This window comes from Papaver somniferum, unplaced genomic scaffold (assembly GCF_003573695.1).
Source record: "Papaver somniferum cultivar HN1 unplaced genomic scaffold, ASM357369v1 unplaced-scaffold_107, whole genome shotgun sequence".
In the NCBI taxonomy this organism is placed as follows: domain Eukaryota; kingdom Viridiplantae; phylum Streptophyta; class Magnoliopsida; order Ranunculales; family Papaveraceae; genus Papaver; species Papaver somniferum.
This window is the reverse complement of record NW_020619603.1, coordinates 5,332,299-5,404,387: the sequence shown is the minus strand read 5'-3', so window position 1 is coordinate 5,404,387 and position 72,089 is coordinate 5,332,299. Positions and strand designations below refer to the sequence as shown.

The 72,089-nt window shown below is 37.4% G+C and overlaps 3 protein-coding genes and 2 pseudogenes across 4 annotated transcripts; 3 read left to right on the top strand and 2 right to left on the bottom strand.

Annotated features, from left to right (window-relative positions):
- The first annotated feature begins 864 nt into the window (after nt 1-864).
- LOC113327666 (vegetative cell wall protein gp1-like) lies at nt 865-2,764 on the top strand. Of its 2 annotated transcripts, none has more exons than XM_026574818.1 (2): nt 865-1,004; nt 1,209-2,764. In XM_026574818.1, exons 1-2 carry the CDS (start codon nt 944-946, stop codon nt 2,579-2,581), a joined length of 1,434 nt encoding a protein of 477 aa, XP_026430603.1. In that variant the 5' UTR covers nt 865-943; the 3' UTR covers nt 2,582-2,764. The 2 variants fall into 2 exon arrangements, with proteins under 2 accessions (XP_026430603.1, XP_026430604.1); XM_026574819.1 differs by having other exon boundaries at nt 897-1,004; nt 1,218-2,764.
- An 8,564-nt stretch (nt 2,765-11,328) lies between these two features.
- LOC113327935 lies at nt 11,329-13,662 on the top strand (annotated as a pseudogene).
- A 27,342-nt stretch (nt 13,663-41,004) lies between these two features.
- On the bottom strand, nt 41,005-42,627 carry LOC113327934. Its single transcript, XM_026575043.1, has 2 exons — nt 41,593-42,627; nt 41,005-41,097 (listed from the first exon to the last, which is right to left on the bottom strand). Exons 1-2 carry the CDS (start codon nt 42,625-42,627, stop codon nt 41,005-41,007), a joined length of 1,128 nt encoding a protein of 375 aa, XP_026430828.1.
- Nucleotides 42,628-49,432: 6,805 nt separating this feature from the next.
- LOC113327933 lies at nt 49,433-53,382 on the bottom strand (annotated as a pseudogene).
- A 3,189-nt stretch (nt 53,383-56,571) lies between these two features.
- LOC113327832 (subtilisin-like protease SBT1.4) lies at nt 56,572-59,060 on the top strand. The gene has a single exon (XM_026574952.1). It carries the CDS (start codon nt 56,572-56,574, stop codon nt 58,927-58,929), a length of 2,358 nt encoding a protein of 785 aa, XP_026430737.1. The 3' UTR covers nt 58,930-59,060.
- Nucleotides 59,061-72,089: the final 13,029 nt, after the last annotated feature.

Genomic DNA, 72,089 nt, shown 5'->3' with positions numbered 1-72,089 from the left:
CCGTGGACTTAGGACCAAACAACAAACTTTCCAAAAAAAATATCGTTAGTTAATTCGTTTCAGACTAAAAATTCGCTAAACCCTTCACCATCTAATCAGATATCTTAATTAGCACGTGAGCTTGTGGACCTTACTTAGATATAATATATAGCGACATTAATTGGCTCAGAAATAATCAAGCTAAATTAACTTAATCAATCCATAACATAAAAAATTATTAGTAAACGTCATGTTATACTGCAAAATCTTTATTATTAATGCAAACCGATCCAAAAATCTTGGTCATTAAAACTCATCACATGTGAATATTTTGTATGCATAATAATTTCAACGGGACTCCTATATGGGTGTTCTAGCCTTCTGAGTTCTAACTTTGGCAAAGGGTACAACTATATCAGGTAATGTTGTTGTAATTTATGAAAATTCAGTAGGCTCACGGCCGCACCAAATTGTCCAAAATGTTGTTGTAGTTTCGTTAAGAACTAGAAAATTTATAGTTAAAGTAATATATTTATGAAAAATTTGAAACTTGGAATTGTAGCAAAACCAGTGGTACCGTAGCAAAGCCGATGCGTTGACACTTCATACAATTAAAGCTACACGTGTTCTTGTCTTCTGGCTCGACAAACAAATCGAATCTATGAATAGTCAAAGATACCCTATTTCCATCTTAATGGGAAAAAAAAAGAGATAATAATTTTTGTCAGAAGCAATTCACGTTTTGCATGAAGGAATCCAGTTAAACGCATTAATTAAGTTAATGTCTGTAAACACGTTAAGGAATTAAGAGTACACATTCACCGAGTATCAATCTAGTGAAGTTAAGTAGATCCATTTTTTTTGTTATAAATAGATCTCGTATTCGACTGCTAATGTGCATCCAACCTAAGTACAAAAAAAAAGTTAAAAGAAACGCTTCTTCATTTCAGTTCAAGTCATCTAAATGATGGCAATTAAGATCTGTTTTGTTGCAATTTTTCTCACTTGGATTGCTAGCATATCACGTAAGTTTCTACATATAGCTATGTACTATTACATTTCTCCTCAGCGCTTAATACTGTTTTCTTTTTTAACGAATTTTTTTGATTGATAAGGAATTTCTTTTCTTTTTTTTAATAAGATTGATAAGGAATTTGGTATTCATGGTTTTGAACTCAAATAATATGCTGTTAATAATCATATTTTCTAATTTATGGTATACGTTGTAGAGGTGGCAGTTGCTCATGAGGTGAGTCAGGTGACGACCGATAGGTTGCCTTCAATTGATATCAGGTTGTCATTTGGCAGAGCAAAAATATGTCAACTGAAGGAGGAATACGTACGAGGCCGTTGCTGGCCAACACACAATTGCATCTGTTGTCAGCAAAATTGTAAACGATGGTGTGAAAAAAGAAAGAGAGTGCTAAATCGTCTAAAGTGTATAAAAAAAGGGAATCCAGGACCGCGTGCCAGTCTCGTCTGTCATTGCTGCTGCAAAAAAAGGTCATCTTCACTGCCAGCCCTACCTCCATCCTCACCCTCGCCTGAGTTGCCTACGACTTCATCCCCACCACCAGCACCATCCCCACTGCCACCTCCATCTCCACCTCCACCTACACCTCCATACCCATCTGCATCTCCACCACCACCACCATCCTCACTGCCACCTCCATATCCATCTGCATCTCCACCACCACCCTCACCATCTCCTGAGTTGCCTACGGCGTCATCCCCACCACCACCACCATCCTCGCTGCCACCTCCATATCCATTTGCATCTCCACCCGCACCTTCATCTCCCTCTCAACCTCTATCTCCATCTCCATCTGCATCTCCACCCGCACCTACATCTCCATCCCAATCTCCACCTGCACCTCCATCACCATCTCCATCGCTATCACCACTAGCTCCATCTCCATCTCCATCTCCACATTTATCTCCACCTGCACCTCCATCCCCCTCTCCATCACTGTCACCACCATCTCCATCTGTATCTCCACCTGCACCTTCATCTCCCTCTGCCCCATTATCACCACCAGCTCCATTTCCACCTGCACCTTCATCTCCCTCTCAATCACTATCACCACCAGCTCCACCTCCATCTCCATCTGCATCTCCACCTGCACCTCTATCTCCATCACAATCTCCACCTGCACCTCTATCTCCCTCTCTATCACTGTCCCCACCAGCTCCATCTCCATCTCCAGTTGCATCTCCACCAGCACCTTTGTCCCCATCGGAATCTCCACCTGCAGCGTCATCTCCCTCTCCATCACTATCACCACCAGCTCCACCTCCATCTCCACTTGCACCTACATATTCATCTCCATCTGCATCTCCACCTGCACCTTTATCTCCATCAAAATCTCCAGCTGCACTTACCTATCCCTCTCCATCACTGTCCCCACCAGCTCCATCTCCATCTCCACCATCACCTCTGTCTCCATCTGAAACTCCACCAGCACCTTCATCTCCATCTCCATCACTATCACCACCAGCTCCACCGCCATCTTTATCTCCACCTGCACCTTTATCTCCTTCTCAATCCCCAGCTGCACCTCCATCTCCATCACAAACTCCGCCTCCATATTCATCTCCATAACCATACCAGCTCCAGCTCCACCTCTACTGCTCACCGTTACTCGCAGCTAGACGTAGCTAGCACAATGGATAATAAGCAGTATGTATTTTTGTTTCTCCGTTAAGCATGTAACTATGGAAGTGTCCGTTAGATTTCTGATGTAGTTGTATTACATGTAACATGCCAATACATTAGTAAACAGTTTTTAGAGACAAGTTGATTAATAAAAAACGATTTCACAAGTTGTCTTAGGGAGGGTTAAAATTGATTTTTTTTTTCTTTTAGTTTTTAGAGACTATTGTTTTTTAATTTTGTTAGTTTGGAGGTTATGGTTAATCAATAACTAGAATCTGGATTATGCATATGCAGTTTATTCCTTTTATTTTTCTAGGAGGTGATATTTCTCTAATTGAGAGGGAAAATTACATCCATTCTGAGCCGTCGATTCTTAAGTACGGTTGACAAGATGCTTCAAAAAAGTTTTTTTCTTTCGGTTTCTTCAGATGATGTGGGAACTAGGTTTTCTTTTTAATTTTCTCATTAGATAAAATCGACATTCGGAGGCCACCTAATACTGGGTTCAGCTAATATCATGGACACAAGCATCGCTCCCGTACTTCTCACAGCTAATATCTTCATATACAATTCTTCCTCCAAATCACCATGAAGGAATGCATTGTGTACATCCAATTGATGCACTTCCCAATTCTTAACTGCTGCAACAGCTAGAAAAGTACGAATTGTTGTCATCTTTGCCACTGGCGCAAATGTTTTATTATAATCCAATCTTTCAACTTGATGATTATCAAATATCACCAATCTTGCTTTTATACGTATTAAATTCCCATTTTCATCACGCTTCTCAATATAAATCCATTTACTTCCTAATGCCTTCTTACCAGGTGGTAATTCTTCCAATTCCAATTCCCATGTTCCTTGTTCCTCAAGAGCTCTTATTTCTTCATCCATGAAGTTTTGCCAACCTGGATACTTCATAGCTTCTTTGAAGCTCTTGGGTTCATTTCCAACATTTATAGCTGCAAGATATTTTCTATGCACAACGGAAAAACGATCACAACTAACATAATATGTCAAAGGATAAGGCGTATCTGAGGACGATGATTGTGTAGGTTGAGTGGAAGGTGGACTATTCTCACACATATTGTATGTGTCACAAAACCTTTCAGTCTGCTAGAAGGAATTTTCTGACGTTTCCCTTTACCCATTTCACTGCTGTTATTATCTATCATAGCTTCACCCGACGTTTCATTGGATGTATCATCTTGTTCAGTCTGCTCAGAATGTTCTTGAGTACTTCTTTGCAACTCTTCTGTTGCACCTTCAATACCAAGTTGTGTTTCATCACTTCTTTGTTGTTGCTGCATCTCAGACTGCTGAGTTTCAATAACTTCTCTAGGCAACCATACTTCTTCTCCATCCTCATCATCACTCCAACACGTCTCCCTACTTGATGGAGCAATATTATTTGACTCCTCAACATTGTTTTTTATATATGGAAATTGGTGCTCATAAAAGTCCACATCTCTTGACACTAAAAATTGTTTTGTGTCTAAGTCATACACTTGCCACGCCTTTTTACCAAATGGATAGCCAAGAAATACACACCTTCCTCCTCGTCTTGCAAACTTGTCTCCTTAACTATTTTGATTATGCACATAACACAAGCATCCAAACACTTTCAACTGATCATATGGAGGTACCTTTCCAAACATAATTTCATATGGAGTCTTGTTATTGAGTATAGGTGTTGGTGTTCGATTAATCAAGTATGTTGCAGTTAATGCACACTCCCCCCAGAATTGTATTGGAAAATTAGCTTGAAATCTCAAAACTCTCGCAACATTCATTATATGCTGATGTTTTCTCTCAACTCTCCCATTTTGTTGGGGTGTGCCAACACAAGACGTTTCAAAAATAATTCCATTAGTCTGAAAATAGCCACGCAAAGCATTAAATTTTTTTCCATTGTCACTTCTAACATTCTTGATTTCCTTGTTAAATTGACGTTTAATAAGAGCAATAAAGTTAAGGAAAACCAATTCAACTTCAGTTTTATTCTTGATCAAATAAATCCACACACCTCTTGAAAAATCATCAACTACTGTTAAAAAATAATGAGCTCCACAAGATGAGGGTGTCTTGTAAGGCCCCCATAAATCCAAGTGAACCAACTCAAATATGCAGCTAGCTTTACTCTTACTATTAGGAAAACTACTTCGACGATGTTTTGCTCGTGGACAAATATCACAAGCATCATTATTCTTCCTAACTAACCTACTCACAGATGGTATCTTTTGTAATACTTTGTCTGCTAGATGTCCCATTCTTTGATGCCATAACTCGTACGAATATCCGCGAACATCAAGTACTTTAACTGAAGGAACACCACGAAACAGATATAGTCCACCTTGTCTCTCACCCACTCCAACCACGTTCCTCGTCAGTCGGTCCTGTATAAGACATAAACTGTTAGTACATTGCAGAACACATGTTAACTCATCGATCATCTGTGTGACCGAGATGAGATTACATGTTATTTGAGGAACATAAAGAATATTTTGAAGCTTCAAACCACCAGGAAGAATCACAGTTCCTATTTTTTCTGAATTTGCAAACTTCCCATATGGCAATCCTATTGAACATGCCGTAATATCTTTTACTTCTATCATGTCAGCAATATTACATGTGACATGATTCGTAGCCCATGTATCAATAATCCAGGAAGTACGATTTTGTTTACCTTGCAAATGAAATTTAGATTTGTTTGAACTCAAATAGTCTAGAACTTGTTGAAACTGTGTCGCAATTACGCCAACCAAACCAGCTCCATCTACAGAAGTATTACCATTGTATGGATGTACTGCCGGTGTATTCAGATTATTAGCCCGCACCATATTGGTACTTCCATAACCTCTGCCACCTCTGCCCGATCCAAAATTACCGCGGCCTCTACCACCAGTTCTTCCACCTCTGCCAACTCCTCTACCACCACTGCTAACACCACTGCCACCACGGGATTGTTCACCCCACCATTCAGGGTAACCTATGATCTGGAAACACCCATCTTCAGAATGTCCAACTCTATTACAGTGCTTACAAAACTTTGTAGCATCATAAGTGCTTGTAGTTGCTGTCTGATCCTGCTGCACTTTAAACGCCATCAAATTCTCCTGCGCCTCTTTAGACAGAAGAAAATCTCCCAATCTCAATCTTTCAGAGTTCACCACAGCTTGATACGCAGCTTAAATAGTTGGTAAAGGGTCTCGTGCTAACAATTGTTCACGCAGTGAGCTGTACATACCATCCAGGCCAATCAAAAAATAGTGGAGATAATCTTCTTCTTGCAGGTTAGTTACCTGTGTTGCAATGTTACAGGTACAAATACCACACTTACATTGCGGGATCTTCATATATGTCACCAAATCATCCCAGATTTTGTTTAATCTTCCATAATAGACAACAACACTCTCCGATCTTCCTTGTTTACACTCACTTAAAGCAGATTTGAGTTGACAGATTCTTGTGCCACTAACAACACAAAATCGCTTCTTTAAGTGTGTCCACAGCACACTCGCATCATCATAATCTCCTAACGTTGATCTTATTGAAGAATCCAGCGTGTTATTAATCCATGAAACCACCATTGAGTGCACTGCGATCCATTCTTCCAAATGTTTAGGATCTGTTGGTTCTTTAATGGTGCCATCAACAAACCCAAATTTCCGTTTAGCTATCAGCGACCTTCTAATGGCTCTTGCCCATTCATCATAGTTTGTTCCTTTTAAAGAAATCGGAGTGATTAAAATACCACGACCATCACTGGATCCAAGATGGTATACCGGATTTTTCTTCGGCAAATCATGCTCCGGTTGTTTTCCTTTTTCTCCATCTTTTGATGTTTCTTCTACCATTCTGTTTAATGGAAAAAACAACTGATTTTAGGGTTTTAACCTGGCTCGATGCCATGTTAAATTCACGATAAGTACTTGGTTTCTTATTTTTAATTTACATCAGGATGCGTCCGGTTTCACCCTCGCTATTTTTTAAGTTTAAGCCAGGATGAATTCAGATTCATTCTTGGTATTTTCTTGGTGTCTATTTGACGCATACTAATTTTTACTCGTCTATTAGAACCATGTTTTAAAAATATTTGGGAAATTGACCCAATTTCCGTTTATTTTACCTAGCATTTTTAGGGGACACTCAAAAGGAATTATGGGCAAACAATAAAACAAAATAGGATCACCCAATCCTAAACTGAGTCACCCCTTATCATTTATTTTCGTAATGGCAAAATTGCCCTTCAATAATTAGAAGTGAAACATGAATTCGGTAGTTATTATTAGCGGAATTATTTTAAGTTTTTTGTTTTTGTTTTTTTTTTTTTATGGAATTTTGGTTCTACCATAATCGGTAGTAAATTGTGTTGATTTAACTTCTGAATATATAGTGTCCCAAAAATGAGATTTTTCCAAAATCCTTCAATTTTCGAATTTTGATACTACCATAATCGGTAGTAAATTTAACTTCCGGATGAATATTGGCCCCAAAATGAAATTTTGTCAAAATCCTTTAATTTTTTAACTTTGGTACTACCACAATAGGTAGTAAATTATGTTACTTTAATCTCCGAATATATATAATTTTCGAATTTTGGTACCATCATAATCCGTATTAAATTTAACTTCCGAATGTATATTGGCCCTGAAATGAGTTTTTGAAAAAAACCTTAATTTTTTAAATTTTGGAATTATAACAATCGGAAGTAAGGTAAGTGAACTTCTCTTCCGATTATATAGTGGCATTTCCAAATGAGAATTACCATATTCGGTAGTATTTTAAGTTAATTAAACTTCTGATGATATACTTGCCCCAAAATGAATTTTTGGAAAAAAAAAAAACCTTAATTTTTCGAATTTTAAAATTATAACAATCGTAAGTAAGGTAAGTGAACTTAATTTCTGATTATATAGTGGCATTTTGAAATGAGAAGTACCGTATTCGGTAGTATTTTAAGTTAATTAAACTTCTGAATATATACTGGCCCCAACATGAGTTTTAGAAAAAAATTCTTCAATTTTCGAATTTTGGTACTATCATAATCGGTAGTAATTGTGTTCATTATCTACCGATTGTGTTTAATTTTAGAAAAATTGAATTTTTTTAATCGAAGAATAATCGGTAGATAACAATCATTTTATCTACCGATTCTGGTTGATGTTCATTATTTCTTAAGAACATCATCCATAATTGGTAGGTAAAATAGATTTTTATCTACCGATTATGTTCCTGCTAGTGCAAATCCTGGAATTCTGGTTGATGTTCATCATTTCTTTAGAAAAAGTGAACTTAAAAGAAGCTAAAAAAAAAAAATCTTAAAATAATTCTGCTAACAATAACTACCAAATTCATGTTTAACTTCCGATTATTGAAGGGCAATTTTACCATTACGAAAAAAATGATAAGGGGTGACTCAATTTAAGTTTGGGTGATCCTATTTTGTTTTATTGTTAGCCCCTAATTCTTTTTGAGTGACCCCTAAAAACGCTGGGTTATTTTATGATGTTCACATTTGTGCTAAATGGATTCACCATTACCCAGATATACGACTGCCGGATAATATATATATAGTTGTATGCCTTAGTTAAATTACGAGTTAGAAAGCCAGAACATGCATTCTTTGAGTTATGAAAATAACCAACAGGTGATGAGATTTGTAATTCGATTCTTGGATCAAGTTGCTCAGAGAAGACCATGCATTCATAGAGTTTGAAAATAACTAACAGATGATGAGATTTGTAACAAGATTCTAGGATCAAGTTGCTTAGAGAAGAAAGATTTTGCAATATCAGATAACGTTTTTTAATAATTTTTAATGTTATCATGAAAATAATTCAGCTAATCACTTGCCACGAAATCGAACTACTAATTCAGTATTCTCCAACGTGATAAGCCAGCTTTGGTACCAAGGTCAACTTTGAACATCACACGATCTAAAATCATTTTATCCTTGGCCACATGTTTAGAAAAAAAACTTAATAGCAGCTGGGAGTAGAAAAATTGGTGCTATATATAGTACATGTGATGAAGAATAACAAGCATCAAATAATGTCAATCATATTGAGTAGTACTACCCCATCTATCACCAGTTGCTTTACCCTTTTATTATCTCTACTACTACTTTCTTGTTCCTTTTCTCAAACACTATCATCATCAATATCAACATATAATGTACAAACTTACACTGGGGACGCAAAAGGAATCGCAACTAAAGCCAGAATTGCTATTTACAAGGTATACTGTGTTGAATATCAACCACCGACTTTAGTTGGGTGTTCACACCTTTCTGGATAAACCATAGAAATATCTAGGATGTTCTTTTAAATCTAGAAATGCCTAGTGTACGGTAGTGTAACTAGAAATATCCAGCCAGTGTACATAGTCCTATAGAAAGTCCTATGGAGTCGGTTCTTTTCATGAGTCTCTAGATAGTTCTGTAGGTCATTATAAATACAGGTAGTGGAGTTCGTTTATAAGCACCGATGGATCCAAGTTGAGAGTTAGTGATCGAGTAGGAGGTCGGAGTGAAGTCAGTAGAGTGGGATTTGATGTAACTGTGAGGGAAACAAATTCCTAGTGAGGTTGTGTGTGAACTTGAGTGTTGTACAAAGCTTAGTGGGTAATTAACTTGTGATTAATAAAATTAAAAAATTTCACAAGTGTAATTGTGCCCACCTTGCTTCTCAAACTCAACATGCAGGGTGATGGATGTGGTGATGCAGATGCTATTGCTGCGATGCACTATGGGAAAAACATACTTTGACAACATCACACAAGTATCGCAGTAGACATACGACGACACTTTTCGACGGGTTGCGGAAGGGCATTGTAGAAGGTCCCCGATTTACTACGACTTCGAGCTAAGAGTCGTAAACGTAGTTGTGGTTTAAGTTTGGACTACTTTGTGGTTCAGTTGTGATTCTCTTTCGATTTTATTTTGAAAGCCTACCGCAACTCTTATTTATATTAAAAGACTTGATTTCACAACATCTAATCTGTATAGTAAAACTCCATAACACAACTCTCATTTATATTGTAAGACTTGATTTCACAACATTTAATCTGTGTAGTAAAATTTTATAACACCACTTCTCTAATAATAGTGAATAGCACTATTACTACACTTGTTAGAGTGGTTGTAAAATATCGTGCAACTCTTCTTTATATTGTTATACTTTGTTTCACAACCTCTGTCTAGTGTAGTCATAATGTCTAACACAACACCCTTAAGGATTGTAATATTTAAAGTAACAACTTTTGTTTTCAGTAGATGAATACGAAAAAATTAGGGCCGAAACCGAATTGCCGAAAATAATTCACAATCGCATTAACGTACCAGTGTAACACATTTACATTCATTCAAGTTAACCTGCTAGTCTTAAACACACATTAAAAAAATGCACTGATATAGATGTTTGTTACAAAAGTGGAGTTTCCAAAACACACTCTAAAACGATTATGAAGATTAAGATGTCTATGAGAACATTCACCCTAGTATGCAACTGTGCTGATTCGAATTTGGAATCGTGTAACTGCTCACCATTAACTTGCTGATATCAGTGATGAGAATCCCAGGCAAACACAAACCTTTCAAGCCCATCACCATCAAGAGGAGATGCTTAGTTTATGAAAAAACCATTTAAGCAACAGCAGCTGCTGCAATATGTTGTGCACCAATAATCTTTCCGTTACAAAAGTTGTTACTTGTTGCTGCTGCACCACATCCTTGAGATTTTGTGAGAAGTCTCGCGGAACTTATCAAGCTCCCGATATCGGATTACATGAATAAAACTAATTCCAGAGGTTGAGTTGGGACCGTAAGATCCAGATGATACCTGGTCAATCCATATAAAACAAAATAGTTTTGGCCGTTAGGTTCGGATTCATGATTATTTCCAGAGTCATGTATTAAGTAATCCATTTGCATAAACAAATTAAATTAATACTAGGTTATTTCCTAGAAAATCGAATAGGACAACACTAAAGTGAAAGACCAATATCAACAAATACTTATAATACGATGTTCTTGTGCTTCAAAAAATCTTTAAAAAAAATAGTGTAATGGCCTTCACTTAATGCTGAAGGGTTTGCTTTCCAACTAACAGGCAAAAGGTTTACAGATTTTCTTTTCCCCACTATTCTGCCTAAATTAACAGCTCTTTTCATAGTTTATTGGGAAAGAAAATCATTTCGTATCTGCTGCTTTTCAATTGAAAAATTTATCTCACGATGATTTTGGAGGAGACAAGTGTAGGCCTGGTTTCGAGTATGTATGTTTGTTATTTTGTCGGTGTACAGAATTTCATGGGCAAAAGCTTCAAAACAAGCTCTAGTGGGCAGGCTTGTTTGAAGCTACCTTAGGTGGTTTGCCATACTCTATTGGCTTCCCATTTACCCCCAAGGGCTCACTGGAGCGACCTAAGGAAAGCTTATGAGCTGCTCGCCTACGAGCTTCTTGTTATCTAAGGTTGTTGGTAATACTACTGCTAATTGGTGTTAGGGCCTTGGGGAATGTTAGTTGTTCCTCATGATATACAGTATCAGTATGAGCTTAGTTGAATAATTAAACTAACATACAATTATCATAAATTAATACATATAAAAATATGGTTTTAATATCATCAGATTTAGAATTGTCTATAAATACCACATGATCATGATGAAGAACATATAACAATCATCAAACAATGTCTATCACCATTTTCTTTACCATTTTATTATCTCTACTACTTTCTTCTCATTACTTTCCCCAAACACTATCATCATGCAATGATGAACAGCCAGAAATTTACATCGTTCATGTCTCTAAACTAGACAAACCGTCCATTTTCTCATCCCACATTGATTGGTATACTTCAGCACTTCAATCTCTTCCTCCTCATCTTTCTTTGTTGTCTCATCCTCGAGAAGTTATCATCTATACATACAACCATGTTATACATGGTTTCGCTGCTCGACTTACACCTTCTCAAGCCTCTTATCTCCGTAGTTTCCCTGGAATAGTTTCGATACTCCCTCAACAAATTCACCAAATCCAGACAACTCGTACTCCTAGTTTTCTCGGTCTGAATATAAATTCTGGTCTATGGCCTGACTCGCAATATGGCAGTGACATCATTGTTGGAGTTCTTGATACCGGAATTTGGCCTGAAAGTAAGAGTTTCGATGACTCGGGTATAACCAATCCGGTTCCTAAGAAATGGAAAGGTGTCTGTGAGACTGCACCTGATTTTCCCAAGACATCTTGCAACAAAAAGTTAATCGGTGCTCGATTGTTTCACTAAGGAAGTATATTCAACAAGAAAGACTCAAAATCACCAAGAGATACAGAGGGCCATGGTACACATACAGCATCTACAGCAGCTGGATCTGTTGTTAAGAATGTTGGATTCTATGACTACGCTGTTGGAGATGTAAAAGGAATGGCAACTAAGGCAAGAATTGCTAGTTACAAGGTATGCTGGAGTACTGGATGTCCTACTGCAGATATTGTTGCTGGAATTGATCAAGCCGTGGCTGACGGAGTTGATGTGATTTCGATGTCCCTTGGCGGATCAGAACTTTCATATGCCAGAGATCCAATTGCCATTGCAGCGTTTGGTGCTGTAGAGAGAGGAGTACTGGTTTCTGCCGCAGCAATGAATGAAGGTCCTGGTCCTTCCACAGCCATCAATACTGCACCTTGGTTTCTAACTGTTGGAGCATCTTCAATCGACAGACGATTTCCCTGTGATGTAATTTCAGGAGACGGTAGGACCTTTAGTGGTGTTTCACTATATTCCGGCAAGTCACTTGGAAATGTAAAAATAGGTCTAGTCTTTGCTGGTAATATTGGCAGCGAATATTGCAAACAAGGGAAACTTGATTCAGCCCAAGCTACAGGAAAGATTGTTCTTTGTGCTGCTGATGATATTGTAGCCCAGGGAAATGCAGTCAAATTAGCTGGTGGAGTTGGATTGATTTCGGCCGATGGACCGCAAAGAGGAGTGTCGGGATACGGATTGATGGCTCATTCACCTACGATTCCAGGAGTTAAGGTGACCTTCAATGATGCGCTTGCAATTTTAGACTATGTCAAAACTCAATTAAAACCAGTAGCCTCACTCGTGTTCAAAGGAACTGTGATTGGATCTTCACCTTCATCTCCTGGAGTTGCTGCATTTTCAGGTCGTGGCCCAAGCCGTATAACACCAGAAATTCTTAAACCAGATGTTATCGCGCCAGGTCTTAATATCTTGGCTGCTTGGACTGAATCTGCTGGTCCATCAGATTTGGATTTCGATAAAAGAAGGGTCGCGTTCAATATAATGTCTGGTACTTCAGTGGCGTGCCCTCACGTCAGCGGATTAGCTGCAATGCTTGTGAAGGCTCATTCTATCTGGAGTCCAGCTGCAATCAAGTCTGCACTTATGACTACAGCTTATAATTTAGACAACTCAGGCAAGCCAATTACTGATCTGGCTTTTGGCAATATGTCAAATCCATTCCAACATGGTGCTGGACATGTTGACCCGAACAAAGCCTTAAACCCGGGCTTGGTATATGACATCCAGTCAAGTGACTACGAAGCGTTCCTCTGCTCCCTTGGGTACAGTCAGACACAAATGTCTCTGTTTATCAAGAACAGGAAGGCCGATTGTGGGTTACACAAATTGGCTGCAGGTCCTGGCGATCTGAATTACCCATCATTCTCTGTTGTTTTCAAAACATCCAAAGACACAGTTGTCAAGTACAAGAGAGTGGTCACTAATGTTGGGAAGCTGGGAGCTGCAACTTATAGCCTGAAGGTTAACAGTCCACCTTCTGTTAGAATCAGTGTCTCGCCAAGCTTACTTCGATTCACCTCCACAAACCAAAAGTTGTCTTATGAAGTCACATTCACAACCTTGATTAAAAATGATCCCGAAGTTGATAAAATAGAGTTTGGGGCAATCGAATGGAATAATGGTGCGCAGGTTGTGCGCAGCCCTGTTACTGTAACGTGGAAAGCTTCTACCACTATTTCCATTTCCTCATTTTGATTGCTTGTTGATGTTGTATGTAACTCATTAAAATCGGTCGCCTATGTATGCTGTCCGAGATAAATAAAACTTTGTCTGAGTTTCTACTTTTTAATAGCACTTGCTTGATTACTTCACTAATTTATCACTTGTCTTTGAGGACTAATATGCATCTATTTGTTGGCAGTGTGCTCGGCCACGTGAGATAGCAACTATGTCTATTATTATTGCACCTTTCATGGCCATGTCCGACATATAAGTGCTCAATTGAAAACGACAGAAACGAGAATAAAATTACAATCATTCTAATGGAAAAAAAATCCACGATCAAATACACTTCCTAGTTTTTTTCCTCAACATTTTCTTAAACCTGGAAAATGGATTTGACTGTGAGTTTGACTTATGATTGTAAAAAAACTTCATAAAATTAAGTTTCTCCAAAATTCCATATTTCCCGGGTGAAAACAGTAAGTTTAATTAACAAAATATTGACAGTGTTTCGTTATATTCGGGTAATCCATCAGGACCAGTAATCAGAAAATTGAAAATGATTGACAAGCTAATATTGTTTAACTCTACTGCTAAATCAATCAGAAAAATGAAAAATTGTTGTTTGAAACTCTGGTGATCCAAATGAGTTACTGTGGAAATTGTTATTGGTGTTGGAATGATTGTCAAATTACACAAGATGACCATTCAGTGGTGGGGAGGCAACGAACCAGTGCCTGTACAAAACAAAAACCATTTCTCCGATTTCAGTAACGAATATCACCGTCCTAATGCATTCAGGAACGGTGATTTTGTACTAGGAATTAGAAACAATTATACCGTTACTAAATTCAGCAACAACTTCCTTCCGAAGTTTTAATTTCTGTTACCTGTTAAAACGATTATAAGGGTCACCAAAATCCGAGTCTTTATTACCTTGACTCAACATGAACTCTGTTTTTACTAAAATTACAAATTTCAGGCTCCATTGAATAAATTCAAGACTTTTAATTGTTTCCATTGAAACAAATTTAAGTACCCATATATCTTACGCGACATACTAACATAATGTGTGAGATTGATAATGAACAGCATCTAATTCGGTTAATTCAATGAATTAGTGTACTAACTTTGTACTCATTGTTTATTCGTTTGGTTGCATATGCTTGAATAAATGAACAAAGATCCTCTTCTTTAAATGTCACATCTTTTGGAAGAATCTCTTCATGGAACATCACAAAGAAGAGTCTCTTCAAGGAGAGTCATATTTCTTAGGATAAGATTTTTGAAATTCAAATTGAATGATTTCGCGAAGAGACATACACCCTATCACAATCTTCAACTTTTTTTTTTCTTTTTGTAGAAAAAAACTATACAAATTCTTTTAATGAAAATTGTCTTACATGATAGTTTCAACAACAAAATTTAATTACTTACACAATACAATCAAGTATAAAAATTAAGTATAATTTAATGATCAAACAATTATTCTTATATTCATTCTCTTGTTCTCCATTATAGTAAGAGCCCCAACTTCATTCCCGGCCTTCATTAATAATCACATCACTCTCATACCGTCTGTCTAAACCCAATGACATCCCAGAATCTATTTCTGGGTCCCAATCGATATCTTTATCGATATTCATATCAGCACACTGGTCGTTTGCCAGAGATTCACAAGGAAAGCCATTTAGTGTACACCAGTAGTACCGCGCTTTCGCCTTCTCTAAGGATTTTTCTCCCGAGGAAGCGTCCCAATCCCAAGTTTTCTTAATCTTCTGATCACAGAACTCATTTAACTTACGACGCTGCACAATTTGTTCCCAGGGGATGGAGCCTTCTTCTTCACAATACCTGATTTCCCATGAAGCGGCAATTTTTGGACCTCCAGAACGTGTTCTAAACTTGCGGAACTTATGCGCAGTCGACGATGATGACAGTGAGCATGAACCACTAGTAAGAGGCAGCGATTTTTTAGTTCCTTTACCACGCATTTGATGATATCCCGAACCTGATTGCACAGGAAGATAAAAGATGATGATCGCGCTCTTAATAGTATCGAAATTATGGCACCGGATATAAGTTCCAGTTTCCAACATTTACTCGAAGGGAAGTGTCAGCATATGTATTCGGGGATGTTGATACGAAGATCACTTTCTCAAGCAGATTGTTGACAAGCTAAACTATCTGAAGGTCTGATAACATACGTCTTCTTGATGGATAATTATGCACATTCACATATCCTCCTGGAAATTCGCGTCTATTTTGACGTAAGGATTTAAATGATCCATCATGAACATGATGATCAAAAGAAGAAGAGGACCATCATGCAAACACCAGATTTGAAATCACAAACTAGTTTAACTAGACAATTCAACGGATGAATCATTCTTTGCTTCAATATGGGTGCACCATTTATACTGTTTAATGTAGAGAGAAAAAAATCAAAATAATTAATGCAATAAAAAAAGTTTATAATCGGGGCAATAAATGTATTTTGATTTCAGTATCTAAAAGATTTTGGAGAGAATTAAGATGGTGGGTATGCAACCTAGTAAATGAGGTAAAATACGATGTTGTTGCAGTGTAGTGGTAGCCCGATATCATTGTAACACGATATCATCGTAATGCAATCATAAAGTCATTGGGCGATGATATTAGTGACTTGAGTTCAAAACTTATTAGTATGGTTCATCAAATCTCTCTACTAACTCGCTACACACTGTTCTCCATCTTGTGACCAACCCTTGCAAGCTTTCCGTTGGCAGTCTCCTCAGGTTGAACAGAGTCTCTATCCCTGGCCTCAACAAGTTGTTTCTTATATACGTCGTCAATAATATCTTCTGCAAATCTTGGAATGATGATATTGACTTTTTCTGGAGTCCATCAAACCAGGCTAATGTCTCCCCTGCTAAGTTCGCAGGGAAATATCGACAAAGTACTGCATCATTTCGTCCCCATTGCATCAGCGAAAGGGTATATCGCTATAAGTGTTGCACTGCACTTTCCGATCCACTGAATATGCTTGCAAGCGTTGGTAAGATGCATTTCTTCAGGATGTCCGCATGCATGATCTCATAGGTGAATGGGGACATATCTGCTTCCTCTATCGCTTATTCTAACTGCACTCTTCCACCTCTTCGTGAGTTATTTATTAAAGCCCTCATGTCTCTCAGTTCGTTTATAACTTCTTGGTTCAAGTTTCCTCCATCCTCCTCATGGTGACGGCCTATTATCACGTTAAGCCTCCCTTCACCTGGTCGTCGTCTTTGCTCCTCATCTTGGATAAGGTTCACCTGACGTTGCAGTTTTTCCTCCTTCCTTTGTTCCTCCTCATGTCTCCGCCTTTGATCTTCCCATTGTGAGATCTCCAGTGCTCTTCTTAAGTCTCTTTCTTCGTCGGCATTCATTCATCGTCTTTTTCTTCGTCCTCCTCCATCTTCCTCGTGGTCATATTTCCTTCGTCGTAGTTCATCTTCCTCCGAAGATACGGTGTTTCCTTCCGAGTCTATGGCATTCATCTCCACGTTTTCGTTAAGTTGCCGGTTTTGTTGCCTCAACCTAGCATTATGCCTTACCAACTGCACCTGTTGTTCCGCCAAGTCCCGATCTCATTCTCGTTCACGGTGAAGCGTCTCCCTTAACTGGTCCAACGTCATGTTTTCTTCCCCGATATTCTCTTCCATCTCCTCGCGAGTCATCTCCTCCTCAGTGCACTGAACCTTCCCTGAGGCCATCTTCATCCGTCTGCCGCTGGTTCTCTGCTCGTCTGTATCCCACAGCTGATGTTCCGTCCCGTTCCATCCTTCCCCTCTAATCTGCCAATCGTTTGCTTTTCCTTATTGCTATCACATGCGCTGATCTATCTGATGTTCTAGCCATCAACCTATCCTTATTTCAATATCAACTGAACTTTTTCCAACCCTAATTATCTAGATGTCCTATTTTCACAACCTCGACTTTCTTCTAACTCTTAGATGAGGATTGACCCCCAATCTAAGATCCCTATTTCTGGACACCAAAATGTGATTACTGAAAATCCAGCAACACACCCAAATGGAAAGTAAGTAAGATCTAAGACATGATAAACACAAGAACTTAAGTTCATTTATTAATCTCGAACGAAATACAAGTTACACTCGTGAGTTACTAGGAAACCCTAATCCCTTCTCCAAGCCTATGAATTACAAGGAAACCCTAATTCTCTCTCTCCTATTCTAGACCTTTCCCACTCCAACAGATCTCCCCCTTTACATTATCCCAAGGTCTCTATTTATAGCCTCCAACAACCCTAGTGGTATACAACCCACATTATCTCGTGGAAGTTACTTTATACTTCGCCTGGAGCATATTCCATAAAGTTTTCCCCCACCTTTCGCTGTCTTCAGTGGTTTTGTCGGGACACCTGTCCTATTTCTTGCTTGATAATTTATCGACTTCGCGTCTTGCCTTCTTCGCCAAGTAAACTCTTCGTGGCTCTGCCTTAATACCCTGATGGTCCTCCTACTTCAGTTCGGGACGGGGAGCTTTCTCGCTCTTGGAATTTGTACTTCGCCTTCGGATACTGACTGATTTGACATGTCACTGGCGAGGATCTTTGACTATGATTTCCTAACTCTTCTTGGTGTGACACGTGGCGATCCTATTTCATGTACCTACAAAAACCATCAGACGCTCAAGTTAGCATAGAGGTTTCACAGGAATTTTTAGGGTTTGTTGGCATACCTTTTAGGGTTTATGTCACTTGTATCTATATAATACTCCATCCGTTTCACAAAGATAGTCTGGTTTGACTTTGTCAAGATATTAAGAAGACCATTGTAGTTTACATGTCTACCCTCAAGTACTTGCCTAATTTAGTTCAATTAAAATGTTAATAATAAAAACTTCCAAAAGTTGATATGGAATTGTAAATAGGAAATAAAAAAAAAAATTAAAACATATCCCATTTTTGCAAAAAATAAAAGAGATGAAAAGAATATAGAGATAAAAAGATTGTATATTTTTGAAGGATAAACTTTATAAGGAATTTAATTTGGAACCATATATATTGTCTTTTAAAAGGAATGTAGAATTAATGTGTTTCCTTAATTATATAGATTTTTAGATTGGGTCCCATTAATTATTTTTTTATAAATATAAAAGGTTTAAGGGTATATTGGAGAGATCATTGAAAAAATACGTGCATAAACAGAAACTGGACACAATTTTGAAACAGACCAAAATGGAATAGAGGACGGTCTTTCAGAAACAAAAGGAGTAGTAAATAATGCGTCAGCATTAGAATGTTCCAAAACCTTTCCTAGGACTTTGAAAGTAGATATGCGGAACTGGCCAATGAAAATAGTCCCCTTTTAGCTGATGTATTGTTGTTAAGATAAGGGATAATAGGGTACACACAGTAACGTATCGAAAAAAATATTATCCGCTATGAATATTGGAAAATAATGGAACTTAAGTCATAAACCCTAACTTTTTGTCGGTCACTTTTCGAAAAAGAAAGCAGCAAGAATGTCGATCATACCAGAAGATATCTACCATGACATCCTATTAAAGTTACCTGTGAAATCATTACTCACTTGTAAGTGTGTTTGCAAGAATTGGTTTGATTTAATCTCCAACCCTAGTTTTATCAAGTTGCATCTTGATCTTACTATACAGAAAGGCAACCCTAGTCTCATTCTGAATGGGCATACCCGGATTAGGAATTGTTCTGTATCATTATACTCCATAGATCATGATTCGCTACAATCATTATTGTCGAGGAGCACGGATGATTTTACTGAATATGCAGTTGAATTGGGTTACCTATTATCAAAGGCAGTATGTGTACGTCTAATAGCTTGCTGTGATGGTCTGGTTTGCCTATGTTTATATTTTGATATTAATCTTAGGAAAACCTTTTGTATTTTGAATCCAGCCACCAAAGAATACAAGGATATACCCGAATCACCAGATGTAGATGATATGGATGGAACCGGATATTTTTGTTACGATAGCAGGAGTGGCGATTACATTTTGATTGTTTGGCAAAAGAGAGTAGTCAAGTCTACACATTAAAATTAAATTCATGGAAAGTCCCACGTGCCTTCTGTGCAGAATACGCTAGCCGATTCTGGGGTGCTTTTTAATGGTGATCCTCATTGGATACCTTTAAAAAAGCAAGAAGACGGTCTGATGGTTGTAGTCTCCTTGGTATATAAGTACCGAGAGATTCAAAGTAGTACAATTACCAAAAGAGTGTTTGGATAGTGAAGGATGTGATTTTGGTGGTGTTGGAAGGGTGCCTGTGTTTGCTAAGCACCCATGATTTAATGACTTTATTGATGCATGGGTCTTGCAAGACTATGGAGTTGAGGAATCTGGACTAAAACATTTTATCATAAAAAAGATGGAGTGTGTACATGCGTCATATGAGGGTTGTGTCGTCTTTTAACAGTGGTGAGATTCTTGTGGGTGCAATAATCAAAAACAAAGAAAATCAAAATAAGCAAAAGTTATTAATACTTAGCTCCTTTATAATGGAAGTGATTGCTTTGACGAAACGAACAAGCTCCCCGTATCTCGCAACGCAACAAGGCAAAACTTTGGAAAATAGAGTGAGTCACGGTTCAACACCGCTGTCCTTAAGACATTAGCGTCGGCTACACTCAAGAGTGATGCTATAGCCCTCACAGGACGGATATCTCCAGGAAAAACACCTAATCCACTACTATAGCATATGTAGCAGATGCTCAACTTGAGCTGGCAACTCCGAAAAAACCGTAAGGAAAATCGCGAATGCTTAAAAACCGCTATAAATATTTTCCCTTAGGGGTCCCTCTAAAATATAAGCAACCCCTTTCCCATAGATTTTACAAAAGTAGTGAATTTCTTTATATAATTGACAAATACAACTTAAGAAGAAAAACTCCCCGATGTGGGACTAAAAGGTTTATATAGTTTCTTAAAACTACTAAAAATTGGAAACTCCACGATGTGGGACTAAAAAGTTTCATTCACAAAATAAAACAATAAATTATAATTTTTTATTAAAACTTTAAAAAATTATTTTTATTAATCGTTTTCCAACAATCCCCCACATGAATGAAAACTCAATAAAACATGAAAACACAGATAGATCTTGGTAAATAAACATCCCAACCTCACGATCCAAACAGACTGATCGTGCAAGTGTTGAAATCATACTAGTCATTTCTACGTCCTCTCCCTCACACAAAGTGTGTTGACCCCAGGGTCATACTATGGATTGCATAAATCATAATAGTATTGAGAGCTTTCATCTTTATTCTCACATGGTGAGACTATAGGTATCTTTCACCAAAGTGAAAAAGCATGAACTAGTGAACCCTTAGTGACCTTTAGGTCCTAAGTTCCAGTAATACCAAAACCATCAAAATGAAAATCACATAAAAAACGCAGGAAATACCATTTTAGGCAGAGGTGTCCATGAGGTCTTGAACCTTTGCTTAGTGAGATATTACCAGAATTACTTGCTAGAGACAGTGAACTATGTCTTGAACTGCTAGCATTTGATGTAATTCGTGATAACAACCACGGGTGATCCAAGTTGCTGCCAAGCTCGTGCCGTTTTGTCCGTTTTGGCCCTGGACGTATCCTGTTTCTCAGAATGCTCTAGAGAATCAGCTCATATTCTCACAGGAAGCGACCCACTTCCTCATTCAGATAGGTGAGTTTCCATAAAGAGTGTTACTGCTGCACCCCACTTCAATCTTAAATTGAAACTATAGAACTCATTAAGACTTATTAAAAAGTCATCCTCCACATGCAGTCACATATCACGTCTACACCATAGGGAAGGGACAGAGAATGAAAATCTCTGATAGTGTTTACCTTTACCCACCACAAATTAGTTGTCTCATTCGAAACCTTGATCATGGGATCTCCAGTCAGCAAGGTTGAGTATCCTTCATGGCAAGTTTAATATATGAGCTTAAGCCCCAACCCCCTCGATGCATTTTTAACTATCTCTTTGTACAAACCTTTCGTCAAAGTTGCGCGATATTCTCCTTGGACTTTATCCAATCAATGGAAATAACGCCGATTGAGATTAGTTATTTCTTAGCTTTAACTATTATAGCTTGGCTAACACATGTATAGATATAGCTGGCACAGGCCTATGCCAAAGAGGAATGTCTTCTAAAAAGCATCTTAGGCACTCGGCCCCCTCTCATGCTTTATCTAACGCAATACTCTCAGATTCCATAATGAATTGAGCGATATGTTTGGGAAATCTTCCAACAACAAACCCACATGTTAGAGTGAAACCATATCCACTCGTAGACTTAGACTCCTCTGAGTCAACTATCCAGTTTGCATCATAAAGTCCCAAGGACAACAAGATACCTTTCATAAATCAAAAGAGTATTTTAGGTACCATAATACTTACTCAGTGCATCTGAATTCTTTGCTCTGGACTACAATTATATCCACTTAACTTACTCAAATATAGGCAATGTCTGGACTCTTACAGTTCATTAAATTCATCAGACATCCTATAACTTTTGAGTATTCAAGTTAAGATACTCCACTACCCTTATTTTTCTTGAGACTACAAAATAATCGTACGAAGTACAAGCAGGTTTACAATCAGACTGATTGTATCTCTTAAGCACAACTCAACATAATGAGAACGACTAAGACTTATAAATGTTTGATTATCTTCTAATCCTCATCCCTAAGATTACATCAAAAGGGCCCAAGTCTTTCAAGTCAATGTTCTCATTCAGTGCATGTTTTTAGTGGAATTGATCACATCTATGTTTGTATCAAGCATATCATCAACATACAAGCATACAATTACACAGACATCCTTAACAAGTTACTTGTAAACATACTTGTCAGATTCATTAATTTAAATCCACTATCCATTATCACATGATTAAATTTTCCATGTCACTGTTTACGTGCTTATTTGAAAACCATACAAAGATTTTTCAAATTACAAATTTTGTATTCACAACCTTTCACTACAAAGTCTTCAGGTTGATCTATGTAAATTTCTTTACCTAATTCACGGTTTTAGAAAAAGTTGTCTTAACATCCATCTGATGTATCTCTACGTTCTTTATGGCAGCAATAACAATTAGTATCTCAACGGAAGTAATTTCCGTCACAATTGAATTAGAATCAAGGAAATCTACACCTTCTTTTAGTTTATATCCTTTAGCTACCAACTTAGCGTAATATTTTTCCACAGTTTCATCTACCTATCGTTTCCTCTTAAAGACTCATTTACATCCCATGGTCTTACAACCTGGAGGTAAACTAGCAAGCTCCCAAGTCTGGTTCAAACGGACTGAGTCCATTTCACTAAATGAAGCTTCTTACCAGAATGGGGTTTCAGTAGATATCAAGGCTTCTTTACAAGTCTGTGGCTCAGACTAAGCTAGGCATGTTATGAAGTCGGTTTCATAAGAAGTCTCAAGTCTAATTATTTTACTTCTCTTAGGCTCAACATCAACTTCATCTTCCTTTAAAATAAGTTCTGACTATTTGAAAATAAATCTAGGGGATCAACAACACATCTCTAATGAGGTACAGGTTTAGAATAAACATGTTCAAAGAACTCAGCATCCCTAGATTCCGTAATAATATTCACACCAATGTCAGAAAAAATCAGAACACACAACCAAAAATCTATTTGTAGAAGTATACTCAATATACCCTATACGAAAACACAATCAACATTTTTGGTTTCAATCTAGTTCTTTAGGAAGAGGAATTACAATCTTAGTCAAACGCCCCCACACTTTGACACATTCATAAGAAGGTCATCTACCGTTCCATAAACCATATGGAGTTTCATCTGATTCTTAAAAGGGTATTTATTCAGGATATACTAGTTAAGAGGACTGCCTCCCCCCACAAGGCCGCAGGTAATCCTGAACTAATCAACATGGAAATTATCATCTCCTTAAGGATACGGTTGTTATGTTCAAGGCTTCTAATTGGTTTCCAACATCAAGTTTATAATCTTAAGGCTTCTAAGGCGTCATCCTTATCCTAAGCAAGTATACAAGATAGTACCTCGTACAATCATCTACGGAAGTTATAACCATCTTTTACCACAGTGGTTTTGGGTTGAACTCATGTCAACTAGGCCTAACTGAATTAATTCTAAAGGCTTAGAATTACTCTGAACATTTGTGCTAAAAGATTTTATAGCATATTTTGATTCTTCAAGATTTCACTTTTGTGTTCAAAATCCAAACTAAATTTGGGTACGAAGCCTATGCTAGCCAGTTAAGCATTGACTTATAAGTTTACGGTTCCAAGTCTACCACGTAAAACAATCAATCACACAAAGATATCACAAGAATCAACTACGTTCACATCATCAGTTTTTCCGTTAAGCTTATATAGACCCAAAGTCCTATAACTCTTGCTTAAAAAATCACTGCCTAGTTACACAAGTTTCCAGATTCAATTAAGATCTTCTTAAATATTTTTCCATCTACAACAGAACAAGATACAAGATTTTCGCATATGCTCGGAACATGAAAACTTCATTCAATGTGAGAATTTACAGATATGAGCTTCTGCTCGACCTTTTCCTTTTATGCAACCTCTATTGCATATTAGTTACTCAATAAGAGTTTCTCGACATCCCCTATCCTATGATAGGAGGTGAACAGGTCTCTGTTTCAACAACATTCCTGGTGGCTCCAGAGTCCACCTACTGGTCTCTCACATTGGTTATTAAAATAACTTCCGACATCATGCCACCAAACTCGTTCTAGTTTGTTTCAACTAAATTAGCATTAACTTTCTACTTATTAAGGTTTTTATGTTGTCTACAATTTACTACTGCCGCGTGGCCAGGAATTTTACAAACATAACACTCACCCTTAACTAATTAATTCCGGATTCAGGTTTATGAAATATACCTTTATCATGAAGACCATGCTTAGAGTTGCGTTCGATGTTCTCACCTTTGCCATCTTTGGAAGATTTGTTTCCAACCACATGCGGCTATTAGCCATGTCCCTCGGAGATGACACCTTTATTCACAAATCACAATTCCAAATCAGAAAGTAAAATATGAGTTTTGAAGATAACATCTATATATACAAACTTCGTTTGAATCAGCGTTTCAAAAAACTCATGGTTACCCCACAAAAATTAATTTAGTTAACAACAATTTTCTGCTCGTCAGAATTTTTCAGACACGTTTTTCTGTTTTGTAAAATATCAAAAAAATACTTTTACAACTCCAAAAATTCTGAAATTTTACGCGGGTAACTATCAGGATGTCTACTACGTTGTGTCAAAAGGGTTCATCGAAATTCCTTCTAGATTAAAAGATAAAATTGAAACTCTACAGCTGACCAGAAATTCGTTTTTGTTTTTCACTCCACAATTAACATCCATGATTCACAAACCAATCAATCGTTTTCGATTATTACAAATGCTAATGTCTTAAGATTGTTGGGTACAATAATCAAAAACAAAGAAAAATCAAATAAGCAAAAGTTATTGATAATGGAAAATAGAGTGATTGCTTAAGACGAAACGAACAAGCTCCCCGTATCTCCGCAACAGCAACAAGGCAAAACTTTGGAAAATAGAGTGAGTCACGTGTTCAACACGCTTTCCTTAAGACATTAGCGCCCGGCTACACTCAAGAGTGATGTTATTATAGCCCTCACAGGACGGATATCTCCAGGATAAAACACCTTAATGCACCTACTACTAGCATATGTAGTAGATGCTCAACTTGAGCTTGGCTACTCCGAAAAAACCGTTAAGGAAAATCGCGAATGCTTAAAACCGCTATAAAATATTTTTCCTTAGGGGTCCCTCTAAAATATAGAGCAACCCCTTTCCCATAGATTTTACAAAAGTAGTGAATTTCTTTATATAATTGACAAATACAACTTAAGAAGAAAAACTCCCCGATGTGGGACTAAAAGGTTTATATAGTTTCTTAAAACTACTAAAAATTGGAAACTTCACGATGTGGGACTAAAAAATTTCATTCACAAAATAAAACAATAAATTATAATTTTTTTTTTTATTAAAACTTTAAAAAATTATTTTTTATTAATCGTTTTCCAACAATTCTAATTGAGGTAAATGATGAATTATATTATTATGACCATACTCAAAGCTTGAGACACTGGAGAAGAGTTTGAACATTATTTTGAAAGCTTAGTTTCACTCGATGCTTGTTCTTCTTATGTACGGCAAAAGGACCAAATCGAGGAATCATACACGCCTGAGGATGATAGGAGAAAAATCGTACTATCTCGCGTTTAGGCTCCAGGAGTTTTTAATGGTAGTGGTTTTTATTTTTTTTGTTTTTCATCAAGGCAGTTAAGTTGTTCTGGTAAAAAAAATCTCTATTACCATCGTTATGAGTTTAGTTTCTGTATATACAGATAAATTGGGATACCTTTTTTCTTTATATAATATATAACATTTTCTGGATATACGTTTACATACGTTTCTTCCTTTTGTGTGTGTATATCGGTTGTGACGATATAGCGTACAGACACTCACATATTACAGAGGTACATGTTTAGACCATTTTTTTTCCTTTGTCGAAAAGAGATAACATGCCCATATCTTGATCGACAAGTCGGCTAAAAAATTGAATGACCGTTACAAAGATGATCACAGATAATATTGCAGTCTCTAATACTAAGATAGCTCTACCAATATATGGATATTCATGAAATGTCACATCCTCTGGAAGAGTCTATTCATGAAACTTTACGTCCTTTGGAAGAGTCTCTTCATGGAGAATCATATCTCTTGGTATAGTTTTTTCAATTCAAACTGAAAGGGTCTCACGAAGAGACTTAACCCTTCACAATTTACTTTTTCTTACAGTATATATACCGCCAAAAACTGATAATAACAAGGCTTTGAAAATTCTCTCTTCAATATTTGTTCATCAGCAAAGCCCCGTAAAAAAAGTAAGATGTCATCATTACATACCCGTTCCTTATCGTCCGCATCTTTTATAGGTACCAACATAGATCTACTATCACTCTTCCACCTCTTCGTGAGTTATTTATTAAAGCCCTCATGTCTCTCAGTTCGTTTATAACTTCTTGGTTCAAGTTTCCTCCATCCTCCTCATGGTGACGGCCTATTATCACGTTAAGCCTCCCTTCACCTGGTCGTCGTCTTTGCTCCTCATCTTGGATAAGGTTCACCTGACGTTGCAGTTTTTCCTCCTTCCTTTGTTCCTCCTCATGTCTCCGCCTTTGATCTTCCCATTGTGAGATCTCCAGTGCTCTTCTTAAGTCTCTTTCTTCGTCGGCATTCATTCATCGTCTTTTTCTTCGTCCTCCTCCATCTTCCTCGTGGTCATATTTCCTTCGTCGTAGTTCATCTTCCTCCGAAGATACGGTGTTTCCTTCCGAGTCTATGGCATTCATCTCCACGTTTTCGTTAAGTTGCCGGTTTTGTTGCCTCAACCTAGCATTATGCCTTACCAACTGCACCTGTTGTTCCGCCAAGTCCCGATCTCATTCTCGTTCACGGTGAAGCGTCTCCCTTAACTGGTCCAACGTCATGTTTTCTTCCCCGATATTCTCTTCCATCTCCTCGCGAGTCATCTCCTCCTCAGTGCACTGAACCTTCCCTGAGGCCATCTTCATCCGTCTGCCGCTGGTTCTCTGCTCGTCTGTATCCCACAGCTGATGTTCCGTCCCGTTCCATCCTTCCCCTCTAATCTGCCAATCGTTTGCTTTTCCTTATTGCTATCACATGCGCTGATCTATCTGATGTTCTAGCCATCAACCTATCCTTATTTCAATATCAACTGAACTTTTTCCAACCCTAATTATCTAGATGTCCTATTTTCACAACCTCGACTTTCTTCTAACTCTTAGATGAGGATTGACCCCCAATCTAAGATCCCTATTTCTGGACACCAAAATGTGATTACTGAAAATCCAGCAACACACCCAAATGGAAAGTAAGTAAGATCTAAGACATGATAAACACAAGAACTTAAGTTCATTTATTAATCTCGAACGAAATACAAGTTACACTCGTGAGTTACTAGGAAACCCTAATCCCTTCTCCAAGCCTATGAATTACAAGGAAACCCTAATTCTCTCTCTCCTATTCTAGACCTTTCCCACTCCAACAGATCTCCCCCTTTACATTATCCCAAGGTCTCTATTTATAGCCTCCAACAACCCTAGTGGTATACAACCCACATTATCTCGTGGAAGTTACTTTATACTTCGCCTGGAGCATATTCCATAAAGTTTTCCCCCACCTTTCGCTGTCTTCAGTGGTTTTGTCGGGACACCTGTCCTATTTCTTGCTTGATAATTTATCGACTTCGCGTCTTGCCTTCTTCGCCAAGTAAACTCTTCGTGGCTCTGCCTTAATACCCTGATGGTCCTCCTACTTCAGTTCGGGACGGGGAGCTTTCTCGCTCTTGGAATTTGTACTTCGCCTTCGGATACTGACTGATTTGACATGTCACTGGCGAGGATCTTTGACTATGATTTCCTAACTCTTCTTGGTGTGACACGTGGCGATCCTATTTCATGTACCTACAAAAACCATCAGACGCTCAAGTTAGCATAGAGGTTTCACAGGAATTTTTAGGGTTTGTTGGCATACCTTTTAGGGTTTATGTCACTTGTATCTATATAATACTCCATCCGTTTCACAAAGATAGTCTGGTTTGACTTTGTCAAGATATTAAGAAGACCATTGTAGTTTACATGTCTACCCTCAAGTACTTGCCTAATTTAGTTCAATTAAAATGTTAATAATAAAAACTTCCAAAAGTTGATATGGAATTGTAAATAGGAAATAAAAAAAAAAATTAAAACATATCCCATTTTTGCAAAAAATAAAAGAGATGAAAAGAATATAGAGATAAAAAGATTGTATATTTTTGAAGGATAAACTTTATAAGGAATTTAATTTGGAACCATATATATTGTCTTTTAAAAGGAATGTAGAATTAATGTGTTTCCTTAATTATATAGATTTTTAGATTGGGTCCCATTAATTATTTTTTTTATAAATATAAAAGGTTTAAGGGTATATTGGAGAGATCATTGAAAAAATACGTGCATAAACAGAAACTGGACACAATTTTGAAACAGACCAAAATGGAATAGAGGACGGTCTTTCAGAAACAAAAGGAGTAGTAAATAATGCGTCAGCATTAGAATGTTCCAAAACCTTTCCTAGGACTTTGAAAGTAGATATGCGGAACTGGCCAATGAAAATAGTCCCCTTTTAGCTGATGTATTGTTGTTAAGATAAGGGATAATAGGGTACACACAGTAACGTATCGAAAAAAATATTATCCGCTATGAATATTGGAAAATAATGGAACTTAAGTCATAAACCCTAACTTTTTGTCGGTCACTTTTCGAAAAAGAAAGCAGCAAGAATGTCGATCATACCAGAAGATATCTACCATGACATCCTATTAAAGTTACCTGTGAAATCATTACTCACTTGTAAGTGTGTTTGCAAGAATTGGTTTGATTTAATCTCCAACCCTAGTTTTATCAAGTTGCATCTTGATCTTACTATACAGAAAGGCAACCCTAGTCTCATTCTGAATGGGCATACCCGGATTAGGAATTGTTCTGTATCATTATACTCCATAGATCATGATTCGCTACAATCATTATTGTCGAGGAGCACGGATGATTTTACTGAATATGCAGTTGAATTGGGTTACCTATTATCAAAGGCAGTATGTGTACGTCTAATAGCTTGCTGTGATGGTCTGGTTTGCCTATGTTTATATTTTGATATTAATCTTAGGAAAACCTTTTGTATTTTGAATCCAGCCACCAAAGAATACAAGGATATACCCGAATCACCAGATGTAGATGATATGGATGGAACCGGATATTTTTGTTACGATAGCAGGAGTGGCGATTACATTTTGATTGTTTGGCAAAAGAGAGTAGTCCAAGTCTACACATTAAAATTAAATTCATGGAAAGTCATCAACGTGCCTTATGTGCAGAATACGCTAGCCGATTCTGGGGTGCTTTTTAATGGTGATCCTCATTGGATATCCTTTAAAAAGCAAGAAGACGGTCTGATGGTTGTAGTCTCCTTGGATATAAGTACCGAGAGATTCAAAGTAGTACAATTACCAAAAGAGTGTTTGGATAGTGAAGCGGATGTGATTTTGGTGGTGTTGGAAGGGTGCCTGTGTTTGCTAAGCAACCATGATTTAAATGACTTTATTGATGCATGGGTCTTGCAAGACTATGGAGTTGAGGAATCTTGGACTAAACATTTTATCATAAACCATGAGAGTGTGTACATGCGTCATATGAGGGTTGTGTCGTCTTTTAACAGTGGTGAGATTCTTGTTGGGTGCAATAATCAAAAACAAAGAAAAATCAAATAAGCAAAAGTTATTAATACTTAGCTCCTTTATAATGGAAGTGATTGCTTTGACGAAACGAACAAGCTCCCCGTATCTTCGCAACAGCAACAAGGCAAAACTTTGGAAAATAGAGTGAGTCACGTGTTCAACACGCTGTCCTTAAGACATTAGCGTCCGGCTACACTCAAGAGTGATGCTATAGCCCTCACAGGACGGATATCTCCAGGATAAAACACCCTAATACACCTACTACTAGCATATGTAGTAGATGCTCAACTTGAGCTTGGCAACTCCGAAAAAACCGTTAAGGAAAATCGCGAATGCTTAAAAACCGCTATAAAATATTTTCCCTTAGGGGTCCCTCTAAAATATAGAGCAACCCATTTCCCATAGATTTTACAAAAGTAGTGAATTTCTTTATATAATTGACAAATACAACTTAAGAAGAAAAACTCCCCGATGTGGGACTAAAAGGTTTATATAGTTTCTTAAAACTACTAAAAATTGGAAACTCCACGATGTGGGACTAAAAAGTTTCATTCACAAAATAAAACAATAAATTCAATTTTTTTATTAATCGTTTTCCAACAATCCCCCACATGAATGAAAACTCAATAAAACATGAAAACACAGATAGATCTTGGTAAATAAACATCCCAACCTCACGATCCAAACAGACTGATCGTGCAAGTGTTGAAATCATACTAGTCATTTCTACGTCCTCTCCCTCACACAAAAGTGTGTTGACCCCAGGGTCATACTATGGATTGCATAAATCATACTAGTATTGAGAGCTTTCATCTTTAATTCTCACATGGTGAGACTATAGGTATCTTTCACCAAAGTGAAAAAGCATGAACTAGTGAACCCTTAGTGACCTTTAGGTCCTAAGTTCCAGTAATACCAAAACCATCAAAATGAAAATCACATAAAAAACGCAGGAAATACCATTTTAGGCAGAGGTGTCCATGAGGTCTTGAACCTTTGCTTAGTGAGATATTACCAGAATTACTTGCTAGAGACAGTGAACTATGTCTTGAACTGCTAGCATTTGATGTAATTCGTGATAACAACCACGGGTGGTATCTCCAAGGTTGCTGCCAAGCTCGTGCCGTTTTGTCCGTTTTGGCCCTGGATGTATCCTGTTTCTCAGAATGCTCTAGAGAATCAGCTCATATTCTCACAGGAAGCGACCCACTTCCTCATTCAGATAGGTGAGTTTCCATAAAGAGTGTTACTGCTGCACCCCACTTCAATCTTAAATTGAAACTATAGAACTCATTAAGACTTATTAAAAAGTCATCCTCCACATGCAGTCACATTATCACGTCTACACCATAGGTAAGGGACAGAGAATGAAAATCTCTGATAGTGTTTACCTTTACCCACCACAAATTAGTTGTCTCATTCGAAACCTTGATCATGGGATCTCCAGTCAGCAAGGTTGAGTATCCTTCATGGCAAGTTTAATACATGAGCTTAAGCCCCAACCCCCTCGATGCATTTTTAACTATCTCTTTGTACAAACCTTTCGTCAAAGGTTGCGCGATATCCTCCTTGGACTTTATCCAATCAATGGAAATAACGCCGATTGAGATTAGTTATTTCTTAGCTTTAACTATTATAGCTTGGCTAACACAATGTATAGATATAGCTGGCACAGGCCTATGCCAAAGAGGAATGTCTTCTAAAAAGCATCTTAGGCACTCGGCCCCCTCTCATGCTTTATCTAACGCAATACTCTCAGATTATAATGAATTGAGCGATATGTTTGTTTGGAAATCTTCCAACAACAAACCCACATGTTAGAGTGAAACCATATCCACTCGTAGACTTAGACTCCTCTGAGTCAACTATCCAGTTTGCATCATAAAGTCCCAAGGACAACAAGATACCTTTCATAAATCAAAAGAGTATTTTAGGTACCATAATACTTACTCAGTGCATCTGAATTCTCTTCTCTGGACTACAATTATATCCACTTAACTTACTCAAATATAGGCAATGTCTGGACTCTTACAGTTCATTAAATTCATCAACATCCTATAACTTTTGAGTATTCAAGTTAAGATACTCCACTACCCTTATTTTTCTTGAGACTACAAAATAATCGTACGAAGTACAAGCAGGTTTACAATCAGACTGATTGTATCTCTTAAGCACAACTCAACATAATGAGAACGACTAAGACTTATAAATGTTTGACTATCTTCTAATCCTCATCCCTAAGATTACATCAAAAGGGCCCAAGTCTTTCAAGTCAATGTTCTCATTCAGTGCATGTTTTTAGTGGAATTGATCACATCTATGTTTGTATCAAGCATATCATCAACATACAAGCATACAATTACACAGACATCCTTAACAAGTTACTTGTAAACATACTTGTCAGATTCATTAATTTAAATCCACTATCCATTATCACATGATTAAATTTTCCATGTCACTGTTTACGTGCTTATTTGAAAACCATACAAAGATTTTTCAAATTACAAACTTTGTATTCACAACCTTTCACTACAAAGTCTTCAGGTTGATCTATGTAAATTTCTTTACCTAATTCACGGTTTTAGAAAAAGCTGTCTTAACATCCATCTGATGTATCTCTACGTTCTTTATGGCAGCAATAACAATTAGTATCTCAACGGAAGTAATTTCCGTCACAATTGAATTAGAATCAAGGAAATCTACACCTTCTTTTAGTTTATCCTTTAGCTACCAACTTAGCTTAATATTTTTCCACAGTTTCATCTACCTATCGTTTCCTCTTAAAGACTCATTTACATCCCATGGTCTTACAACCTGGAGGTAAACTAGCAAGCTCCCAAGTCTGGTTCCAACGGACTGAGTCCATTTCACTAAATGAAGCTTCTTACCAGAATGGGGTTTCAGTAGATATCAAGGCTTCTTTACAAGTCTGTGGCTCAGACTAAGCTAGGCATGTTATGAAGTCGGTTTCATAAGAAGTCTCAAGTCTAATTATTTTACTTCTCTTAGGCTCAACATCAACTTCATCTTCCTTTAAAATAAGTTCTGACTATTTGAAATAAATCTAGGGGATCAACAACACATCTCTAATGAGGTACAGGTTTAGAATAAACATGTTCAAAGAACTCAGCATCCCTAGATTCCGTAATAATATTCACACCAATGTCAGAAAAAATCAGAACACACAACCAAAAATCTATTTGTAGAAGTATACTCAATATACCCTATACGAAAACACAATCAACATTTTTGGTTTCAATCTAGTTCTTTAGGAAGAGGAATTACAATCTTAGTCAAACGCCCCCACACTTTGACACATTCATAAGAAGGTCATCTACCGTTCCATAAACCATATGGAGTTTCATCTGATTCTTAAAAGGGTAATTTATTCAGGATATACTAGTTAAGAGGACTGCCTCCCCCCACAAGGCCGCAGGTAATCCTGAACTAATCAACATGGAAATTATCATCCTTAAGGATACGGTTGTTATGTTCAAGGCTTCTAATTGGTTTCCAACAAGTTTATAAATCTTAAGGCTTCTAAGGCGTCATCCTTATCCTAATCAAGTATACAAGATAGTACCTCGTACAATCATCTACGGAAGTTATAACCATCTTTTACCACAGTGGTTTTGGGTTGAACTCATGTCAACTAGGCCTAACTGAATTAATTCTAAAGGCTTAGAATTACTCTGAACATTTGTGCTAAAAGATTTTATAGCATATTTTGATTCTTCAAGATTTCACTTTTGTGTTCAAAATCCAAACTAAATTTGGGTACGAAGCCTATGCTAGCCAGTTAAGCATTGACTTATAAGTTTACGGTTCCAAGTCTACCACGTAAAACAATCAATCACACAAAGATATCACAAGAATCAACTACGTTCACATCATCAGTTTTTCCGTTAAGCTTATATAGACCCAAAGTCCTATAACTCTTGCTTAAAAAATCACTGCCTAGTTACAACAAGTTTTCCAGATTCAATTAAGATCTTAAATATTTTTCCATCTACAACAGAACAAGATACAAGATTTTCGCATATGCTCGGAACATGAAAACTTCATTCAATGTGAGAATATTACAGATATGAGCTTCTGCTCGACCTTTTCCTTTTATGCAACCTCTATTGCATATTAGTTACTCAATAAGAGTTTCTCGACATCCCCTATCCTATGATAGGAGGTGAACAGGTCTCTGTTTCAACAAACATTCCTGGTGGCTCCAGAGTCCACCTACTGGTCTCTCACATTGGTTATTAAAATAACTTCCGACATCATGCCACCAAACTCGTTCTAGTTTGTTTCAACTAAATTAGCATTAACTTTCTACTTATTAAGGTTTTTATGTTGTCTACAATTTACTGCCGCGTGGCCAGGAATTTTACAAACATAACACTCACCCTTAACTAAATTAATTCCGGATTCAGGTTTATGAAATATACCTTTATCATGAAGACCATGCTTAGAGTTGCGTTCGATGTTCTCACCTTTGCCATCTTTGGAAGATTTGTTTCCAACCACATGAAGCTATTAGCCATGTCCCTCGGAGATGACACCTTTATTCACAAATCACAATTCCAAATCAGAAAGTAAAATATGAGTTTTGAAGATAACATCTATATATACAAACTTCGTTTGAATCAGCGTTTCAAAAAACTCATGGTTATCCCACAAAAATTAATTTAGTTAACAACAATTTTTTGCTCGTCAGAATTTTTCAGAAACGTTTTTCTGTTTTGTAAAATATCAGAAAAATACTTTTACAACTCCAAAAATTCTGAAATTTTACGCGGGTAACTATCAGGATGTCTACTACGTTGTGTCAAAAGGGTTCCAAAAATTCTAAATTAAAAGATAAAATTGAAACTCTACAGCTGACCAGAATTTCGTTTTTGTTTTTTTCACTCCACAATTAACATCCATGATTCACAAACCAATCAATCGTTTTCGATTATTACAAATGATAATGTCTTAAGATTGTTGGGTGCAATAATCAAAAACAAAGAAAAATCAAATAAGCAAAAGTTATTAATACTTAGCTCCTTTATAATGGAAGTGATTGCTTTGACGAAACGAACAAGCTCCCCGTATCTTCGCAACAGCAACAAGGCAAAACTTTGGAAAATAGAGTGAGTCACGTGTTCAACACGCTGTCCTTAAGACATTAGCGTCCGGCTACACTCAAGAGTGATGCTATAGCCCTCACAGGACGGATATCTCCAGGATAAAACACCCTAATACACCTACTACTAGCATATGGAGTAGATGCTCAACTTGAGCTTGGCAACTCCGAAAAAACCGTTAAGGAAAATCGCGAATGCTTAAAAACCGCTATAAAATATTTTCCCTTAGGGGTCCCTCTAAAATATAGAGCAAACCCTTTCCCATAGATTTTACAAAAGTAGTGAATTTCTTTATATAATTGACAAATACAACTTAAGAAGAAAAACTCCCCGATGTGGGACTAAAAGGTTTATATAGTTTCTTAAAACTACTAAAAATTGGAAACTTCACGATGTGGGACTAAAAAATTTCATTCACAAAATAAAACAATAAATTATAATTTTTTTTTTTATTAAAACTTTAAAAAATTATTTTTTATTAATCGTTTTCCAACAATTCTAATTGAGGTAAATGATGAATTATATTATTATGACCATACTCAAAGCTTGAGACACTGGAGAAGAGTTTGAACATTATTTTGAAAGCTTAGTTTCACTCGATGCTTGTTCTTCTTATGTACGGCAAAAGGACCAAATCGAGGAATCATACACGCCTGAGGATGATAGGAGAAAAATCGTACTATCTCGCGTTTAGGCTCCAGGAGTTTTTAATGGTAGTGGTTTTTATTTTTTTTGTTTTTCATCAAGGCAGTTAAGTTGTTCTGGTAAAAAAAATCTCTATTACCATCGTTCTGAGTTTAGTTTCTGTATATACAGATAAATTGGGATACCTTTTTTCTTTATATAATATATAACATTTTCTGGATATACGTTTACATACGTTTCTTCCTTTTGTGTGTGTATATCGGTTGTGACGATATAGCGTACAGACACTCACATATTACAGAGGTACATGTTTAGACCATTTTTTTTCCTTTGTCGAAAAGAGATAACATGCCCATATCTTGATCGACAAGTCGGCTAAAAAATTGAATGACCGTTACAAAGATGATCACAGATAATATTGCAGTCTCTAATACTAAGATAGCTCTACCAATATATGGATATTCATGAAATGTCACATCCTCTGGAAGAGTCTATTCATGAAACTTTACGTCCTTTGGAAGAGTCTCTTCATGGAGAATCATATCTCTTGGTATAGTTTTTTCAATTCAAACTGAAAGGGTCTCACGAAGAGACTTAACCCTTCACAATTTACTTTTTCTTACAGTATATATACCGCCAAAAACTGATAATAACAAGGCTTTGAAAATTCTCTCTTCAATATTTGTTCATCAGCAAAGCCCCGTAAAAAAAGTAAGATGTCATCATTACATACCCGTTCCTTATCGTCCGCATCTTTTATAGGTACCAACATAGATCTACTATCACTGATTTTGATATGTCTACCCATAAAATCTATCTTCGCAGTCATACTGGTATCCAAACTATGGCGATCAGTAATATTAGATTCTAGTTTCCAACAGTCGCTTAAAGAAAAGTGTAAGCATATGTATTCAGTGATGTTGATACGAAGATCATTTTGTTTGAGGAATAGATTTCGAGAATTTGAATACAATTTTCTCGACAAAGATGTTAGTAGTAGTATCCCTTTTGAAACCTTGGGGTTTGGATCGAGTACACAGGGTATACAAATAGATCAATGTTGCAATGGGCTTCTTCTATGCAGTTGTGAGATATCGACAAATAGTTGGGGTCGTGCATACTACGTTTACAATCCTTGCACCGAACAGTATAAACTCATATCTCATCATAGTAGAGGTTTTTGTTCGGATGCTTTAGTCAGTTTGGCCTTCGATCCATCGAAATCACCTTTTTATAAAGTCGTAAGTTTATGGGGTACAGGAGGTAGGTATCAAATTGAAATTTACTCCTCCCAATCTTCTTCTTTGAAGATTTGCAGAGAAAATTTCCGAATATTTGTTCGTATGCCATCTAGCAGTGGTATCTACTGGAATCGTTCTTTGCACTGGATGAGCCCTCAAGGCACTTTAATGTATTTTGAAGTTGATGAAGAAGTAATCAAACATCTTATGGTTATGCCTTACAGAATTGACGGAAGAATAAAAAAGATCCTTTACTTTGATGTTTGTAGGGGTCACTTGCAAACCGTTGTGCAGGACAGCGCGGGTGCAGGTAGCCTCTTTGATGTCATGGAGATGAATACCGCTTATACTGGCTGGAATATAAAATACCGGTTGGATTTGGAAACTGGAATGAGAGACTCATACCCCTTGCTGGTCGGAGACCGTCTGAAATGTAAAGTGATGATTTATGATGAAGTAGATGCTGATGGGAAAGGTTCCCCAAAGTTGTTGCTGGTTATAGATAGTCCCATACTGCATGTGGTTATCTCGTATGATGTAAATGACATGCAATTCAAAAGAATACAGAATTTGGAACAACCGTGCGTTTCCCCCGGGGAGTGCAGAATGTTATCTCTTCGTCTTCACCATTATACAGGGTCACTTGCTCGAGCCTAACGGCCATTTTATCTACTTAAAGAAAATCATTTGCATTTGCAATTTTTTTTTCTATTTAAAGTTAATAATACCCCAATACTACGGGGAGACTGTATTGGCAAAGACAGCAGGTCTTTTTATTCGTTTTGATGCTTCACAGAATCACAGTAATGTAATCTTTATTTGAGAAGTTTTACATTTTAGTTCCAAATTATGGGGCTGTTTATCATATGGTGGACAACCAATTAAACTATGATTACTTCTTGTATCTTTCATTTGCACCACCCATAACCGCCCCATTAACAACATTGTCTTGTTCATTTTTTTTTCTCAAGAAACTTGAATTTGCAAGTAACCGATGCCGAATTATAAACGTGACGAAAACGATCCAGCAGATTCCCGTGACACGAGATAGTAAACAAATACCGAAAGTCAATGACAGTGCAGTGTGTGATCGTGTTTTTGTACAATTGTACACGACTAAACAGAAAGATATAAAGATTTCTATATGATGCAGCAGATTCCGGTGACACGAAATGGTATTCAATTCCTCCATGCGATACACGATTCATTAGTTAAAGTTTTAAGCTAAATGTGAGGTCCCATTTATTCTATATATATCACCATTTCCATAGAGATGAAGAATCCAAAAAAGGTATCAATGGCGTCTCTACAGTGTATCATTTTCTTTTCCGTTATATCTTTGTTGATTTCAGCTATTCAAAATGGAGCCTTCCTGCCTTCAAGTTTTCTGTAATGACAAGTGACTACTGTAACTGCATACAATATAGACAATTCAGGAAGGGCTGCCTTACATGTTTGGGATGTCCTAGGCAAACTTAAAACTTGGGGTTTTTTAGGGATCACATGACCACATTGAGAGTTAAAATTTTAGATTAATAACATTTTTATTTGAGTAATATGAGAAAGAGAGAGAAAATGGAAGAGAGAATAATTTTTCATTAACCAGAAAAGGGAAGGAACCCCATTACATAGTTAAGTATTCTATTTATACAAGAGTAAAGGATTAAACCCTAGTATACTAATGGACCGCACATCCATGGGTTATAGGCCCTATAACACTCCCCCTTGTGTGGTTCAAAAGCGGAACTTCAAATGTGTTGCCTCATTAAAATCTTGACAAGGAAAATCCAATGGGACAAAACCTTGTCCAAGGGAAAAGAGTACAACATGTTGATAAAGCTGGCCACTTCTCTTCAAAAAAACCTAAACTATAAAAACCTTGTGGGAAAAAGATAATTTCAAATCGGAGAGTCATAAACCTAGTGTTTTTGTTGTCTCATTAAAAACCTTGCCGAGTAACAAAAACCTATTGGGACAAAATAAAACTCGACGAAGGGAAAAAGAGTTCAACAGACACTCGCTCCCCCTGATGTCGACATCATACCATTAGATACTCCCCCTGATGTCGTCATCTCCCCCTGATTGCAATCAAGGGAGTTCGGACAATTTCCTTAGTCCAATACTCTTTACGTGCTTTTCAAATAAGGACTTAGGAAGTGACTTAGTAAATAAGTCTGCCGCATTCTCATCAGACGGTACTTTGTTGACTTGAATGTTTAAGAGACACTGTTGTTGCTGATTGTAAAAGAACTTTGGTGAAATATGTTTTGTATTATCACGCTTGATATATCCTTGCTTCATCTGTTCGATACAAGCTGCATTATCTTCATAAATGCATGTTGGCTCTTCAGTGGTGAAATTCAAACCACTCGTCCCTCGAATATGTGTAATGATAGACCTTAACCATATACACTCACGAACCGCATCATGTAGGGCAATGATCTCTGAGTGGTTCGTGGAGGTAGCTACAAGAGTTTGCTTGGCTCTAGGATATCCATTTTGGGATCGATCTTTATGTGGGTCAGAGAGGTACCCAGCGTCAGCAAAACCAACCAAAACATTATTTGGGGTTTCAGTGTAGGGGGTTGATTTAGAAATCCTCCTTTCGTCCTCATAGGGATAAAATAGACCCATGTCAATGGTTCCTTTAAGGTATCTGAATACATTCTTCATACCATTCGAATGACGCTGCGTTGGCGCTGAGCTATATCTAGCTAACAAGTTCACTGAGAATGATATATCAGGTCGAGTACATTGTGCTAAGTACAATAATGCGCCTATTGCACTTAGGTAGGGAATTTCAGCTCCCAATACCTCTTCGTCATCTTCCTTTGGACGAAATGGATCCTTTTGTACATCTAAACTTCTACCAATCATGAGAGTGCTAGCAGGATGCACCTTTTCCATATTGAATTGCCTGAGTATCTTATGGACATATGCAGACTAGTGGATTAGTATTCCACATGCTCGGTGTTCTATCTCAAGTCCTAGACAAAACCGAGTTTTCCCAAGATATTTGGTTTCAAATTCATATTTCAAGTAGCTTGCGATTTCTCTTATTTCATAAAGAGTACCTATTATGTTCATATCATCAACATAAAAAGTTATAATTGCAAATCCGGAACTCGTTTTCTTTATAAATACGCAGGGGCATAACTCATTATTTGTATATCCCTTTCCAATCAAATAATCACTTAGACGGGGCCCGGATTGCTTTAATCCGTAAAGTGAGCGTTTTAACTTAATCAAAAACGCACTCCGTGGTTTAGAGTTACTTGATTCGGGCAATGGAAGGCCATCAGGCACTTTCATGTATATCTCTGAATCTAGATCCCCATAGACATATGTTGTAACCACAAGGAGAGTATGTTTCCTCATAATCAATTCCAGGGCGTTGTGAGAAACGTTGCGCCACAAGGCGAGCCTTATACCTCAAGACTTCATTCTTCTCATTACGCTTTCTGACAAATATCCATTTATGTCCTACGGGCTTTACACTTAGTGGGGTTAGCACTACCGCGCCAAATACCCGTCTCTTTGCTAGTGAATTTAATTCTTCTTGGATTGCAACTTCCCATTTAGGCCAGTACGCTCTTTTTTGACATTCTGCAATAGAGCGTGGTTTGATGTCATCGTGCTCAATGATCTCTTGAGCAACAGTGTATGCAAATGCATCATCAATCTGCGTGGAGGATATTTCCATCAACACGTATGCACTCTCATAGTCCATAGAGATTTCTTTGTTCTCTGGAAACATTTCAAACATCGGAGCATCCTCCAATGTTGATTGATGGACATAACTGTAATCAGAGACAATTTCATGAGAGGAATTATCTGTATTGATGATTAATGGATCGGATTGTGCCTTACTCACTCTTTTCTTCCTTGGGTAAGTATCCATCGAACCAGGTGGTCTTCCCCTCTTCCTTTGGGCGTCCACGGCCTCAGCTACACTTCCACCAAGTGTAGGTTTGACACCTCTATATAAGGTGCCTTTTCCCATATTAAGGATTTATAACCTTGCAGGCACGTTTGCAGCTGGTATGTGTGATCTCGTCACTTTAGCAATATCAGTGAATGCATCAGGCATTGAGTTTTCCACATTCTGAAGTTCAATAATTCTTTTCACTTCACTTTCACATTGTGAGGTGCGTGGATCAAGATGAGACAATGTGGGGACACACCACGACAATTCATGTCGTTATCTTATGAAATCTTTTTCCATACCTTCCCCTAACAACGGGAAGGTTGCCTCATCAAAGTGACAGTCCAAATAGCGGATAATTATTGGGGATTCATATCCAACATAAATACTTAATCGTCTTTGGGGACCCATCTTAGTACGATGTGGGGGCGTAATAGGCACGTATATAGCACAACGAAAAATGCGTAAATGTGAAATATCAGGCTCATATCAAGTTACCAACTGGTACGCAGAAAATGGTTGGCTAATAGTAGGTCTAAAGCGAATAAGTAATGTTGCATGCAATATGGCGTACCCCCAAGCAGTAATGGTAAGGTTGGAACGCATAACCAATGCCCTATCTATCATCTGTAACCTTTTGATGGTAGCTTCTGCGAGACCATTTTGAGTGTGTACATGGGGTACGGGGTGCTCTACGTCAATTCCGATTGACATACAGAAATTATCAAATCCTTTAGATGTAAATTCTCCAGCATTATCAAGTCTGATAGACTTTATTGGGTGATCAGGGTGGTGATCCCTCAAACATATAACTTGTGCTAGGAGCTTTGCGAAGGCAGCATTTATTGTGGACAATACTGCGACATGTGACCAACGGGTCGAAGCATCTACCAAAACCATAAAATACCTGAATGGTCCGGATTCTGGATGTATAGGTCCATAAATATCACCTTGTATTCTTTGTAAAAATGGAATGTTTTGCTTTGTATCTTTAGCATAGGATGGTCTCGCTCCTGTCTTTGCTAAAGAACAAGCTTTGCAAAATGAGTGGTGTGCTTTTGAAAAACTCCACGAAGTAGAATGAGAGAGAGGTTTCTCATCAGTTGCTTTAGATGGAAGTGACTGGCAGACGTTGTTACTTTGCATTGTAACTGTCTTTTGTCTCATTTTACTTTTCACGCAAAAGAAAGGATGTCCGTATGAGTTCTTTAAAACACGGATCATCATATCACGACCTGGGTGCCCCAAGCGATCGCGCCAAAGCTTGTATAAGTCACTGTTCAACAGTTCATCGTTGGTAACAACATGTGATTCGATAATCCGAATAGTAGTAGTGTACAAACCACTAAAGTGACTCGTTAATTTCTCTAAAATGCGTTTTCTTCCACATGTATTAGAGATAATATTTATATATTCAATTCCATTTTCACAGTGAGTTTCCAAGTGATAACCATTTGCAAGGATATCTTTGAAGCTCAACAAGGTACGGTTAGCTCTTGGTGCATATAAAGCTTCTGTGACTTTCATCATTGTGCCATTTGGAAACAAAAATTGAGCATTACTTCGCCCAATGATCACTTGTGATGATCCAATCATCGTAGTCACAGAGGATTTATAAGGAATTAAGTCAACAAATAATTGACTATTTCTTAAAATAGTGTGTGTGGTGCCACTATCAGCTAGGCACTCAATCTCTTCTGAGGATGACATTCCTACAAGTAAATGGTACTTCAGAGAATTCGGTCACATAATTCAATCATGCAATAAATTATCATAATAAAAATTAAATCCAAAGCATAATAAGTACCCATAAAAATTAAAAACCACTGATCCATCAACAACAAAAAAACGATAATTTAAGACTACCTAACATAGTTTAAGTCATCAAAAGAAATATTTAACCAAAATCTGCTAAACCACAAAGCAAAAAAATACACAAGTTTTTAGGTTCAAAGGATAACTAAAACTAAAAAAAAATAACAATCAATCAAAGTCAGGTGTTTCCATAAGGGCATGGTTCTTGTTGCCCTGGAAGTCTGAAATGGCGAAATTGACATCTGGGGAATGATCATTTTCTTCCACACAGTGAGCTTCTTGATCTATAGATTCCCGGTACTTTTTGTAGTTGGCTGCTACTTTGGCACTAGCTTTGCATTACTGGTACCAATGTACGGAGATTCCACACCTGTAACAAGGTGCATTGTCATTCTCGACCTTCTTAGACATGGGGTTCTAATGTGTTTTTTCAACAGTGTTGCCACTACCACTAGGTCCAAAAGTAACATCTTTAGACCAGGTATTTGAATGGCCTTCACGTTCATGGCCTCCACGCCCATGACCCCATCGCCCATGGCCCCTTCCACGATGACGCTTTTGTCCTCTTCCACGTGGGTTATTATCCCCACGTGAGTATGGAGCATGAGAATATGAATCAGCATTTTTAACCCTCTTTTCTTTGGGGTGTTTTCCCTTGTTATCCTTGCCATAGTGAGCCTCGGGAATTTTCTTCTTCCCGAGGGATCTAGCATTGTTGTTTGCTATAACTTCATTGTGCCTTTCGACCTCCCGCAATAAGTTGATCATCTTGCTGAAAGTTGTTATTCTCTTGTTATAAACTTCTATGCGGTATTGATTGGTTAGAATAACAGATGACAAAGGAAAAGTAGACAATGTCTTTTGAATCATGTCTTTATCTGTTAGTTTTATCCCACAGAAATTGAGGTGTGCTTTTAGCTTAAGCATATCTCTTTGGAAATCGCCTACCTTCACATAATCAAGAAACCGGATGTCATTCCACTATTCATTCAACTGTGGGAGAAGGCAATCCTCAATGCTCCCAAAAAGGCTTGCTAGTGCATCCCACATTAGGAAACATTATGTGTTGGTATCCCCAAAGGATATTAAGGTCAATATGTGCCTTCAAATATCGGAGGGCTTCAGCCTTTTCTTTTTCAGTTGTTGGGGAAGCATCTTTGTCAGTAGAGGGTGTGATGGTGTGGGTGCATCTTTTTCCACAAAAGCGATCTTCACATCAGCCATCTAATGGTGATACTCAAGTCCATCTATGCCAAGAGTCCAAATTCTTGTCGGATATATTCTGTCTTGCTCATCTACATAACACAAGTTTGAAGGACATTAGTATGACTAATGTATTCCTAAAGATCAAGTTTCTTGATGGCCAATGGAGTGAGATCCAGATTTCTTTGTGGTTCTTAAAGTATCCCGGTTGAGTCAAAAACTAACAGATGACAGTACCCCATTAACGGTTTAGATAAATGCAATTTTTAAGGATAAAATATAGGTCATATTATAATAATATAATAATAATAAAAAGAATCGATACAAACACATACATATAACACACACAATACTAAGAAACATGCATTGACCGTAAATAGATATATATTAATAACTATTATCAATAAAGAAATACATTATAATTATCCATTAAAGAGTCTACGTTATAGGGGCGGCGCACATGCGTTAAAATAAACAAATTAAACAAAAAAAACGGTACATATATATTAATTGAAAGAGATTAATTACAGGCAGGGCGTTGGGGTGGGGATCCGTAATACAGACAGACAACACACATACGCAATCACAAATGGACAGAAGATATCATCGTAGTATATAAAAGAAAAGAAAAAAAAAAACTGATATACAATTACAACATTAAATTTAGTCATCTGTCTAGGATCAATAATGATAATATATATATATATATATATAATAATAGTATCATGATATCCAACAAAGTACATGTAGATAGACACTGCAAGGGACAGAAGGAGACAAAATGTAGACCAACAGGATGTAGAGAAACAAGCATATGCGCATAGACTTGCATGGAAAAACGAGAAAATACTGAGAACATGTCATTACACCCGTATCTGACAATTAAAAACAAGGAATAAATTATCTCTTAGACACATAGCAAATGATACACAAACATAAAAAAGAAATGACGGGATGCTTGATATTTTTATTTCTTAAAAAATATGAAACAGATCTGACAAAATCATACCTAAACAGAAACAAGCCATACCTTTGCACAGATTAAACAGACAAGGGCTAGAAACAAAACATTATTTTAGGATTATCATATATAATATATATATATTTTGATTTATTCCTATATATTACGAATCATCAAAACTACGAACAGCGGGTAGGACAGGAGACCAATCAATCACCAATAAGCGTATAAATCAATTAAAAAATATATATCTCGATCGTAGCGCAGTAAAAAAATGATAAGGAAACCAAAAAAAAAATACACCTTCCCGGGACCTTACTTTTGAGTGCAATGTTGAAAACAAAAACAGGGAGAAGTACCGGATCCTGACGGTACTGGATTTTTTTTAAGCGTCTTTGATTTGATTGATTGAGAAGTATATATGAGACCAATCTAAAAAAAAAAAAAAAACTCTTAGCAGCAGGGTTAGAGCTCGTTGTTGATGACGTATTTGAGTAATATGAGAAAGAGAGAAAATGGAAGAGAGAATAATTTTTCATTAACCAGAAAAGGGAAGGAACCCCATTACATAGGTAAGTATTCTATTTATACAAGAGTAAAAGATTAAATTCTAATATACTAATGGACCGCACATCCATGGTCCATAGGCCCTATAACAATTTTATTATATTTAATGACATTTAACATGATAACTTGAATTAGGCTATGCGGCCACTGGCCGCTAAAAAGTTTCAGCCCGATTGATAGGATTTTAGGTTATAAGCTGAAAAATTGGCATAAAATACCCCAAAAACTGGTTGGCGTTTCAAAAACAAAGATTTTAATAAAAGTTATAGCTGTTACAAACTATTTGATAACGACTAAAACTGTTATCAAATTATCGGTAATGCAAACAAGTGTGACAAAACACTTTAGTAACACTTATATATATATATATATATATATATATATATATATATATATATATATATATATATATGTTACAGACTGCCTACTGTTAGAAAAAAGAGTTGTTGGGGCCTAGTCTGCCTAGCCCCTAACACGGCCCTCAAGTAAAAATATTAGTAGGAAATACCAATAGGTCCTATGAATAATATATTAGGATGAGTTTGGTCCAGTTGGTCTAGTCAACTGTCTGTTTGGTGTTTTTTAAATGTATAAATTATAGTTTGGTCCTAGAAATAATGGTTTGGTCCTAGGATGACATCATGTATGATGTAATTATCGTCTTGTAGGGACAAAAATATCCTTTTGGGACCCATATATATGCAAAAAATCAATGGAAAATAATTTTATTTTCATATTCACTTTCTCTCTCTTAGTTTCAGATCTACTTTCTCTCTCATTTGATTTTTTTTCCTGCTGTTGTTTTGTTTGAAGATTTTATACAGAGAAAACTTCGAGATCTGCTGTTGTTGGGTTTTACGTCTCTCAATTAAAGAAAACCTAGGTACGAAATGAAGAAAAAAATCAAGAAACAAAAGAATAAAATGGAGTTTGATTTATATTTTTCGTACTATTCACTTCTCTTTTTCTACCGCTGCTGTTAAATTGTTGATTTTGAAGATTGGGTTAAAAAATATTTGTTTGCTGTTGCTGTGAAATACTATGAAGATGATAATATTTTGGTGTTGCGGATGTTGTTTGATGATAAAGATCTGCAGTTGAAGACGATAAAGATCTGCAGTTGAACATTACGAGATCTGTTCATTTAAAGATGATGAAGACTTCGAGATTTGTTGTTGTTGAAGATGGTGATTGATTTTTGATGATAAATATTTGTTGTTGTTTGTTTAGTTTGTTGTTACTGTTGAAGACGACGTGTTGTTGAAGATGACGAAGAATTTCTGACTGCTGCTGTTTGAAGATGATGAAGACTATGATGATGATGAAGATGATGCTAGTTCATTTTTAGGAATGAAATCTGATTTTTAAGGATTTTTTTAGGTTTTTATGTGGAGTTCATTTCTGGAATGAACTCAGTTTTTTTAGGTTTTTATATGGAGTTCATTTCTGGAATGAACTCTGGTTTTTTTTAGGTTTTTATATGGAGTTCATTTCTGGAATGAACTCTGTTTTTTTAGGTTTTTATATGGAGTTCATTTCTGGAATGAACTCTATTTTTTTAGGTTTTTATATGGAGTTGATTTCTGGAATGAACTCTGGTTTTTTAGGTTTTTATATGGAGTTCATTTCTAAAATGAACTCTGTTTTTTTAGGTTTTATATGGAGTTCATTTCTGGAATGAACTCTGTTTTTTTAGGTTTTTATATGGAGTTCATTTTTGGAATGAGCTCTAGTTTATATAGATGATTTCTGAAAAAATAAGTAGAAATTAACAGGAGTTCATTTTGAAGAATGAACTGCTTCAAAAAAAGAAGTAGAAATTAACATGGAATGGTACTTTTGTCCATTTAATATTCTTAAATAATTATGGACCAAACAGTAAAGGCGTTTTCCCAAAAGACCAAACTGACTTGGGACCACCTAAATAAGGACCAAACGATATTTTTAATTGAGAGACGTAAAACCAAACAGCAGCAGATCTCGAAGTTTTATCTGTATAAAATCTTCATCTCAATCTTCAAACAAAACAACAACGGGAAAAAAAATCAAATGAGAGAGAAAATAGATCTGAAAATAAGAGAGAGAAAGTGAATTTGAAAATATTTTTCATTGATTTTTTGCATATATATTGGTCCCAAAAGGATATTATTGTCCCTACAAGACGATAATTATATCATCCATCACGTCACCGTAGGACCAAACCATTATTTATAGGACCAAACTATAATTTATACATTTAAAAAGGACCAAACAGACAGTTGACTAGCTCAACTGGACCAAACTCATCATAATATATTATTTCTAGGACTAATTCCTACTATAACCATTAAATAGGAATATTGAGAAACTGTGAATCATTATAGAGAAATTTAAAATAAAAATAATAAGTTCATCACTTACCACATCAGTGTCTAAAATAACTTGAAACATGCACCCAACAACAACTAAATTATAGAGAAATTTGAAAAGGTCAATCTCATTGATGTTGTCGTCTTCGGTTTTGGTATCATCAAATTGTTTTATTCCTTTTTCATTTACAACATCATCAGCTTCTCCCTTCTCATTCTCATCAACTTCTTCGGCTCATTCTGCGGTTACAGCCTCAAGAACTCTTCCCTTCTTGTTCTCATTAACTTTTTCTTCGTACTCTTCAGGTGGACCTATGTGGCGCCCATTTTCATTGTAATAAGGGTTGACACCTGAGAAGTCTTAATCTCCTAAAAACCAAAGGAGGATCATCGTCTTCTTATTTTTCCTTCTATTTTAATATAGTTGAGGGGATTTTGATCATTGTTCAAAGGATTGTCATCACTTCTTCACCATCATACAAACTCCGGAACATTCTCCATCCTACCAAGAATTTCTTCTACACTTACCTCTGGATTTACTTTGCAAGGAGATTTCGAAGAATAAGTAGTATTTTCCTTTCCCTTAACTCGTATCTTGTCGAAGTCTAAACCATAAAAATGTGAAATACGAGATACAAAAATATATTGGTTAGGAAAATACAAATTTGTACTCAGCCTGAACCATTTATCTTTTTGTTGCAGCTCTTTTCTGGGAAGTCAAGGCTTGTCTCCAAGTCTGACAGCTAAACAAGAAAGGCACCCCGAAAAATGGCACCGAACAAATTAATTATATGGAAGGACCAGATGAGATTTTGGCCGAAAAGGATTTCAAAAATCGTCCAATGCCACGTATATGCTCAACGTACTGCTGAATTCTAAAAACAGCATGCATGACCAAAAGGGAAAAATATGATCTAAAAGAATGACGTTCATGTCTCTTTGTACGACTGCACGATGAATTTAGTGGAAATATTTTTCGGAAAACACTAATAATGCGTTCGAAATATTGACCAGTCAACTGGACTCATGGTTAATAACACTCGACGTTATTTATCAACGGTTAATGTTACAATTTTCGAGTTTACAGTAGGAGTACACCCGAATACTAGGGTCAGTTAACTAAAATAGTCAATGGTCACCGGTATGTTCGTGATATGTTTACGGGACTGTCCTTATTTGACCAAAATAGTTGTCAAAAATCTACTTTCGAGGGTAAAAAAGTATAAAACAATTACTAAAAGTTCAAAATATTAGTTTTGGAATTTCCCATCAGAAACTGTAAGTGCGAGGATTTCACTTTTTTTTAAGTCTTGTTCCGGTACAGCTCCGACCAGATTGAAATGTCTCGTGCACCGATATTTTCTGAAAGAGTCTGCATAAAATCAGATTCGTAGGGCTGGTGTGCAAGGAAATCAACTTCTATGAAATGAGGTAATTAATTTCAATTTCAAATTTGGTGACAAACTATAGTTTTATTACAGCTTCATTAATTAGGTATTGCATACATAGTGAGCCTTCCATATTAAGCACAACAACAAATTGATCGAGATCGAAAATAAAATGCACAATGTAGCGTCAAAACGACATTACAGAAAGCTGATTTCTTGCAGTGCATGATCGCTGAACCGAAGAAACCAGACTACTGTTTGGTAGTGGTCCACGTAAATGCGATAGCACTCGTCACAACATGAACTCCGTCGCGCCATTCAATCGAACCGAACTCTGGTTCCCTCAGCACGGCACCCTTAACGAGACTTGAGAATGTGATTTTATAAGACAAGGTACGGTTTTCGTTACTGAAAACAGGCTTCCTTGGTGAAACTTTGATTTTCACCGACCGTGGAGCTGTAATGATAGGAGTATATATTGTCGATCCTAACTTCTCAACAGTGTTCTCCTGTACTTAACTGTAGTACTACTACCGGATCTAAAAACAACAGAAAATGATGGGTAGTTCTAGTCACCAGGGTTCGACAATCCAATCGATTTGCAATCAACTTTCTTTGCATTCCTGACGAAATGCAGTAATTGTGTTGAATTATACCCAATGGAACAAAGAAAGCTGATATAGTCACTTGGCACGAGGTCATATATCAAGCCTGGATGAAGGGCTCGGTTCGGGTCAAGATGTCCCGAACCGACATCAAATGGTGTTGCATCACGACCATCAAAAATATCAGTAATGTTTTTACCTGAATTGCCCAAGTTATAACTTGTAGTCATAAGAGCAGATTTTGTCGCAGCTGGTGTCCATGTAGGGTAAGCACTACGGAGCAATGCAGCCACTCCGCTTACGTGAGGGCATGACGTTGAAGTACCGGAAGCAATATTGATCGTCTTGGGTCCATGTCCAAGCTAGTTGGAGCAACAGCTCCGGTCCAAGCGGCCAATATATTAACGCCAGGTGCGGTAATATCTGGTTTAAGTATCTCGGCTGCTAGGCTGTTAGGACCACGGGAAGAAAAGGCAGCCACTTTGGGAGCGGATGGCGAACCACCGGTTACGGTTCCACGAAATTTGATAGTAGCTGACGATTTCTTTTGTGATTTCATATACTTCAGTATCCTAGCTCCATCCTTGTAACTCACTTCTGCTGCTGGAATTAGAAATAGTTCTGGGATAACTCCTCTCCCCCACTCTTTTATATTAACGACAATCATTCCAACGCCACCAGCAATCTTTACAGCATTCCCCATACTAGCTCCTCCATTATCACCCGCAATGCAAACAATGAGCTTTCCAGCCAAAATAGTGGTAGAGTTAAATTCTCCTTCTAAGCAATATTTGTTACCAGCATCACCGGCATAAACTAATTCTATGTATCCTTGTGGAAGTGGTTCTCCAGAATATAATGAAACACCATGAAAAACCCTACCATCACCTAAAATTACGTCCGCTGGAAATTCCCTATCTAGGGTGGACGCTGCAACAGTTAATATCCATGGGGCAATATTCCTTACAGTTTCCGGGTCAGGACCATCATTTCCTGCAGCACAAGAAACCGGTATACCTTTTCCCATAGCACCAAAAGCGCCAAGTGCAATTGGGTCTTCATTGTATTGACGGGCGAGACCACTGGTACCAACGGATACGGAAATGACATCGACACCATCTGCGACAGCTTGATCAAAGGAGGCAAGAATATCTGAATCAAAACAACCATTTACCCAACATATCTTGTACACAGCAATTCTAGCCCTTGTTGCCATTCCTTTAGCTTCTCCAACCGCATAATCAAACAAACTCGCATTCTTAACAGATGATCCAGCTACAGTTGATGCAATATGTGTACCATGTCCCTGTGTATCTCTCGGTGTTGTTGACCGTTTACCAGTTTCATTTGCTATGCCATGAATAGCGGCTTTATGACTTCCATGATATAATGACTTTGCACCAATTATCTTTCTGTTGCAAGACTTTTCTGGAAAATCAGGTCGAATCTCACATGTACCCTTCCATCTAGCAGGCACTTTAGATAGGCCAATATCACTAAAACTTCGGCTTTCTGGCCATATTCCAGTATCGAGAACACCAATGACAACATCATCGGCATAGTTTGACTCGGGCCAAAGACCAAAATAATTGGATAAACCAAGAAACCGTGGAGTACGAGTTGTGTGCACTTTATGAATTCTTTCTTGATGAATCGAAATGATTCCCGGAAGGTTTCGAAGATGATTGGCTTGAGAAGGTGTTAGTCGAGCAGCGAATCCATCAACTACATCTGTGTATGTATAAATAATTCTCTGAGGATGAGGTGAAGCTGGCAGAGATTGGACAGCTGAGTGATACCATTCATGGTGAGAAGCGAAGTTGGAAAGCTTATCGGATTTGAACACCTGAACAATGTAAGTCTGTGGTTGTTCAACATCGGTGAATGAAGAAGGGGCGACTGCTAGTTCCAGTAGAGAAAAAGGCAGAAGGAAAGTAATGAATAATATAGTTGCAGTCTGATTGCTTAGTTATGCACAAAGTTTGCAACATATATAGGAAACAAAAGAACAAGTACTTTTATAGTTTTTTGTAGTACTTTTATAGTTTGTTTATTTGCAGTGGTGGTCGCGGCTTTGTTTGACAAAAGAAAAGGAGAAAAAAAGAACCGCCGCTTCCTATACTGTCGTATGTGACCTAATTATTAGTTGCAGACACCAAAAGGCAAAAGCAGGATTTTGAAGCACCAGTTTGATTACTGAAGAAGAAAGGCAGCTACACCAACAAGCCAAGCGACCCAAGTTGAATGAACATTGAAAAACGGACCCTGTCTTTTGAGTCTCGTTTTCAAATCTCATTAAGGAAGTGGATGCAGTTCCTAGTGAGCCGGAGTTCGGGTCCATTGAATGGTGCGATGGAATACATGTCATTAGGACTTAGGAGTCCTATAATGCTACTCCTAGGTAGTAGCCTGGTTGCGTCAGTTGGATAATGATAGAGATATTTTATAAAAGGATCGTATTTTTTTGGTTATATTAGAGTATGGGTCGTAGGACATGCGGTTGATGCGTAGACTAACTTTGACTTTCTGATTTGTTACTAAAATGCGCTTATAAACTATTTAAATGACATCTAGCTAGCTCGGACATTACCATCTTCTACATCTCAAATGGGATCCATCTCTGTTTCCTAAATTCAATAACTAATCCTAGGCATGATCGTCGACCGTGGTGGAAGAAAGACATTCTAACTTGCAAGGCAAAGTAAAATGCCAAATTTTAGGGTTTATATGATTTTACGGCCGGCGGATGGAGAACAAAGAGTCATGCGCCAAACAATGACAAACAGAGTTACTCTTTTAAACAGTCTTAGTGGTTGACTAAATTCAAAAAGTCAAGTAACATATTTTCTAACAGACTTCCGTTAGTCTACGACCCAGAAACATCAACGGCATGTACTACGATCCAGACCATAATATAGCCAAAAACATACGACCCTTTTATAAAATATCTCATAATAATATGATCAGTTGGCACTTGAGAATAATATGATCTATTTCTTATTAAATAAAAATCGGTCTTATTTTCGTGGGGGTGATTGCTTTATTTCCCGACTATTTTTGTTCTGTCTATGTTCCATTAGTAGCACTTGCTACAGTAAAATTTCGATAAATCAATAACTTTGGGACCAAATAAAGTTTATTATTGTAGTGAAGTTACTATTTTATCGAGATAAAATTTAGCTTATACAAACCTAGTTAGGATCAGAAAATATTACTATTTTAGCAAAATAATTAATTTATTTACTATGTTTTGGACATTGTGGATGGAACGTAACAGCCGTACCTTCGATAATCAACATACCTTCAAAACAGATGATGAACTTGGGAATGAAGCTAAAACCTTTGGTTGATGGTGGTTTTGGGTAAAACCCAAAAACCTCACGTATAGCATGACGTCATCGGTGACACTAAACACATTTACTAGAACATTTAATGCACTTATGTAAAAATTACCAGGGTATCCTTTTTCAAATACTAAACTAGGATTTCGACACACAAAACCCTAAGTCTGCGTATACCGCACAGCAATTGTGTAAAAGCATGGCAAACATGCCAGAATGCACGTACCATGCAACCATCACGCAATACATAGCAATTGCACGTACCGTGCAATCATTGCGCTTCATGGAAACCATGCCAAAACCAAGCCGCACAACCGTTGCGAATCATGGCAACCATGCCAAAACCAAGCCGCACAATCATTGCGCTTCACGGCAATCGTGCCAAATCCGAGCTGCACAATCATTGCGCCACACGCGCCATTGGAACATGCCAAGCATCTCTTCCAACTTAGGGCATGCCAAAGCCGTGCAAACCTAGGGGCCAAGCCGCCACACGCGCCATTAGCACATGCCAAGCAACTCTTGCAACCTGGCATGCCAAAGTCGTGCAAACATAGGGGCCAAGCCGCCACACGCGCCATTGGCACATGCCAAGCAACGCTTGCAACCTAGCATGCCAAGCCGTGCAAACCTAGGGCCAAGCCGTCACACGCGCCATTGACACATGCCAAGCAGCTCTTGCAACCTGGCATGCCAAAGTCGTGCAAACCTAGGGGCCAAGCCTCCACACGTGCCATTGGCACATGCCAAGCAACTCTTGCAACCTGGCATGCCAAAGCCGTGCAAACCTAAGGGCCAAACCGCCACACGCGCCATTGGCACATGCCAAGCAACGCTTGCAACCTTGCATGCCAAGCCGTGCAAACCTAGGGCCAAGCCGCCACACGAGCCATTGGCACATGCCAAGCAACGCTTGCAACCTAACATGCCAAGCCGTGCAAACCTAGGGCCAAGCCGCCACACGCGCCATTGGCACATGCCAATCAACGCTTGTAACCTGGCATGCCAAGCCGTGCAAATCAAGGCCAAAGCCCCCGCACGCTCCATTGGCACATGCCAAGCAACTCTTACAACTTGGCATGCAAGGCCGTGCAAACCCAGGCCAAAGCCACCACACGCGTCATTAGCACATGCCAAGCAACTCTTGCAAACCTGGCATGCCAAGCCGTGCAAACCAAGGCCAAAGCCGCCACACGCGCTATTGGCACATGCCAATCAACTCTTGCAACCTGGCATGCCGAGCTGTGCAAATCAAGGCCAAAGCCTCCACACGCGCCATTGGCACATGCCAAGCAACTCTTGCAAACCTGGCATGCCAACCTGTGCAAACCAAGGCCAAAGCCGCCACACGCGCCATTGGCACATGCCATGCAACACTTGCACTTTGGCATTGCCACTTGCACCCGATGTGCAACCTACGACCAAGACATTCCACACATGACATTGGCACATGCCCTGCAACCCTTGCACTTTGGCATGTCATGCCTACATCAAAGGCCACGATTCCTCTTAAGATTCAAAATCTCGGCCACTGAGCCAGCACGTCTCTCAAGCTCAACTTATCAAACACCAGCGACATGCTACATATTTTCCACGAAAACACTCGAGACATCAAAAACGTATGTCACAAACTGGGGGATGCTCATTAGGGTATTGGTTTGGCGGTCTACAGCGTGCAGCATACACAAATGCTCGTTTCAAGAGAGTGTCATAAGAATAAAATGGTTAGTAAATGCAGGAAGTAATGTTGAAACGCTCCTACATTATGAAACATCAATTCCATCAAATTCCATCAATTCCAGGCGTCACCACCTCTTCCGATTTAACTCATCCGTTTCTTTTCTTACAAGGCCAGAGTACGTTTCACTTAGACTTGTATAAATAGGTCTTACCTATTTCTACCAAAACACAAGTTTTTGGTCAGGGAGAAATAAAATACTCATAAAGGAAACTTTGCTAGCTTTCTAAAAGTTTTCACCTTCTGATACAACTCAAGTACTACTCTTCCAGACGTGTTGTGGTCTCAACACTCTCTTTGCTTCCCTCCCTAAACCATCCGTTCTCCTCCTTTTTGTGACCGAAGCAAATCCGGAACGGCCATCTCTTGGTTTAGGCCAGATTTGTATAGATTGATCTCTCGAATCTAAAGTACTCCCGTGCAGTACATTTGTTCAGGGTTTAGATCTATTTCTCACTCACCCACCGAAATTACCAAAATCAGCAGAAACAATTTTCACCATAAACACTTTTATATTTCTTTGGGCTTCAGCTGCAGGAAGAAGAGTTCATGTTAACTTTTCTAGCTCAGTTCTCAAAGATTGGGAGAATTTATTCGTGTAATGTAATGTTTTTTTCTCTTTTATTCTACTTCTGGTAGCCCCTGTATATTCTCTCTTTCTAATACAAGTTCTTTTCTGATCAATAAAAAATTATCTACTGTAGTGATGGTAATATATTAAGCTCCCCGTCATATTTTAGCTCAAAAAATATTTATTAAACAAGTTAATAAAAACCAACAAAAGAACAAATTTAATCCGAAACATTTGAAAATTGCACCTATACCACCTGGACGGAGGGAGTACAATTTTGGGCGGCCTTTGGCTTTGTTAGTGATTTAAAGATTTGACCCTAGTGATATGAATTCATGGGTTCGTCGCTGCCAATGGTAGTTCATATTACCGACCTATTGTATTAACCATGCAGTGAAACACTTTTTGCCTGCAGGCACATAAATGAACCACTAATTAATATAGAATGGTACGCGAACATGCTAGCTAATAATGTTAGTTTTCGTATGATATCCATAGGCTGCCTTTCTATCTCAAAATATAGAATCCAACAACTTGAAACTGAGGCCTTGTGAGTCAGGTTACCGTGCACGCATATTAATGAATTGAAAATGAAAAAAACGTACATATCTGTATTCTGTTGTAGTACGGTTTAAAAGTCAGAACTGATGTACTGGTACCATTATGATGGATGGACTGTATTCTGAAAGAATGAATAGCACTAAAGCATCTTCTATTACCCAGTTTATAAGCCACACAAATACATACAAATCGAGCAAGAACGAGAGTACTTGTGATGATATTCATTTATTACCCAGTTTAACAGAATCACGTGAAAGAACTAATGAGCGATAGCCCTACCTGGATAATCTCTACAAATAATAATGACAAAAGGAAGGTAGCAGCAGAAGTACTAGCAATTATACACCCGCGAACGTTCATCATCAGAACTTCCCAAACCACAAAATTTTATAGTAATTCCATCAACAGACTTATTAACCCCAAGTATATTAAAATCTCTAGGTATCTGATTTTGTGCTCAGTCAAAAACTGTCGGTGCCACATGTCATCCTTGATCGATTTCGCTTATAAATAAGCCAAACTGTTTGCTTAGCAATGACAACATAAGACTGTGAGAATGCCTTCTTCAGCTACGTCCTTCATTACTCTCCTTCTTTTGTTTTCTCTAATAGCAGAACTTACCCCATCTTCATATTCTCAGCGGCCGTTATCATCGATTGTTGATGCTGAGCAACCACGGACTTATATTGTTCATGTCTTCAAATCCGATAAGCCTTCCAACTTTGCTTCACACCATGAATGGTATCACTCAACTCTCCAATCTCTTCCTCCTTCTCCCCATCCTCAGAGAATTCTTTATACGTACACAAATGTCGTTAATGGATTTGCTGCTCGACTAACACCTTCTCAAGCCAATCATCTTCGAAGTTTTCCAGGAATCATCTCGATTCTTCCGGAGAGAATTCACCAAGTGCACACAACTCGTACTCCACTCTTTCTTGGTTTGTCCAATGATTTTGGTCTTTGGCCTATATCAAACTATGCTGATGATGTTATCATTGGTGTCCTCGATACTGGAATCTGGCCAGAACGCCAAAGTTTTAGTGACACTGGCCTATCTCCTGTGCCTGCTAGATGGAATGGTACTTGTGAGACTGGCTCTGATTTCCCAGAAAAGTCTTGCAACAGAAAGATAATTGGTGCTAGGTCATATTATGAAGGAGCTGAAGCCGAAATTGGTCAAATGGTAAATGAAACTGGTATCGATTCAAGATCTCCGAGAGATACGCAAGGACATGGTACACATACTTCGTCGACTGCAGCTGGATCTCCAGTCAAGAATGCCAGTTTGTTTCAATATGCGGTTGGGGAAGCAAAAGGTATTGCGACGAGGGCTAGAATTGCTGTTTACAAGATATGCTGGGCTGATGGTTGCTTTGATTCGGATATTCTAGCTGCCTTTGATCAGGCTGTCGCAGATGGTGTCGATGTGATATCATTATCTGTTGGCATGGGTTTCAATCAGGAATACAATGAAGATTCGATTGCAATTGGAGCTTTTGGTGCTATGGAAAAAGGAATACTCGTTTCATGTTCTGCAGGAAATGATGGTCCGTCTCCGCGCACTGCTGGTAATCTTGCCCCATGGTTGCTAACTGTTGCAGCGTCCACGCTTGACAGGGAATTTCCGGCAGATGTAATTTTAGGTGATGGTAGGGTTATTAATGGTGTTTCATTATATTCTGGAGAACCACTTCCACAAGGAGACATAGAATTATTCTACGCCGTTGATGCTGATAACCAATTCTGCATTGAAGGACTGTTCAACTCTAGCACTATCTTGGCTGGAAAGATCATTGTTTGCGAATTGGCATATAATGATGGAGGATCAGCAGTGAAGATTGCTGGTGGTATTGGAATGATTGTCGTCAAAAATCAAGAATATGGAAAAGGACTGACGTCTTCACCATATCTAATTCCAGCAGCACAAGTGAGTTACGAGGACGGAGCCAAGATACTGGAATATATCAAATTACAAGAAAACGCGACAGCTACTATCAATTTTCTTGGAACCGTAAAGGGTGGTTCGACATCCGCTCCAAAGGTTGCTTCATTTTCAAGCCGTGGTCCAAACTATCTAACACCTGAGATACTGAAACCGGATATCACCGCACCTGGTGTTAACATCTTGGCCGCTTGGAGTGGAGCAACTTCCCCGATCAACGCGGACCTCGATCCAACTCGAGTTGAGTTCAATATAATTTCTGGTACCTCCATGTCATGCCCTCACGTCAGCGGGGTGGCTGCTTTGCTCCGAAATGCTTTCCCTAAATGGACACCAGCAGCAATTAAGTCAGCTCTTATGACTACAGCATATAATGTGGATAATTCCCGTAAGAACATTACTGATCTTGCCACTGGTCTGGATTCAACACCGTTCCTTATCGGTGCAGGACATGTTGATCCGAACCGAGCCCTTCATCCGGGTTTGGTATATGACCTCGGGCCGAGTGATTATGTAGCCTTCCTCTGCTCCATTGGCTATGATTCTTCACAATTGTCAGTTTTAGTCAAGGACAGGAAAGTTGATTGTGGTTCAATTGGATTGTCGAGCCCTGGTGACTTGAACTACCCGTCATTTTCTGTGGTTTTTGAATCCGGCAGTAACACTACAGTAATGTACAAGAGGTCTGTGAAGAACGTTGAACTGATTGGATCTGCAATTTATAAGCATATCGTTAAAGTTCCTGCATCAGTTAAAATCAATGTCTCGCCAAGTATGCTTATTTTCAGCAGCGAAAACCGCACCCTTTCTTATGAAATTTCATTCTCAAGTCTCATTAAAGAAGGAGTTGACGCAGTTCCTGGCGAACCAGAGTTTGGGTACATTGAATGGCGTGATGGAGTTCATGTCGTCAGGAGTCCTATCGTGTTCACATGGAATGCTGATCCTACAAGTAGTGTGATTGCGTAAATGTAACAAGAATGATCAGTTAGTAATACGCCATATTAATCATTGAGTAACAAAGTTTATGCTTGTTCCAGATATAATAGTATGACTTTTATATTTACAGAAATGCTACGTACCGATCTTGGATATATTAAGAGGCATAAATATTATTGTACGTATTCTATATAAATCAGTAGAATCAGATCTTCTAAACTACACTGATACGGTCTTTGTATACGAGTAACTTAGGCACAATTGATAGCTTAAAAAAAAATTCATCATCAGTTGGTTTTCTAACTCAAATCAGAAGGTTTTCCTCCCGGGCTAGGAACGGAAATTCTAAACTGACCGCCGGTTCAATCGTGCAATCTGTCCCGGCACTAACAGTGCCCGGGATCCATCCCCTAAAACTCATCCCCTGTTATTCATGGGTTGGGAAGGCCCACCGAATTGTTAGAGGCAGGACAAATTGCAGGATTGTTCCGGGATTGGATATAGTTTAGAAGACTAGTTTCTGCAATTATCAAACCTGGAAAACAACAAATACCCATAATCGAACGAAAGAAGACGGTGTATACTTCCAGACAATCTATACTCTACTTTTTGTTCATCATAACTATCGGTGAATCCTTATCATGTTCCGAAGAAGAAGAACAAAAGAAAACTTTAATTTTTCTTTTGATAAATGTGACATGTAAACAGTAACGTATGTCTCTCTCCGACGCACACGCTACCACATCAACATCCCGGTCAAGCAGTTGTTATTCAACTGTTCAATTAGATATCTTCCGATTACGAAAGTAGTCCCAAATAAAAAATTTCCTAACTTTTTTGAATTTTCCTACTTTCATAAACAGCAGTGGTGATGAATTTTTATATACCGGTTATGACCGTTATCTCGGAAATAAATTTTCCCAAAGTTATAAATTTTCTAATTTTTCTTTTTTCATGTTATCTATCTATGGTAATAGTCGGTAACAATTAAAAATAAAAAAGATTATTATGTCACAAATTAATATTTTAAGATTTCAAAAATGTTAGAAGAAAATTTTTTGTAAAATAATAAATATAAAAAAAATGTGTTTAAAGGTGGAAACGTAAATTAAACTAGTAAGGATACTTAGTACTCTCACCATTTTTAGACACCCCTTATCTTTTGCCTTTAGATGGGTATAAATTGGTATCCTTAAAGTCCTTCAGTATAGCCCTAAAAAATCAAGGTAACTTTTTGTCTACAACATTTGTGCAAACTCTTACTCCCTCAGTTTCAGGAAGATAGGAAATGTTTTCATAGAAGGGTATGCCAAAGGATAGGCAAGTTTCCTTAAATGGAAAGTCAAACGTTACTCCTTTGACCAGAAATTACTTGATAAATTAAGGTTTTGCAAAAAATATTAGAATTGAAATTATTTCCATGTAAGCGATCAACATCAAAAATTCTTTGTTTAATACACTGGTTTCAAATCCTGGTTGTTGATTTTCTTCTTGATAATCAGGAAATTTTAGGGGACAATATGGAATTTTTGTGGTATACTTTTAACTAAAAAACGTATTTTATCAACTAAATACGACACGAGGAGGTATTAGTTTAGTAATCTACCCATAGAGAGACCACTTCTCTCTCTTTTTTCTCTCTTGAGAAAAAAAAGGGACCACTTTTCTTTCCTTTTTTTCTCTAATATCAAATGGATACCACTATTTAGCAGAAGGTTAAATTAGAAGAAAACATGAAAAAATGGCTATAATGATCAATCGTGCTACAAATGGATACCACTATTTTTGTGAAACTAAATTGGGTATTCTTAAGGATTCTGATTTCGGATGTTGGGTTTATAATTCTTGTCAAAAAAAAAAAAAGAGTTATGTGGTATTTATGAGTCTGAAATTGGGTTTGATTTGTTAGTTTTCGTGGGCTGTATTGATATATAATTTTTGGTTATCGCTGCTGGTGGTGGAGGTTGTATGGACTGATGGTGGTGGTTGCTGGGTGCTTGGAGAGGGAATCAATGAGTTCGATAAAGCATTGGTGGTGATGGTGAAATCAACTAAATCTCATAGTTGAGTCTCAGCTTTCTTAACAATTGGATTCTGCTGATGTAGAGCGTATTGGCCGTGCGGCGAATTAGCTGTATTACCATAAGCCTTCATACACTTGCTTATTATTTAAGTATGTAGTATTCATGAATCACAATGCTTCAATCACATCTGCACTAAAGGTCACTTATTCTAATTGTACACATACTTTAAGTTGAATGGTTTAGGAAATAATTTTACTTTCAGCCTAAATAATAGTTAAGCATCATATTAAGTCTAATGATTAGGAAATTTTGTTTAAGAACTTGAATAGGTTGGTGGTCCATTAAGTGATTGGTTATTAGAATGCTTACAACGTACACTTTGGGTAAATAACTTTGGTCCTACACTGCTACTGGTAGTAGCCAAACACAGTAGTAGTATATGTATCACTTGTTAAAGTTTTCTAAAATCCCTGCTTTACAATTAAACTTTGTAATGGAGCAGTTTATATACTTACAGTCATTTATATGCCTTGATCTTTTTTATGAACTTTGTATCTGTTGTAATGGTCATAGTGAATGTTTCCTGCTTATGAATAAGTATGATAGGAAGCTAGATAAAGTGAACTATGTTGTCGTCTGACTTAACTTTAAAACTGCCATGTACTTAGATGTGCTGCATACACAATACTTACACTTTCGAACTTCTATTTAATTTAAGTTTGGATCCGTGCCGTGAACTACTTAGTAGCTCGTGTTCTCTTTTCCTTATGAGATCCTTATTTTATATGTATTTGTGCCCAGTACAAGTTTACTTGATTCTATCTGATAACTCTTGGGAATTTAAGAGTTCATTTTTGTTCATGCTTCTTGTATAATGCTGTCTAGCTCAGTTGCTCTTTAAATGCCTGATTTGCACTTTCTAGTCTGGCTAGCACCCTTGTTGGCAGGTCTTGCTTGTATGTATCTTTACCTGTTTTACCTTCTACTTGTGCAGTTCTATGTTTTCAGTTGTTATATAGTAATGGAATTGTTAAGTGCTATTGTGGTGTTCGATTCTACGTTTGTTTCATTTCTCCTTGCTTCTTTGCAAGTTGTATTCATAACTGCATTTTCTAAAGTCTGCCTGCTTGCATTTGTACAGGTATGAGAAAATCCTTCAGGGGAGGGCTTTGAGTTCTCTTGTTCACATGTGCATATATATTGCAAGTTGGCGTGTAAGGATGGAAGCACATCTAGTAAACAAATCACTCTTGGTGTTTTTTCTATTTTTTATGAATCTTTATCAATTATACTGGACTGGTATTATACAGATTTTGGTTCTCCCTGTTATGAGTAGAAGCAAGCTAAACTTAATTTCTTTTTTATTTTCTGTTGTTAATCAACTTGTTAATCTGAATAGCATCCGTCTATCTAAACAGATCATTATTCGTGTGTGTAACTGTGGATTCTGAAATATTGTGACAGGTCATTACAAGTTTGCAGTTAGCAGATTAAGGACCAGATATAAGTTATTACACTCACGATCAACTACGACTTCTCAACAAGGTAAAGTTGGTCTGTTGCGTCTCCCATGTGACTCTAGAATTTCTCTTACTTTCTTTTCTTGTTTGTTGGTTGAAGAGTAAAGAGTTTGATATGTTTTTCTGGTGTGTTTTGGGCAGGTACTAAATGCAGATGATGATATGGTTGATTTGAAGCAATTAGATGAGGATATAGAGGTACTGCAAAGAAGTTAAATGTGGTTATTAGGTATCCAGGTCTCTTCTCGCTTGGTTATTTCTTCAACTCCTTGTGTTTGGTGCTTATGTATCTCGTTGTGTTATGTTTTGAAGCTCTCAAGATGCTCATCTTACTATGGTTGCTAATGAAATGAGTCGGATGTTTTCAGTTGGTGGTCCTGGAAAACGGTTGCAGTCACTACTATGTAAGTTTTTCCTCTACTTTTCTAGTGTATGATGGTTATTTTGAAGCTTCTTCAATCTGAGATAATCTTGTGATCAATTTTCAGGGCTCTTAAAAGGGTGAACATGATCTAGCTCTTATGCAATAGATCTTCTTTGGTAGCGTTGTTAGTAAAACTTCAGGCCAGTCTCTTGCTTGACAAGCACCATTAGGTGCAGGGTTACCTAATACTGTAATCTGCACTACCACTAAAAGTTTGGGCATCAGGAATGAAGGGTGAGATACGATCACTTTTATTAGTATTTTCTCATGAAAATCTGTGCTCCGAGTTTATCGCACCTTATTTACTTTGTATGGCTTATGCGCTGCAATCTGTGCTTCCGTAGCAATGCTAAGGGTAAGTCACACTCCTCATCACAACTACTTTTCGCTGCTGGGTCATAAGATTAGTAATGCTATTAAGTGCACGATAGCTGCAGCTAAGCTGCTCTCATCTACAATCTTATACTGATTCAATGTTGAGTGCTCTTGTATTCCGACTTCATAGTTGCTTTAGTTGGAATCTGTCCAGTAGGTTACACCATCTTTTTGCTAGCTAGTTTATTCAATTGTTGTGATGGTGAAATTAGATATTATGGAGATAATGAAATCTATCTACTGTCATGAAGTTACTCGTGTTATTTTCATATTATGTTCGACTAGTGATGTAACCTAGCATATAAGGTCTGACTTTTTACTATTCTCCTGAATGTAGTTCGAGACCTTCATGGATGCCGTCACTCTCTTTCCGATGGTCTCATGAGGGTTTCTGATGTCATGGTTGATGGTGAGATCATTGTTGCTGCTAGATAAGGAAATGCTGGAAAAGGTTGTGCTTCTACAGGATCTTGTCTCAAGCAAGCTGGTGCAAAGGTCCTAATGACTGAAATTGTGGTTGAATTTTTTTTAGGACTTATTGTATCACTTCTCTTTAAGAAACCTTAACAATAGGGGTTGAATCCTTTTCTTTTTAATGATTTTGGACTAAACTTATTCAATGTAATGGAGCTGTCATTTGGTATTAGATGATTCAGGTTTTATTTGGAATTTGTATTTGAATTTTAATATTTTAATATTAATTGTCATTCGAATTTCACTTGAATTTGAGAATTTTAGTAATTTCATTTGAACTTGAATCTGAATTTGAATGAGTGCAATTTGAGTTTCATTTTAGTATAATTTGAATTTGAATCGGGACTATTTCAGCCCAGTCAGAATAACTGGAGTCAGCCAATCAGACCTGACTTATTTCTTAATATTAAAATAAATCAAATCAACGACGCAATGCAGGTGTCGTGCGTAGAGGCGCTTTGGAAGTATCGTAATTAAAGGGCAACCATATAGCATCGTCCCAGAAAAAGACTAAATCTACGGCACTTCCAGCTGCAGTCAGAAAGTGTTGTTTAACTCGTTAGAACAACAGTATCTGACTATCTTAAATCGGTTGTTTTCCACTAGTGCATCACCTCAGGAAACACCCATGCCCACAGCTTTGCAGGTGTTATGGCCATCCATAGTTTATAGGCAACCTTGCAGTGGAGGAGAATGTGGTCTTGTGACTCGAAACTATCACCACAAACTATGCATGAACTATAAATATCAATTCCCTTATACTGCAACATGTCAAGAGAGTTGAGCTTATCGTGTACATCAGACCAGACCAAAAAATTGATTTTAGGAGGGACTGCAGTTTTCCAAAAAAACTTGTAAGGGAAATCCAATGATGTCGTCTTATTTTGTCAGTGAATCATATAAGGATTTAACCGAGAATTTCCCATTAGAATTAAGAGCCCACTGTCTGGTGTCTGGTAATGTATCACGTGTTGATGGATTTGAACCAATTACCAACAGAAGTTCTGCGAACTAATCAGCTTCTGAATGTGACAATGTTCTCTTGAAATCGATAGTCCAAGAACCATTCAATGTAATATGATCATCAACAGTGCCATTTTGCAACCTGTCTAGTTTATAAATTGCAGGGAAAGTGTTGCAAGACAATAGTTGGAAGACCACATTGATAAACATGAGCATAGATATTCTAATGTAGTTATGAGAATAATTCTCTGTATCTTCATTGATAGTTAAAATCCTGATTTATACATGTTTACACAACTACATAAGGAAAATAAAAGATACACATAACAACTAGATAAGGCAAATAAAAGATACGCCTAACAATATCTAGGACATACACAGAAAGAATATATATGCAGTTACAACCAAATAACAAACACAATAATGTCAAGATATATCATATGTTGACCATATCTTAACACCCCCCCTCAGGCTCAAGGTGGTGGAGTACACATCTTGAGTCTGGAAATTAAGAATCGAAGACGAGCTGCAGAGTAAGTCTTGGTGAAAAGATCATCCACTTGAAATTCTGATTTAACATGCGGAAGAGTGATTGTACCTTTCTTGAAATGATGACGAGTAAAATGCCAATCTATCTCTATATGTTTTGTACGCTCATGAAAGACATTATTGTGTGTAATTTGAATAGCAGCCTTGTTATCACAATAAAGTGGTGTAGGAGCAGAAATTAGAACTCCCATATCACGGAGTAGCCACCGTAACCAAATGAGTTCAGATGTGGTGTGAGCAGGTTCTCTATACTCTGCTTCAGCACTTGAACGAGAAACCACACTTTGTTTCTTACTTCTCCATGAAATCAACGAGTCTCCCAAGAAAACACAATAGCCTGTAATAGATTTTTTATCCGCAATATCCCCAGCCCAATCAGAATCTGAGTAAGCTTGAAGAGTGAGATCATACTTTGATGAGGAACACAGACCTTGATGAAGAGACCCCTTGATATATCTTAGAATTCTGAGAACAGCTGCATAATGAGTAGACCTTGGAGCAGACATAAACTGAATGACTATGTGAACTACATGACTTATGTCTGGTCTCGTAATGGTCAAGTAATTTAGACTCCCTACTAGTTGATGAGAGTCCCATCTGTAGGACTGTATTTTACATTCAATTCAAGAGGTGTGTCAGTTAACTTATTGTCAGATAGCCCTGCACGCTGTAGAATCTCATATGCATATTTGACTTGTGATATGAAATAACCAGTGGGTGACATGCCAACTTCAATGCCAAGAAAGTAACTTAAAGATCCAAGATCTTTCATCTTAAAACAATCACTGAGATATGATTTGAGTTCAGTAATACCTTGTAGATCACTGCCAGTAATAACCATGTCGTCAACATACAAGAGAAGAATGACAATTCCTTTTTCTGATGATCTGACAAACATAGCTAAATCACAGAAGCTTTGTGTAAAGCCATACTGCTTTGCTAAACTTCTCAAACCAAGCACGAGGTGCTTGTTTGAGTCCATATAATGCCCGTCAAAGCTTACATACTTGATTAGGTTCATGAGGCAAACCAGGAGGAGGTTGCATGTAAACCTCTTCTTGTAACTCACCATGAAGAAACGCGTTTTTCACGTCCATTTGATGAATCCCCCATTGTCGTGCTGCAGCAACAGCAAGTAATGTACGAACTGTAACCATTCTGGCCACTGGTGCAAATGTTTCTTCATAGTCAACACCATACTCTTGTGTATAACCTTTTGCAACAACTCGTGATTCACATCATTCAAACTCACCATCTGACTTGGTCTTAACTTTATAGACCCATCTGCTTCCAACAATTGATTTTCTAGAAGGAAGGTCCACCATTTCCCATGTGCGTGCCTTTGCATGTGCTTCCAATTCATCATCAATTGAATCTTGCCATTCTGGAATGGCTGCAGATTCTCTGTCTGTTTTTGGTTCATAAAATGAAAAAATATAAGACAAGGAACAGTGATAGTCTGCATACTTAGCTGGTGGTCTTCGATTGCGAGGTGGAAAGAATTTTCTTCAGAATCAGGATCTCGTTCCTGAGTTGCACTGTTAGGTTGAGTCGTATAGTGGTCTTGGTCATCCGTATATGGTGGATCAACAACTAGAGGAGATGGACTTTCAGGAGTAGATATAGGAAAAGTGCTAGGATTGGATTCACTAGGAAATGGATCAGAATAAGTGAAAGACTCAAAAGATGATGATTTGTTGCTTGGAAGTGACCAGAATGGAACTTTCTCCCAGAATGTGACATGACGAGAGACACGAAGCTTTCTATTAACTGGATAATAACAATGGTACCCTTTTTGTTCAATACCATAACCAAGGAAGACACACAAGACATTATTTTGACCAAGTTTATGACGTTCACGTTCTGGAAGGAGTACAAAAAAAGTTGAACCAAAGACTCGAAGCTCAGAATAGTTTGGTTTCTTTCCATTGAGACGCTCATAAGGTGGCATTCCTCCTATGACAGTTGTTGGGACTCTATTGATGGTGTAGACTGCAGTAAGGACTGATTCTCCCCAGAAATTTGAAGGAACTGAGCCAGAAATTAACTGAGTTCTAGCTGTCTCTATAATATGACGGTATTTACGTTCTGCAACTCCATTTTTGTTCTGTAGTTTCAGTACATGACAGTTGAAGAATGGTGCCTTGGGTTTTAAGGAATTCTTTGAATGGATTGAAAATATATTCCCCTCCTTGATCAGCACGAAAAACTTTGATCACTTTACCAAACTGAGTTTTTATCATGGTTGAGAAATCAACATATAACTTAAGAAAATCTGCTCTAGAGCTGAATAGATATACCCATGTATAACGCGAATAATCATCAATAAAATTGACATAATACAAAGCACCTCCCTTTGACATAATTGGAGATTTACCCCAGACATCAGAATGTATAAGAGCAAAAGGTTCAGTTGAGACAGAAGTGCTAAGATTAAAAGAAAGAGCTGGTTGTTTTTCCAGTTTACAAGAGATGCAATTTGGTTCTTTATCTAACCGAGTATCTCTTAGTAAACCCTTATTGATCATATATGAAAGACGAGAAAAGGAAACATGACCTAACTTAGAATCCCAAGACATGAAGGGAGATATTGAGACAGGTGCAGTGGGAGTGGCAGCTACGACATGAATTTTATATTCCGATGAGAGAGCAAGAGATTGAAGGAGATACAACCGACCAACTCTACGGCCTATCCCAACTAGCTTCCCGGTTTTGAGATCCTGTATAGCACAACCAAAAGGAAAACAATATGTGTTATAACCTTGATCACATAGTTGACCAACTGAAATAAGATTCATTGTAATATTTGGAACAAGAAGCACATCTGGTACATAGAAGTTATTTGAATTGTTGACCAAGCCTATATGACTTGCAGTTACTGTTGATCCATCAGCAGTATGAATCTTAGGGGTGATGACAGGATGAAGACTTTCAAAAAACTTTTGATTAAAAGTCATATGGTTTGATGCTCCTGAGTCGAGAAACCATTCTGTTGAATAAATACCTGAGGAGATAGAAAAGGAAGATGCAGCTGTAGGGTTGTTACCAATTGAGAGTGCTTGTTTAATCATCTCTTGAATATCAGCAAGGTTTGGTGCTGAACCACCACCAGGTACAACTAATGCAGATAAGGTTGTCGATGTTGCATATGGATCTGTTGCAGATGAAACTGGAGCTGCCGTAAATCTGGTAGGTGTATTGAATTTGTTTCCTCCATTAGCATTGATCCTTCTCATGTTTATTGAGGTTGGTGAGGTGCATAATCTAGATGAGTGACCAAATTCCTTACAATACCCACACTGTGTTGTGTGTGTGTCAGGTATTGTGGCAGCAGGTGATGTATTGGCCGATGGTAGATTGCAGTTCCTTTCCAAGTGTCCAAAGATCTTGCAGTTATGACACTGTACTTGAGACATATCACGTTGCACTTGAGCATTTGAGTTTCTTGGAAAAATTTTAGGGATGGATCGTGAGGGCACAGCAAATACTCCTGATATCTCCGGTGTGATTCTTTTCCTTGTTTCTTCTGTAATAAGTTCAGACAAAGCAACTTCCACCGTGGGAAGAGGTGAACGATGAAGGACTGATGCCCTAATAGACTCAAACTCATCACGGAAAGCCATTAGAAACTAAACTAAACGTGTTTCCTCTCTATACTTCTGCCACAATTCCAAATCTACGGTCCGTATTGGTTCCATGAGTGCTAATTGATTCCAGATTAAGGACATCTCAGAATAAAAAACAGAAATAGATTGATCATGCGATTGTTTCATAGATCTAATATCTTTTTCGAGTTTATACCTCTGAGCAAAGTTGATTTGGGTGTACCTTTTCGAAAGAAAATCACATGCATCTTTGGTTACCTCAAAACTTGTGAGTTGCATGCTTATGGAAGGAATGACTGTGTTTCCAATCCAAGTGAGAATCCTGTGATTGTTAATCTCTGATTCTTCTTTTGGATCCTTTTTCTGTATTTCTTTTTCTTTCCCTTTTTCAACAGAACTGCTTGTTGTAGGTTTCTTTTCTATACCATCGACATACTTCCACATACTCTTTCCTTTAAGAAAACTCCTCATGAGGAATGACCAGTGATTTTGTAATTGGTTCCATCAAAATGGACAGTGATAGGTTTAGAATCTTCTCTTGACATGATTACTATGTTTTTTCTGGGTTGTATTTTCTCTGGATTGTATTGCAGCGGAAACTGGTTCTCAGATCTTTCCTAGCTCTGATGCCATGATAAACATGAGCATACAAATTCTAATGTAGTTGTGAGAATAATTCTATGTATCTTCATTGATAGGAAAAAGCCTGATTTATACATGTTTACACAACTAGATAAGGAAAATAAAAGATACAGTTAACAACTAGATAAGGCAAATAAAAGATACACCTAACAATATCTAGGATATATACAGAAAGAATATATATGCAGTTACAACCAAATAACAAACACAATAATGTCAAGATATATCATATCTTGACCATATCTTAACACACATATCATGTCAGAATGATATAAGATTACTAATGTGAAGACCGATAGTGGAGTTTGCTGCGATAAGAGCACCAGTATCCACAATGGTCTCCATCACGACACCCCATAAGGAGTGTTAACTCTACTTGGAACCCAGTTTGAGTAGCTGCTTCCATATTTCTCCACCATAAGCTTGTACCAAAGATGTGCTTTTTCAATACCAAAAAGCCAACACCATTTTGAGAGTAATGCCAGATTCATCACCCTTAAATTGAGAACACCAAGGCCTCCTTTCTCTTTACAAGCACGTATAATATCCCAATTAACCAAATGTGAACAGCTACTGCCGCTAGTAGTATGATCCGATAAGAAGTTTCTCATTTTCTTCTCAAGAATTTTTATAATTGCAATTGGATCTTTAAAAAGTGAGAAATAATACATAGGCAGAGATGAAAGAATGCACTTGAGAAGAGCAAGTTTACCACCTCTAGAGAGTGAAATTTGATTCCAAGTAGACAACATCAAATCTCTCTATAATTGGAACCCAAATAGTTTTAGAAGTAGCCTTAGCACCAAGAGGCATACCTACATACATGAATGACAAAGAATCTGTAGCACAACCCAGCTCCGATGCACATTCATTAATTTGAGGCGCATCACCAATTGCAATTAACCTAGTCTTGGAAGTATTAACCTTTAACCCTGCAATGTACTTAAAACAATGAAGAATAGAGAAGATATTTGTCAACTCATTTTTTTTTACTGTCAACAAAGAATATTGTATCGTCTGCTTAATGTAGATGATTCACTACGGTGCCATTTTCAACCATAGAGAAGCCATTGAAGAGATTAGCATTCGTATCTCTATCTATGTATCTTGAGAAGCCTTCCATTGCAATGCTGAAAAGTGATGGGGATAATGGGTAACCTTGCCTCACTCCTCTTGAACTGTTGAAGAAACCAAATGCTGAGCCATTTATAAGAACTAATTAAGAAAGTGGCTGTAGAGTAACAAAATCTCATCCAGCTGCACCACCTTCGGCTAAGACCCATTGTTTGCATCATAAACTCTAAATATTTGAATATATGTTTCTCTTATCGTCATCTTCAAGCAATTTTTTTTCTTCCGTTTGAAGCAATATTTAAGAAAGTCGAAAGAAATCACATTTCATGGCTTCCAAAATTCTAAATCAACAGATTCAATTTCATTCAAAAATAAACTCTGAGTCGACAGTTGAATGCCAATAGGGGTTTCATTCTATTCAAAATTTAATAAAATTGTTCCTTTGGTTTTTATTTTAAATATGTTCGTTAAGATGAATGTAAATTTAAGAGAAATAACACTACAAAAAAATCTACCTATTTTAAATATGTTCGTTACGTGCAGAGGATGATCATTTGAATTAGAGATACGTTGGAAAATAATGAGCGTAAAATTGTGGTTGTAGGTGAATTTGATCCACGGAAGAAGGTTGAATATGGTGAACAAAATTTCAACCATGTTGAGATCGATTAGGGTAGCTTAGAATATAGAAAGAAGAAAAAAAAATGTAAGGTTTAGTAAATTGTGTGACTTTACTGTTTTCTGCTTTCCTATTTTTATGAATGCAAAATGTGCATTCATAAAATTAACAAAGTGAAAAGGAAAATTAAAACCACTAATTTAAACCAATAGAATGAGCCGGAATGTGCACCCTATTTTTAGGGGTGCACAAAATTACACTCATATTTCTATAATTGTTACTTTCTTTTAGTTGCACTAAACTTTGTAAGTGTGTATTCTCTTAACCTCTGGTTTATTCTCTTTTTTTTCTTTTTCTTTTTGGTAAAGCCTTGTTTTTGGTTGGTCACAAAAGACAAAATATCTTAGAGTCACCTTGATATCACTAATATGACTTTCAATATCAACTACCATTATACATGCATTCAAGGGTAAAAACGTACATTAAACAGTATTTATATATTCACAAAAATGCATTGTTTAAAAAATAGATCAAAAAAAATTAAAAATTGATATCTTACAAAATACATACCCGATTTTTATAAAATTTGTATATTTGAAAAGCTCTTTGAATTACCAAAATAATGAGTACAAAAAAGAATGTTAAATTTATATTCTACGAAACATAAATTCATTGTTGTCAAATTTAGTGTCGTTAAAAGAATCAAATTCAAGCATATTCATCGATCATGTGCTTTCACAAGTGAAATAACAAAAAAAAAAACAGTTTTTTGGTTGAACAGGCCTTGGATTTGAGTTCCTGGGTCTATAAGACTTGTAAAATATGACCATGGGTGAAATAACCAGGGATCCAAAATATACTATTTTAATCGGAAAATGGGTCATTTGTCCAAATTTTCTTAAATCACGGTTCAAATGGACG

What these genes read in the sequence shown, in the direction of transcription:
- LOC113327666 (XM_026574818.1), top strand. Translation starts at nt 944, where the DNA reads ATGATGGCAATTAAGATCTGTTTTGTTGCAATTTTTCTCACTTGGATT. An exon ending in TTGGATTGCTAGCATATCAC is followed by an intron (nt 1,005 to 1,208) that starts GTAAGTTTCTAC and finishes TATACGTTGTAG; the next exon opens with AGGTGGCAGTTGCTCATGAG.
- LOC113327934 (XM_026575043.1), bottom strand. Translation starts at nt 42,627, where the DNA reads ATGTCATCCTCAGAAGAGATTGAGTGCCTAGCTGATAGTGGCACCACA. An exon ending in TAGAGCACCCCGTACCCCAT is followed by an intron (nt 41,098 to 41,592) that starts GTACACACTCAA and finishes ATTGAACTTCAG; the next exon opens with AATGTGGAAAACTCAATGCC.
- LOC113327832 (XM_026574952.1), top strand. Translation starts at nt 56,572, where the DNA reads ATGCCTTCTTCAGCTACGTCCTTCATTACTCTCCTTCTTTTGTTTTCT.